The sequence below is a fragment of the Nicotiana tomentosiformis genome, chromosome 7, assembly GCF_000390325.3.
Source record: "Nicotiana tomentosiformis chromosome 7, ASM39032v3, whole genome shotgun sequence".
Classification (NCBI taxonomy): domain Eukaryota; kingdom Viridiplantae; phylum Streptophyta; class Magnoliopsida; order Solanales; family Solanaceae; genus Nicotiana; species Nicotiana tomentosiformis.
In genome coordinates this window covers 445,280-517,368 of record NC_090818.1, presented here as the reverse complement: position 1 = coordinate 517,368, position 72,089 = coordinate 445,280, and the positions used below count along the sequence as shown (strand labels likewise).

The following is a 72,089-nucleotide window of genomic DNA, read 5'->3' as shown; positions in this document are numbered from 1 at the left end:
CGATCGTTCCTTCTTGAATCATTATTTCTATTTCCTTTTTCAAATCCCGACAATCCTCAGTGCTATGCCTATGGATATTAGAATGATACACACACCGTACAGCAGGGTCAAAACCTTTTGCATATAGATCAGAATCATACCCTCGAATTGGCTCAATCATACCATAATGTTTCAACTTTTCAAATAAACTTGTGTAGGATTCTACGATTGGCGTGAAATTGTCCCTCTACTTATGTTCCCTTTCATACTCTTGTTTTGGATGAGGGTTGTAGGGTACTTGAGAGTTCTGCTGTCGCGGATGAAGGTTTCTTGGAGTTGGGGCCCATATTTATTGGCGATTGGATAATTTAGCATAATACTGAGCATTGAATGCTGCTTGCTACGGAGCAACTAAGCATTGAGGATCCGTGGGTGGATAATAGTACTGCGGGGAACTATAGGAAACATGATTAGAGTGCCTATATTTTTGAGATGCTCCCTTTTGACCTCTTTTCGACCCTGATGCTGACATGGTCTCTTCATCTTTCTTCTTTTGGTTAGCAAGGTTGTCCGGCCTATTCCGGATTGCTTGGGCGGCTGTTTTGAAAGCTTCTTGGCTTATAATTAGGCCAGTCTTGAGGCCATTCTCGACCATTTCTCCTATCTTGATTGCTTCAGCAAAAGTTATGCCTATTGCGGACATCATATTCTAAAAATAATCAGGCTCCTAAGCCTGAAGGAAGACAATGATTAACTCGTGGTCGTCCATGGTTGGCTTAACTCTAGATGCTTGCTCTCTCCACTTAATGGCATATTCCCTGAAGCTTTCAATTGGTTTCTTCTTCATATTCAAGAGGGAATTGCGGTCTGGCGCAATATCAGTATTGTACTAGAATTGTTTGATGAAGGCTTGGGCCATGTCGTCCCAAATGTGCCAGTGAGAGACATTGTGGTCAATGAACCATTCGGAGGCTACCCCCACAAGACTCTCCCCGAAATAAGCCATCAACAACTCTTCTTTTCCTCTTGCGCCCCTCAGCTGGTTGCAGTACTTTTTCAAGTGGACGATAGGGTCACCATGTCCACCATATTTCTCAAATTTTGGGGTCTTGAACCCTAGTGGCAAATGGACGTGAGGAAACAAGCACAAATTACTAAATGAGACACTTTTGTGACCACCTAGTCCTTATATGTTCTTTATGTTCTGCTCAAGACTTTTTATTTTCCTGGCCATCTCACCTGGCTCTTCTGCCTTGACAGCCTTTTCATTTTCTGTAGGTGACTCAAACTGTGGGATCTGATTGTGTGGAGTTGAAACCTTGAAAGTCATATCTGGAGAGTAGTATTGAAAATCATAAGCATGATATCATAGCTCGATGTTTGGCCTCGTCTCAAGATTTAGTGGCAGGATTGTATACACTGGTACGCCAGACATGAAGAGAGGGGTTTCCCTAACCGATGCGGCTGGAGGTCGCACATTGGAGGTACCAGGGGCAGCAGGGAAACTGTAATTTGGCATATACCCCGGAGGTAGAATGTGATCACTCGTTGCGGGGAGCGGTGGTTGAGTATCCAGGGGTACGGTGAAAGTTCCCTCTGAGGAACCCAGAGGCGGAGGGTGACCAGAGACCCAATCTTGATATACATCAGACAATTATCGTTTCAATCTTCTTACTTCCTCCGACTCTTGCTCAACTGATTGAACCCGAGGGTCGTCACTGACCACCTCGATTTCATCATTATTAGCCATTGCTACCTTCCTCTTAGATCAGGTAAAGTAATGATGTGTTGCCAGTTTCACCCCAAACCAACCACCTTAAGCTTACTAAATAAGAGACAACAAACATGTTAGGGTTAAGCATTTTACAGATATGAATCGCACATAATATGCCATGATCCTAACAATATCACCACTTCTAACATACTTTTGTAAGGCTTCATATTTCATTCCGGATTATAAGGTAAGCTTATTGACGCTCTTGTTTTCTCTTTCTTCTCTTTTCTTCTTTTTTTTTTACACCTTTTTATCTTCATCCCTTATTTTGGAATTATTGAGAAATATTTCGATTGAACCTTTTGAGGGTTGTCTACGTATCATGTCGCCGCATGAATCAGATCATTACGTAGTTCATGAACATGACCATTTACTTTTTTATTTATTTACAAAAACAACATTTTTTTTCTTTTCAATGAACAAAAAAAACATATTTTTGGTTCATTTTGGAATTTTTCTAAAACAAAAATCTTTTTTATTGATTTTTTAGATTATTTTTTTTTGATACAAGACTTCAAAAAGGAAAATTGCATAGAGGTACAACCTAAAAAGACAAATATTTAAACAAGACCGGACTCGACACAAACACACTTTTAAAAATAAAAGGCAAAACAACAAGACTCAAAATACCAAAAAGACTCTTACAGACTTGATGACTACAAATGAACAATCGAAGTTGACTGCCAACTAAAAGAAGACTCTGATCTCTGTAGGAGAATCTACCGGCATCATTTTAGTCAAGGTGCTTATTCCTGCGACTGACCTCCCATATCCTGGTATATGCGCTTCAAGTCTGTGGCAATGTGGCGTGCGAAGTTGGGCGCTACCGTAGCAAGTTACTCTCGAGTCAAACCCTGACAAGTCACACACCCTCGGGCAGTATAAGTAGCCACTTCATAGACCCTCATTTTAACATGCTCTTGGCTCTGACTTAAGAACTGGATCTATCGCTCATGGTTATTGGCTATGTCTGATATATCCGCCTCGCATTGTAATGCCAGATTCAGCTGGTTCCGGGCCTTTGCTAGCTCATTCTCTAGCTGTTTGTTACTTGATTCTGCAGCCCTGACCCGGGCCCTTAGATCATGGATGATAAGGTTGTAATGCATTTCTTCGTGCTTTGGAATGGCCACATTTTGCTGAGTAGAGGCCCCTATTCTTGCTTGTCGAAGCTGTGCTTGAAGCGTTTGAACCTCATGTGTTAATCTAGTTTTCTCCTCTTTAAATTCAGTGTACTGCAAATCCCTATTCACGTTGACGATACTTATATCCCTACGTAGTTCCCAGATGATGGATTCATAGTCTCTTGCTATTTCCTCCTTTGCCTGCCCCACTCTTGTTTTGATTTCAGTCTCCCATTCTGTCGTGCTCTTCAGAACTATCTCTTTCTTGGATCCAAAAGCATCTTGGTCATAGAACCATTCAAAATATACATGGTCTAACTCTCCTTGATCTCGATCTTCTACCATAGTGTGAAATTCGAGCATTTTATTTTCATCCCAAACCTACTGAGCATAAGCCTCACGAATAGGATCCTCCGATGTTACCTTCCACATGAAGCTTTGCATGTGCTCCACTATAGGCACTACCTGTTTTTGACCTAATTGGCGTAGGACTCTCATAGGCACGTATGGCTGAAAACCTCTAAGACCCATCAAAATCAAAACCGAATGGTGGTAAGATCTGTATATGACCTCTTTTGGTGAGAACCAATGGCATTTCCATGTGATTTCAGAAGTGGTCGTCTTATGAAGATGCCTCCTCCATGCTTTGACTCCCTCGGGGAAGCTACTATCTACGATCACATCTTTAAACTTATCAAGCTCATTTTTGCGGAAATGGACACCAAAATTTATCCGTACGGGATGATGGAGAAGGTCTAAAAACCATATTTGGAGTATGATGTTATAACCCTCGAAGAAATCTTTTCCTTTCTGACATTTGGTCAAGGCACGATAAATATATAACAATACCATAGGAATGATAGTGACATCCTTTCCATGCAATAAAGTGGTAACTATGCCAGATAATCGAATATCAATATTTTTGTCATGCCTTGGGAAAACCATCGTCCCTAGAAATGCCACTAGGAATGCTATTTGCCCATGGCTTTGCCAAGCTTTGTATCCAATTTTATTATCAAGCCCTTTCCCGTACTTTGAAAATCCACCTGGACACCCATATCTATCGTACAAGAAACCCAATTGAACGTGCCCTCGTTCCACACTTGCTATTTTATTTTGGTTGATCGTCGTCTGCTCAAGGAACTTACTCGCAGTGATGTACCTTGGGGCCAAAGGTCTCTTCTTCCGAAGCTCATTGCCTAACCTTGTGTATCCAGCTAACTCCTCCAAAGTGGGAGTCATTTCGAAACCATTAAAACAGAATACATTGTTATTAGGATCACAGAAATGCACTAACGCCTCGATTAAGTCCCTCCTTGGGTTGATATCCATAATGTTTACAAAGTGACCCAGATGGTCCTTTATCTTTTCCTGCTCGCAAATGCCTATATTTTTCCACCATTGTCTCAACAACCGGGGTGTTTTATGCACAAGCCATATCTGTGAGGGCTCGCCATCTTTTGGTATTTTGTCATATCTTTTTTTCATTGTATCCATATTGCACCTAAGTGGTAAAACATGAGGTTAGGACCGATGCAACCTTAGATAATACAAAAATCTCCAATACCTTGGGGTTTGACTCATGAAAGTTAGAAATGGCAATGCGGGACTCAAGTAAACCACCCTAACCATGTTTTGATCATGAAAATCAAGGTACCTATTATCTTCCAACATTTCTAAACATGGTCTTGATAAAAATTGTCGGGTCAAGAATCAAAATGGTAAAAGGGCAAAAATGGATATTATTACGGAGATAATCTTTTTGATTCTTTCGAGAAAAGCTTTTAAAGCCGCCTCGGAAAAAATGGTCGGACACAAAGGAAAAATGATAAAAGTAGATAAAAATAGACAACATGGCTATTATTACGAAAATGATCCTTTGATACTTTCATGAAAGGTTTAAAGGTTGCCTCGACAAAACGGCAAAATGGGAAAAAATAATAACAACTAGACAAAATAAATAAAATGGCTATGAAAATGGCCCTTCGGTACTCCCGAGAGAGGTTCAAAGGCTGCATCGACAAATATGACCACACCAAACTAGATAAGATGGCTATTTTTGTGAAAACAACCTTTCGGTACTTCTATAGAAGGTTTAAGGCTATCTTGGCAAAAATGGTCGGACATAAGGGCATGGTAAAAGGTGAACAAAGTAGATATTTTACAGAAACAACCCTTCAGCACTTCCGAGGAAGATTTTAAGGTTGTTCCGGCAAAACGACTGGACGAAACTAGATAGGATAGCTATTATTTTTGCAAAAACAGCCTTTCGGTACTTCCGTAGAAGGTTTAAAGTTGTTTCAACAAAAATGGCCCTTTTTTTCTTTCTTTTTTTTGAAAAAATATGGGCTGAACCCGATGGAGGTTGCCTATGTATCTCACATCCGGTGAGAATCAAACCCGCAGTAAAACCAACTATTTTTCTTTTTTTGATTTTTATAAAAATTAATATTTACACCTCACACCAGACTACAACAAAATCTTAGTAAAAAAAAATTATTTATACTAAACTAGAAAAATAATTATTTAATTTCGCTCAACTAATTATCTACAGCCGATCAACAATGAAATCAAGCCTTCCAAATGATATAGCAAATAGCACATAAATGAGCATGATGGTCTCAAAGAGGATATATGTCCTATACGAGTCCGACCCCTGTGTCGAGCTTCGCTAAGTCGAATGATGCAACAAAAAGATCCTACTAGGGATAATCAGGCATGTGGATTGTTCTTCTAGGTTTTAAAATCTTATAGGAGAAGGTATCTAGACCTGGCTTACTCGGGCGGACAACCCAAGCCGAGGAGCGTCAGCGTGCCGGTAGCATTGCTTTTCGACTTAGCTGGTGGTGCTTCCTGCCAAAAATATGTGTGTGTGACTAAAATCCTTCACCGGGTGACAAGCACCTCGGCTATCTCAAATAAAGCGGACTATGTCAATCAAATGCCCAATTTTAATTTCAAGAAGACTCAGAGGGGTGCGTGAGAAAAAATAGTTTATGTGTACAGTTCAACAATATCAAAGCAGTAAAAATCAGACAAGTAGCACATTAGACCCAAATAAATCACAGTATATATAAAATTAATAAAGCCAAATAAAAGTCAACGTGTACAAGCTCGAATTTTGGTTGTCCCCAGCGGAGTTTCCAGAGCTGTCACACCCCTTTTTTCCACCCCCAAAAGATAATATATGTTATGGATTATTGTGGGTTAAAGAGTTTTTCCAATTAAAGTGACGAATTTTGAGTAGGGATTATTTTATTTACAGAGTCGCCACTTGGAATTGATTTTTCGGTATACCAAGTCACCTTTTATTTGAATCCTTAATCAAAGGAAGGTTTGACTCTATTTTTATAGGTCCGCGAAAATAAAGTTCGGGTAAGAAATTATGTTGACCGGAGAGAAGGTGTAAGGCATTCCTCGAGTCCCGTGGTTCTAGCACGGTCGCTTTTATTGACTAAAGTTTGGCTTAAATTAATTTTGGATAAAATATATTTTATTTGATTTTTCAAGTTTTGCCTATGTCCGCTTTTTATTGCTCGATTATTGGGATTACTAAAGAATATTTGAATAATATTACATTGTTATAACCACGCTACGTAAGCGAATTCGCGATTATATCAAGGGATTAATTAAATTAAAAATTAATTAAAGCTATTGGATATGGTATGAATTTATTGAATATTTAACATCACGCTATGCAAGCGAGTCCGTGAAGTTAAAGCGCGCCTACTAGTTGCCTAGCGTTTAAAATAATTATTAAGTTAATTAAGTTTTCTGAGTTATTTTAACTATAAATAAAAAAAAATGAGACTATTATTGAAATTATTTGACTAAATTAGTATGTAATATTAGACCAGCTTATGATAAAAAAAAAAATGAGCCAACTTCTTGATTTATTGGCTGGGATAAAGAAACTTATTTGATTAGCCCGAATGTATACTAAGGCTAGTAGATATGCTAATGACAAAGAATGTTCCCCCTTTTTTATTATTATATTAAACAAAACTCTAAATAAATTAATCAAACAAAAGCATTTAAAATTTCCTATCTTAAAAATCATATACTCATTAAAACTAACAAAGGTCGATATGTAAACAAAGATTTCATCATGCACCGGATAAATAAGATAAAATAGAACAAGCTAAGACATTAAAATAATAAAGAAAACTTACATTGCCAAACAATTCAAGAGTAGCGTGAATCTGAAAGTTCCATTTCCAAATTTCACCTAATGCTTCAATCACATTTATGTAAAAGAGCACTGAAAAGTTTGGACTTTTTAGGATGCAATTTTCTTTTAAATTAAGTCACTTGATCTATACTTAACAACCTAACAATAAAAAACTAAGGATGATACTAACCTCGAGCCAAGTTCACAATATTGATTAGTGTAATAATTAGGTTCATTAGAAGTAATCCCCTGATAGCCGACACATTGTTAGTCCAAATTTAAACAAACATAAAATAAACTAATCTACTTCATTGCCTATTTATAATAACTAAACATACTAATTTCAGCACTCATGCATTTATTTTTGACGAGCAGGAAGTAGAATAAGAACCAAAGAATCTGAAAAGAGCTCGGGTATGCAATTCTTCTTCACTTTCAATCGAATAGAACAAAATTACAAGGTTGAAAGTTACCTAGGTTGCAGAATTTTAGACACAGCAGCAAGGTATAGAAAAACGACAACTAAATCCAGCCAAAACCAACCAACAACACCAGCAAACGAACCAGTAAAGCCAAATAGATTCACCTCCGAAAAACTTGTAGAACCAAAATTAGAAACTAAAGAAGAAGACTAAAGAAAACTTTTCTTTCTTTTGTGTTCTTTTATTTTTTTGGAATATTTCTCAAAGAAGGAAGATTGCAGAGAGTTTTTAAGTTACTCCAGCCGCTCTCAAGTGGTGTTCCTTTTTCCGTAAGTAAGGATGTGTATTCTAAGTGTAAGAGAGTGTCCTTTTTATAGGAGAAGAACAACCCTTTAAATAGGCCAATAGAGTCAGATTTTTTGGACAAATTTTGGTTCACCAAAAATCTGTCCAAAAGACTGATTTTTTGTGCTAAACACTGTTCAAAATCTGTCCAAAAGATGAAAGGACAACCTGAAAATCTGCTATGTTAGAAGAAAGAAGCAAAAATATCATTTCAGCCACCCTACTAGTAAAATGTCGGCTACTATTACCCTATTTTGTGATCAAATAAGCTAAACTTCAAATTTTTAACCACATCAATACCACACTATTGATTTTGAACCAAATCAAACTCAAACAACTAAGAATTGACAAAAATAGAAACAAGACTTCAAATGGAACTAAAACTCAAACTAACGCGATTAAAACAAATTGATTTGTGCAAACTAAACATAGAAAAAACTTGATTCACAAACTAATGCTCAAAACAGAACGAGCATCGTTAACAATCGGACGACGGCGTTCAACAACTTAACAATCGATTAACTAAGCAAAGATTAAACTAATACACTAGAGATTATGTTTAATTAATAATGACGTACCCCGTTTTCTCGTAAAAGCGGGGCTCGACGTGTGACAACGCTTTTAAAAGGAGGTATTAAAAGAGAAGAGTCGCCACCTAACAATTTTTAAGGTGCGTTAGGGCACCTATTTGCGAATAACTTTGTTTTAACTTGTCTGTCACCAAAGATCGGGTAAGGGCTCAAATTACCTTGGAGAGAAGGTGTTAGGCACTCTTCGAGGTTCACAACTGTGGGTACCGACCGAACTTAAAACTATGTGGATTATGTGATTAAACTAGGCGAGCACATAAAGAAAGATATGAAAATTGAAAGTCTTATTATAGCATAAAACAGCGTAAGAAAAAATAAACTATATGAATAATTGGTACATATTTAAGGATCACTAAAGATTACAAAAGCGTCATCGATCTATATTTAGTGACTCAATCCTTTAGCAAGCATGTAAGGTAAAAATGGGGGGGTTCCTCAGTTTTTTAGCCTAAAGGATCACCCCGTACAACATAAATAATACTTCACAACTCCCTTTAAGTAGAAGTTGCTCATATTATTCAGCGGGCACAGACTATCATTTCCTGCTACCCAATTACTATGTTGAAATTGTTTACTTAAAAGCGCTCTAATTCAATTCTAAGTCATGCCCTATGTGTGCACTACCCGTCCCATGCCTATGGTCCAGAGGGCTTTGGACCTCTATTTGGGTGGTTCTAGGCTTCACTTAGGATGCTCAAAATGATAAAACTAGCGCACATTCAAAAAAACATGTAGGACTACAAATAAGTACAATTAAAGGCTCAAGTTAACCTCCACACATAAACAACAAATGCACGCGGGCAGTTAGGCAGTAGACAATTTCAGAAGCATTAGAGTCATTAAGTCCTATAGGCATAGTTTCTATGTGATTCTGATTTCCAGCACTGTACATGCAACATTACAACTTTAAACTAACGAATTTACAGATTAAAGGTATTACAAACCTATGGGCATGACATCTACATTGTTCATACGATGAGGAAGTAAGGTTGTTCGAAAACTCAGGGTTTACGACACAGATTTTATAAACACATTTTTAGGCAGGTGACAATATCCTATAGGCAGGATTTCTAACAATGGATAATTGCAATTGATTTTATAATGCTTTATCCCTAGAGACATGTCATCTAAGGCGGGGCAGTGTGGTGAAAGTAACAGAAGTAGTCGATTGATTGATTAAGGTTTATAGACATGCTTTCTAGGTGAACATCAACAGAACATAAGCTAGTGAAATCCTATATGCATGGTATCTAATGAACATGATGCAGTTATGCAAATTGAAAGAATATTTATTTCCTATAGGCATGTTGTCTAGTAACACACAACAGTAATCATGAGAATATATAAAGCATTTGAACTCATGCTTTGATGGTAGACGAGTAGTGTGTGTGTGTGTGTGTGTGGGGAGGGTTCCTAAAGGCATAGTTTCTACCAGTGGAAGCTAAATGGCATATACAGCAAGTCAAGTAAATCACATGAATCCTATGGGCATGTTTTTCTACCCTTGCATGCAAATAGTAGAGTATACCCGTTCCCCAATTTCACTAACACCCCCAATTATTTATTACAAAGTTATTACAGACCTAATGATGAATGTAATTACAAAATTATACAAGCACTAATAGTAGGCCCACATCAGGTCCAAAAGGAAATACCCAACATTGCTTGGGCCTTCAACAAATCTCATAGCATACCCAGTCAGGGAACTATATTCATCAGCACAACCTAGAAGTCATAGAGGAACTCAAGCCAAACCAAGCAGCCATAGATTGACCGTATTATACAGACATTGAATCACTTAAACCAACCAGTTTACATTTTCAGTAGACAGTATGAAGAAAGAAACTGAGTGTCAGAGATATTCAGGTTTCAGTAGTAAAGAGCGTGGCCAAAAGACCCCAAATCCTAGTGTGTCAGAGTTCACAAGGGTCTCAAATGGATCCCGAGCAGTGCTCACACTAGGGAGGTCAGTAGTAAGAGTCTTGGTGACCTTGGCTTTCAGCCGACCAAGTTCAGAATAGCACAAGTAAAAAATGAGAGGAAATGGACAATGGTTAAGGGACAGAAGTTGAGGAAATACACTTATAGTTTAGAAAGCAGACGTAGCAGAGTTGAGGACACATAACAGTTAATCAGGAAGGTCAACAAAACTTAGATGCAGGTTCTACATTTAGCAAAAAGTAGCACATTGGCAAAAATATATTGAAAGAGTTAAGGAGAAACTAGTTCCCTAAGATTACAAGATCAAACAGATTATCCTACTAAGGTGAATATTATCAAACAAGTCTAAGTGGGGTACTAACTTGAAAGATTTCAAGCTTAAAGGTCTGAATTATGCTAAGTATCCATCCCAGTATAAAAAAAAAGACATGCTAATTCATCAATAAGTAAAACAGTATCAAACATGGTATGGAAACACAAACTAATATAACAATTCTAAAGGTTTCAAACGGTTACTAAGGATAGAGGATTAAGCAAAATAAAGACATACTGTAAGACACATTAATAGGGGAACAAATCATAGTTGATAGAAAGGTCTTAACATAGATTAGAACACATTACATATGTGAGGTATTCATTACATGGATTCAGAACATAGTAGTAAACAAGCTCATGTCAAATAACAAATGTAGACCTTCAGGCCTCAACACAGTAGACTAATATGAACTTAAAAGGGTCAAAGTCATTCCGGTGAAGCATGTTCAAATGGCATATCAGATTTGGCAGTATTACGTAAAATTAAATGCATAAAGAGGTTCAAAACAGATGCAAAACTAATAAAGTTTCATACAAGAGTAGCCCAGAACATTTTAAGCCACAGATTTCAAAAGTAAGCATATGTAGTTCATGAATACATAAGAACGAAGTTGAAAAGGCCAAATGACTTACTAGTTAAACGGACAACAAGAAAGAACAAAATCCCATAGTATTCTGAATATCAACAAAGAACAGAAACCCAGAATATCAATGCGTCAAAGTTCCCAAGGGCTTCAAAGGAACTCGGGCAGTGCTCGCGCCAAAAAAAGGTTGAAAAATCAAATCCTGGTGGCCTTGGCTTTAACCGGCCAAGAATCAAAGTACAGACCAAGAAAATGACAGAACAATAGCTCAAATGTTTAGTGAAAATATAGCGATTAAGCTCTGAATTAAAGGGGAATGGAGGGGGTTTATATAGTAGTAGAAATTCGGCAAACAAACTAGGAAATATTGTAAAATCAACATAAATAAGTAAATAATATCATGCATGATCAGTAAAAGTCAGATTAGGGAAAAATTAGGTAAATTCTAGTTGACAGAAATCGAAGATTAGCCGGAGATCTTGACTAATCGAACCTAATATAGCCTTGCCATGATGCACGTGGACGAGATTTGTTCCAGATTCAAGCGATTAAAGTTGAACGGACCCAAATCTGAGAGATAGTACTTGCCAAGTTTAGGCAAGTACTAAGTGATACCATAGCCTTGCAAGTAGTACCGTGATAACACATAAAAGGTAAGGAAATCATAGAAAGAATCCATGATTGAGACAGATTTGGAGAAAATTGAGAGGTCGGCTAGGGTTTCTGAGGAGATAAGAATAGAGGATTAAAAGGCAGCATCTGTGAGGAAATGATAGGGTTTTGGGGCGGGTTAGGTTAATTAAAACGGGGGAATGGCTATGGGCCGTTGATCATTTGAGATCAACGGCCAGGATTAAAGGATAAGCGGACGAGTCATGGAATAGGTCCTGACCGGATTATAACTAAAGGGGTCGTTTGGTCTTGGGCCAGGGGGTTGGGCTAAGGATACTGGGCCAATTTTGGCCCAAAAATTAGTTCAAATCTGAACTATTATTTAAATAGGCAATATTTATCGAAAGTAATTTATAAAAATGATTAATAAATAAATAAAAATATTATTTATGTACTAAAATGATTAAAAATAATAACTTAGTATTATAAAAAATATAAAATTCTATTTTGACACAAATAATATAAATAAAGAGCATTTATGTATTAATATGGGCTATTACTGTAAAATTGTGCAAATAGCCTTTAAAATACTAATGTAATTATATAAAAAAATAAAGTAAAATATTTGAAACCTGTGTTATAGGTGAAAATAATAATTTTAGAAAACTAAGTCATCACAAAATAATTTGAAGGAGTAATTAATAAATATTTAAGTAATTTAAATATAGGGAAATCAATTTAAAAACTCTAAAAATTATGGAAAATTAGAGAAAATGCTCGTATAGATTTGTTAACTAAATAATGATGCAAAAAATGATATTTTAAAGTATATATATTTTTTCAGAAAATATGAGGGCAAAATTGGGTATCAACAGCTGCCCCTCTTTACCCGAGAATGATGAAAGAGTTGTCGCGTAAAAAAATGATGATCAATTTTGGCCGAATTGAGTAAGAAATGATGTGATTTTAAAATTTGGGGCCGAATCCTGGTTCTCGAGTTGCCTACCTATCCTTGGTGTTACGGAAATCAAGCCGTGTGTAGTTCTGGATCCAACGTTGAACGAAGCCGATGGAGTTGCTATAAGAGTGGTCGTATGTTTCGGAAAGGGTTCTTTTGGGTAGGATAGTATACGATAAGTTTATGCGGAGTCATGAATGTGAATTTGAAACGTTATGGATGTATCACAAAGCAAATATATGAACAGTCATAGAGTAAAATGCGGGTAATTGATGGTGGTCGGTTATGTTTGAAACAATCGCAGGATGTGAACGTTGTGAACGGAAAACAGAGCGAAGATTGCTCTCGTTTGAAGAACGGTTACATCCTGGATTACCTGCAAAACTTAAAACACGATGCATGCAAATATATATGGGTTATTGCGAGAATTTAAACATGGTGCAAATTCCCTTTGGACCATGAAGGTTGTCTTTGGACGGTGAGGATGACATCCTCAGACCATGATGTCCTGGGCCATGAAGTGTATGACAAGGGATTCGCAGGCCATGAAATGATGTCCTTGGTCTATGAGGATGGTGCCTCTAGACTATGACGCCTTTGAATAATAATGTGCAATTTTGAGAGATCCTCAGGCCATGGAATGGTGTCTCCCGTCTATGAGGATGATGTCTTCGGACTATGATGCCTTTGGATAAAATGGCGATGTTTCAGCCCATGAAATTCAAAGATATGATGCTTGGGCGTATGCGAAGATGAGACAAGACAAGGCTTAGTCTTGTATAACATGAGGGCAGTGCTTAGCCCTAGGTGAACAAAGGATAATGCGAGGTTTTAAATAACGTAGTGGAGATAATTTTTGTTCTTATGCAAGGACAAGGCAATTCTTAGCTTTAGGCAATTAAGGAGGCCGTGCTTAGCCTCATGCAAGAAGAGGGGACAATGCTTAGTCTCATGTAGTTAGGGAGGCAAAGCTTAGCCTTATGCAATTAGGGAGGTAGTGCTTAGCCTCATGCAGGAGGAGAGAAGATAGTGCTTAGTCTCATGCAATTAGGGAGGCAGTGCTTAGCCTCATGCAAGAAGAGGAGACAATGCTTAGTCTCATGCAAGGGAAGGCAATGCTTAGCCTTATGCAATTAGGGAGGAAATGCTTAGCCTCATACAAAAGAGGAGACAATGCTTAGTCTCATGCAATTAGAGAGGCAATGCTTAGCCTCATGCAGGAAGAGGAGACAGTGCTTAGTCTCGATGCAAGGAAAGCTTTATGCAATTTAGGGAAGCAATGTTTAGCCTTATGCAATTAGGGAGGTAATGCTTAGCCTCATACAGGAGGAGGAGACAATGCTTAGTCTCATGCAGGGAAAGGCAATGCTTAGCCTTATGTAATTAAGGAGGCAATGTTTAGCCTTATGCAAGGAAACGATGAGTGATAGTGAGAAAGTAGAGTATTTCTTAGCTAGAGATATTCGTGCTAGATAATTTGTTGTCTTGGAGGCGGTGACTTGATGTATCTACAGATATCGTTGTCTTATCGTGCCTGCGTCCAAAGACAATTTGTGAGTTTTGTGGGGGAAAGGTCGGTTCGTGCTTTCGTCTTCTTGCTCTGTCTTTGCTCCTGTATTGAGATCATGTTTGAGTTACCCTGGGCAACATCTGGCTGTTATAGAAACATAGTTTTCGAAAAATATGCATGTATTTGCAAAAATATAGTTGTTTGAAATGTAGTAGTATGTGATATCAAATAATTTAGATGAACCCATGACTGTGACATATTTTAGAGACATTGCGACCTCCTTACCTTAGAATTTTGAGGGTGCCCCAGTTTAAATGCATACTTCTGATAATACTTTTGGTTGTTCTGCATATGACAAAGTTGGCTGAAATTGCGATCTTGCCCCAGTTTCTGATCATGGGAAAATGAAGATTTTATTAAGATGTGACCGAACCCACAGGGCTGCCTATGTATCCCCTCTTAAACGGGAATCAGGTCAAGCGTAGTTCAGTTACATCAAGTGAAGACATGTAAACAATCCTAAACATAGTATCTCTTGACTGCATCCGAGTTGATAGGTTTTGGCCAAATCTCTCCCTCCATTTCTGCAAGTATAAGTGCTGCTCCTGTTAGTACTCGATGAACCATGTAAGGACCTTGCCAGTTTGGCGAAAACTTCCCCTTGGCTTCATCCTGATATGGGAAGATTCGCTTTAGCACCAATTTCCCCAGTGCGAATTGCCTTGGTATGACTTTTTTGTTGAAAGCTCTCGCTATTCTGTTCTGGTAGAGTTGACCGTGACATACCGCATTCATTCTCTTTCCATCAATGAGATCCAGTTGTTCATAGTGGCTCTGTACCCATTATGCGTTGTTGAGCTCAGCTTCTTGTATGATTCTTAGAGAAGGGATCTCTACTTCGGCAGGAATAACTACTTCCGTACCGTAAGCCAATAGGTAGGGAGTTGCCCCAGTTGATATGCGAACCATGGTACGATACCCAAGCAGAGCAACCGGTAGCTTCTCGTGCCATTCCTTGTAGTTATCTACCATTTTCCTTAGTATATTCTTGATGTTCTTGTTGGCAGCTTCTACAGCTCCATTCATTTGTGGCCTATATGCTGCGGAATTTGTATGCTTGATCTTGAAAGTTTCACACAAAGCCTTCATTAGATCACTGTTAAGATTGGCAGCGTTGTCGGTGATGGTTGACTCTGGTACTCCGAACCGACAAACAATACGATCCCAAACAAAATCTGCAACGACCTTCTTAGTTACAGCTTTATAAGATGCGGCCTCAACCCACTTTGTGAAATAATCTATGGCCACTAGAATGAACCTCTGCCTATTTGAAGCAGCGGGTTCGATTGGACCGATGATATCCATGCCCCAGGCGGAGAAAGGCCAGGGTGCACTTGTTGCATTTAGTTCATTGGGTAGCACTCGTATCATATCATCATGTATCTGGCACTGGTGACACTTCTGGACATACTTGATGCGGTCTGTTTCCATAGTCATCAAGAAATATCCTGTTCTTAGTATTTTCTTCGCTGATTCTTCTTGAATAAAAATCCTTTCAAATAAATATTTTGAATATAATTTTTTCGATTAAAGAGTCACCATGTGACACCTCATTTCAAAAATCATAAAAACACGGGTCTCAGCCCATTTTCATATTTTTCATAAACACGGGTCTCAACCCATTTTTCATATTTCCACGGCACCTCGTGCCCATAATTAAATCATCATATTTTTTCGGAACCTCGTGCCCTCATTTCATATCACAATTACACGGACAATTCACATGCCAAATATCATTATCATTTCATCACAGCACCTCATGCCCACATTTCATATCACAATTGCACGGACAATTCACGTGCCAAATATCCTCATTATTTACTCACGGCACCTCGTACCCACAATTCATTTTATAATCCGCCTGGCAATAGCCACATGCTCTCAATTTCAACATAAATCAGATTGTTATCAATTTACCAACAACAAGACAAATTGCATAAGGTATAAAAATAAACACAAAAAAATCACAACATCACATGAAAATCATCAACGCCACAACCCCACATCATCACATATCGTCCCTGACAATAGCCACCCTTATCGCTCCGCCCAGACAATATCAATAGCCACCCTTATCGCTCTTATAGCCATTCTTATCGCTCCGCCCAGACAATATCCCAACAACACAACAACAGTGAAATGCCACCCTTATACCTACATAAAATCAACGGTAAAATGCCACCCTTATCTCCTCGAAATAATAATTCACACAACACAACAATTTACACGGCAACATAACAAAATCAATTCACATTATAGTTTGCCCAATGGCCACAACTAATTCCAAGGACATAACAAAATCAATTAATTTTACAACAAATAGCCAAAAGCTCCACACAATGTGTACAACACCCAAAAATAACCAATAGAGATAGAAATTACTCAACATAAAGCAAAGTCTTCATTAAATTCAAATTTTTAATAATTATATAAATACCTCTTCTTAAGCTCATTTAATTAATTATTTCAGAGGGAAAATCCATAATGAAATTAAATTACAATAATTATCAAACCAATAAATTTACGGAATTACATAAATAATCAAGTAACAATCACATCAAATTGTCATATAACAACAGATTCAACAACAACAAAGATTTAGGCATGGCAAACAGATGATTTAATACTTATCCACGATTACCCAATTTACTACACAATAATGCCTAAGACTTTAATCCAATAAAATTTGCACATATAAGCCCAAGTACGTACTCGTCACTTCGCATACACGGCTTTTCACATTTCACAAATGGCACATAAGACTCGATGCCTAAGGGGTAATCCCCCCACTCGAGGTTAAGCAAGACACTTACCTCTTTGAAGTTATGCCGATATTCCAAAATCGCCTTCTTGCTTGAATTGACCTCCAGACAGCTCAAATCTATCCAAATTAATTGTATAACTTCATTAAAATTTATCGAAAACAATTCCGGATAATAATACGTCGACTTAAAAATTTATTCCAAAAAGTCAACAAAAGTCAACGCGGGACCCGCCCCTCGGAACCCGACAAAATTTTTATGAAATCCAAAAACCCATTCCGATACGAGTTCAACCATACCAATTTTATCGAATTCCAATAACAACTCGACCTCTAAATCTTAAATTTTCTTTTTTGGAAGATTTTGTAAAGATCTTGATTTCTTCCATTGAAATCCGAATTAAACAATGAATATAATCATAGATTCATGAAGTACAATCACTTTAGGATATAGAACACTTACCCCAACAAAGCTTGTGAAGAATCCCTCCAGAATCGCCCAAATCCGAGCTCCAAAAATCCCAAAACGAAAATGGCGAAATGACCATTTTTGGTCCTTAACATTTTGCCCAGTTTGTGCACCTGCGGACGATTTTATCGCACCTGCGAGCTCGCTTTTGCGAGCTCACTTTTGCGACGTCCACTGGCGCTGCCCTCGCACCTGTGGAAAGCTTCCGCTTCTGTGCTCACGCAGGTGCGAGAAATTCTTCGCACCTGCGGCCTCAGTCCAGCCCAGCCAATTTTGCTTCTGCGAGCTTCATCTAGCTTCTGCGATGGTCACACCTACACCCAAATTTCCGCAGGTGCGATCCCAACAGGTCTGCCCAGAAACAGCAGAAATCCCAGCATTTTCAATAAGTCCAAATTCGATCCAAACCTCATCCGAAACTCATCCGAGCTACCCGAGACCTCGTCCGAATTTACCAATAAGTCTCGTAACACAATACGGACCTACTCGGGGTTTCAAATTACATCACACAACACCGAAATTATGAATCGCGCGTCGAATCAAATTTTGAGTTTTCAAATCTTCTAACTTCTATATTTTGCGCCGAAATGTATCAAATCAATCCGGAATGACTTCAAATTTTGCACACAAGTCATAAATGATGAAATGGAGCTATTCAAATTTCCGGAATCGAAATCCTACCCCGTTATCAAAAATCCACCCTTCGGTAGTATTTTCCAAAAATCTCCTATTTTTTCAACTTTCACCAAAATGCGTCGAATTGTCCTACGGACTTCCAAATCCGAATCCGAACATACGCGTAAGTCCGAAATCATTATACGAAGCTATTGCCTTCATCGAAATTCCATTCCTGGGTCGTTTTCTCAAAAGTCAACTCTTCGGTCAACTCTTTTCATTTAAGCTTCTAAATAAGAATTGTTCTTTTAATTAAATTCTGAATCTTCCGATAATCAAACTCGACCACACCCACGGGTCATAATACATATTACGAAACTTCTCGACACCTTAAGCCACTGAACGGGGCGTTAATTCTTAAAACGACAAGTCAGGTCATTACATTTTCCATCTCTTAAACAAACGTTCGTCCTCGAACGTTCTAAGAATTATTCTGAGGTTACCAAATTGATAATTTTACTTTTACACATAAACTTACGGTTGATTCCATGTTACCGCATTTAAGATAATCCCGACAACATCATCTCATTTGAGATTATTTCTTTTTTCCATATTTATAAATTTTAAGATCAAATTCTTACACTCCAACATTTTAAAAGGTCCGATTTTTCACCACAACGCACGGTATTAGTCTCAACTGGCTATAGCGACTCGTGCCTACGCACACATCAATTTTCTTGATAGTGTTGAAGTACTTCAAAAAAATTTTGGGGTGTTACATTCTCCCCTGCTTAGGATCATTCGCCCTCAAACACATAACATAACTTATCTCTTCCTTTGCAAATCTCAATCCTCCAAATTTTACTAACTCCCAAATTTTTCAGAAATTTCGGCAGAGTCTCCCCTGTAATTGGGCCTATCCACCTGCCAGAGTAACACCAAAACAACTCCTAACAACACATCCACAACCCAACAAAATACCACAAAGTATATATCAATAACACCAATCTCAGCATTACAAGCAGTGCATTATCATAATGATATCAGGACATGAAGCACATTATATGTATGCTCATCACCACATCTCTGGTCTTAAAAGTTATTCATAATTAATTCCAACATTATCAATTAATCTCATATTAACCACCACCTCATTTCGAATTTTCACAATACTGACAACAGAATGTGAGGCATGAAGACCTCATGATTGCTTAATCGGATTAATGAGTCACATTTAACGCCACCTGGGCACTCATATCATAGGTTAAAACTCAATTTTTATAGCACGAAAATGGCTGAATATGCACAGAAAAATATACAAGAATTATCAAATAAGCCTAACAGGCATGACTCCCTATTAATACTATTGTACAATTAAATTTTGCAAAGGGATAATTTTAAACTCATAAATATTTCACCACAAGGACCTCGTCCTTATATAACTTCTACCGCGGCTTGTAGCCCGGTTTAAATATTTCACATAATATATAAAATGCGAGGATCTCGTCCTCAACTCCGAATCACAAGTATTTTGCACATTGTGCCAACTGAAAATTTTAATTTCTTTTCTTTCTTCTTTTCAGTAAATTTCGTAAACATTTTTCATAACACATAACGAATCCTCATACCGATAGGAATATAATTCATAAAAATTGGAACTAATTATTCCGAAACACATTAAACCCACTTTAATGAGTAATAAAAATTACTTTTGGACTTATAGCCCTCAATGGTGTACAAAAATAAAATAACAGATACGGGCTCACATCTTTAAATCTCCCAACAGGGATAAACATATAAGTGAGTCACAATTTAAGAAGCTCACCTATAAGCGGAGCATAATAGGAGGACCCACCTCAATATTCAAATCCGAATCAAATTAAAGAAAATATCCTTTATAATAAAAATCAGGATCGCACCTGTAACGACATCATCTGGTGTTTTGTCCTCAGCTAAATCACAAATCAACGGGTCGGGCCTCCACCTCTTAAGCGCCCACTACCCGCCTGTCCTCTACCTCTAGCTGACTGTGCACGTGGAGTATCGACTGGAATAAAGCTTGTAGCTAGAGTGTTCTGATGAAATCCACCCCTCCCAAGTCTGGGACAATCTCTCATTATATGCCTAGTATCACCACACTCATAACAACCCTTCTGAGGTCGCGGCTGCTCGTACTGAGTCTGTGCCGGATAACTGGAATAACCACTGTAAGAATCTTGTGTCGGTGGTGCACTGTAAACTGGAGCACTCCGAGTAATCTGATGTGCGGATTGAGCTGACCGACTGCTCGAGCCTCCGCTATAATGGGTTCTAGCTGAAGAGTAAAATCCACTGAACCCTTCAGATCTTCGAGACCTTTTGGCCTCCTTAGACTCCCTTTCCTCGCCTAAAACACCCTCAATCTTCCTTGCAATCTCCACTACTTGTTGAAATGGAGCATCAGTTTGTAACTCTCGAGCCATACATATTTTAATATCATAATCGAGTCCCTCAATGAATCTGCAGACCCGTTCTCTGATTGTAGGAACTAAGATAGGTGCATGACGGGTTAACTCACTGAACCTGATAGCATATTCTGGCACTGTCATAGTTCCCTGACACAACCATTCAAACTTCGTGCGCCATGCATCTCGGAGAGTCTGGGGAACAAACTCTTTCAAGAACATTTCCGAAAATTGAGTCCAAGTTGGTGGGGTTGCATCGGCTGGTCTACCTTCTTCATAGATTTGCCACCACCGATACACTGTGCCTGACAGTTGAAATATAGTAAAGGCAACTCCTCTTACCTCCACAATACCCATGGTGCAGAGAATACGGTGATAATTTTCTAGAAATTCTTGGGCATTCTCTGTAGCTGTGCCACTGAAAGTAGGTGGACTATACCTCTTAAACCTTTCAAGTCTCTTTTGTTCTTCTTATGATGCGCCTGGCCTGACCTCAGGCCGAACTGGAAAAACAGGTTGTACCGGTACTGCACCCGAAACCTGACCAACGTGAACCTGTTGCTTTGGAGTTGTGGTAGGAGTTTGAGCTACTCCCTCAATCTGCAGAATGTTTGGTGCAACAGAGATCAATCCCGCCTGAGTTAATGTACCAAACATACTCAGGAACTGTCCTAAAGTCTCCTGAAGTCCTGGGGTAACAACAGGTGCTTCTGATACCTGTCCCCCAACTGGAGCTATTGGTGGCTCCTCAACTGTTGTTCTGACAGGTGCTCTAGTCGCAGCACGTGCCCTTCCTAGACCTCTACCTCGGCCTCTATCTCGGCCCCGACCTCTTGCAGCCCTAGCAGTATGAACGGATGCCTGCTTAGCTAACCCTGTAGCACGTGTCATCATCATCTGTGAGAGAATAGAGATACAAAGGCTCAAATTCCAAATGCAACAAATTCCGCATGACAGGAATGAAAGAAATGGAAATTTCCTAACAGTTCTGTAGCCTCTCAAAGATAAGAACAGACGTCTCCGTACCGATCTGCAAGACTCTACTAGACTCGTTTGTGACTCGTAGAACCTATGAACCTAGAGCTCTGATACCAACTTGTCACGATCCAAAATCTCACCACAGGCGTCGTGATGGCACGTAGTCTCTAAGACTAAGCAAGCCGATTTCTATTACATTTTGAAGCCATTTTTTTTAAATAAATAAGTAACCAAAACTAACAGCGGAATAAATATGAATATACAACCTCCCAAGACTGGTAGTACTGAGTCACGAATTCTAACTGAATACATGGAATGATCACGAAGACCGAATATACAATACTATTTGATTACAAATTAACAGTACAATGAAATGAAAAGACTCCAAGGGACTGTGATGGCCAAGCAGCTCTACCTTGAATCCTTATGATCACACTTTAACTCTGCTCAAGTCCGATATCTCCAATACCTGGCTCTGCACAAAAATATGCAGAAGTGTAGTATGAGTACACCACGGTCGGTACCCAGTAAGTATCAAGACTAACCTCAATGGTGTAGAGACGAGGTACAATCAAGACACTCACTAGTCTAATAACCTGTGCAATATAATATACAAAATAATATGAAACAAATAATAATAAGGGCAACATAAAACAACCAATGATAATCATAGTAAGACAATAAAATCACCATTTAATATCGCTCAATAATTAATAAATATAATTACACCCAGTTAACTCAAGTTCTTCAATTAAATATCTTTCACATATAATTCTTACGAATAAAACTCTTTTTCAAATATATTTTCGTCGAATAAATATCTTTCAAATATAATTCTTTCATATAATTCTTCTTGAATAAAAATCCTTTCAAATAAATATTTTGAATATAATTCTTTCGATTAAAGAGTCACCATGTGACACCTCATTTCAAAAATTATAAAAATACGGGTCTCAGCCCATTTTCATATTTTTCGTAAACACGGGTCTCAACCCATTTTTCATATTTCCACGGCACCTCGTGCCCATAATTAAATCATCATATTTTCTCGGCACCTCGTGCCCTTATTTCATATCACAACTACACGGATAATTCATGTGCCAAATATCATTATCATTTAATCACAGCACCTCGTGCCCACATTTTATATCACAACTGCACGGACAATTCACGTACCAAATATCCTTATTATTTACTCACGGCACCTCGTACCCACAATTTATTTTATAATCCGCCTGGCAATAGCCACAGGCTCTCAATTTCAACATAAATCAGATTGTTATCAATTTACCAACAACAAGACAAATTGCACAAGGTATAAAAATAAACACAAAAAAATCACAACATCACATGAAAATCATCAACGCCACAACCCCACATCATCACATATCGTCCCTGACAATAGCCACCCTTATCGCTCATATAGCCACCCTTATCGCTCCGCCCAGACAATATCAATAGCCACCCTTATCACTCTTATAGCCATTCTTATCGCTCCGCCCAGACAATATCCCAACAACACAACAACAGTGAAAAGCCACCCTTATACCTACATAAAATCAACGGTGGAATGCCACCCTTATCTCCTCGAAATAATAATTCACACAACACAACAATTTACACGGCAACTTAACAAAATCAATTCACATTATAGTTTGCCCAATGGCCACAACAAATTCCAAGGACATAACAAAATCAATTAATTTTACAACAAATAGCCAAAAGCTCCACACAATGTGTACAACACCCAAAAACAACCAATAGAGATAGAAATTACTCAACATAAAGCAAAGTCTTCATTAAATTCAAATTTTTAATAATTATATAAATACCTCTTCTTAAGCTCATTTAATTAATTATTTCAGAGGGAAAATCCATAATGAAATTAAATTACAATAATTATCAAACCAATAAATTTACGGAATTACATAAATAATCAAGTAACAATCACATCAAATTGTCATATAACAACAGATTCAACAACAACAAAGATTTAGGCATGGCAAACAGATGATTTAATACTTATCCACGATTACCCAATTTACTACACAATAATGCCTAAGACTTTAATCCAATAAAATTTGCACATATAAGCCCGAGTACGTACTCATCACTTCGCGTACACAGATTTTCACATTTTACAAATGGCACATAAGACTCGATGCCTAAGGGGTAATTTCCCCACTCGAGGTTAAGCAAGACACTTACCTCTTTGAAGTTATGCTGTTATTCCAAAATCTCCTTCTTGCTTGAATTGACCTCCGGACAGCTCAAATCTATCCAAATTAATTGTATAACTTCATTAAAATTCATCGAAAATAATTTCGGATAATAATAAATCGACTTAAAAATTTATTCCAAAAAGTCAATAAAAGTCAACGCGGGACCCGCCCCTCGGAACCCAACATAATTTTCAAGCAATCCGAACACCCATTCCGATACGAGTTCAACCATACCAATTTTATCGAATTCCAATAACAACTCGACCTCCAAATCTTAAATTTTCGATTTTGGAGGATTTTGTAAAAATCTTGATTTCTTTCATTTAAATCTGAATTAAACGATGAATATAATCATAGATTCATGAAGTACAATCACTTTAGGATATAGAACACTTACCCCAACAAAGCTTGTGAAGAATCCCTCCAGAATCGCCCAAATCCGAGCTCCAAAAATCCCAAAACGAAAATGGCGAAATGACCATTTTTGGTCCTTAACATTCTGCCCAGTTTGCGCACCTACGGACCATTTTATTGCACCTGTGAGCTCACTTTTGCGAGCCAATTCTCGCTTCTACGATGTCCACTGGCGCTGCCCTCGCACCTGCGGAAGAGCTTCTGCTTCTGCGCTCACACAGGTGCAAGAAATTCTTTGCACCTGCGGCCTCAGCCCAGCCCAGCCAATTTCGCTTCTGCGAGCTTCATCTCGCTTCTGCGATCCCAAATTTCCGCAGGTGCGATCCCAACAGGTCTGCCCAGAAACAGCAGAAATCCCAGCATTTTCAACAAGTCCAAATTCGATCCAAACCTCGTCCGAAACTCATAAGAGCTACTCGGGACCTCGTCCGAATTTACGAATAAGTATCGTAACACAATACGGACCTACTCGGGGTTTCAAATTACATCACACAACACCGAAATTATGAATCACGCGTCGAATCAAATTTTGAGTTTTCAAATCTTCCAACTTCTATATTTTGCGCTGAAACGTATCAAATCAATCCAGAATGACTTCAAATTTTGCACACAAGTCATAAATGATGAAATGGAGCTATTCAAATTTCCGGAATCGAAATCCTACCTCGTTATCAAAAATTCACCCTTCGGTCGGATTTTCCAAAAATCTCCTATTTTTTTAACTTTCGCCAAAATGCGTTGGATTGTCCTCCGAACTTCCAAATCCGAATCCGAACATACTCCTAAGTCCGAAATCATCATACAAAGCTATTGCCATCATCTAAATTCCATTCCCGGGTCGTTTGCTCAAAAGTCAACTCTCTGGTCAACTCTTTCCATTTAAGCTTCTAAATAAGAATTGTTCTTTTAATTAAATTCTGAATCTTTTGATAATCAAACTCGACCACACCCACGGGTCATAATATATATTACGAAGCTTCTCGAGACCTAAAGCCACTGAACGGGGCGTTAATTCTTAAAACGATAAGTCGGGTCGTTACACCTTTTGTACAGAATTCCTCTGCTTTTAAAGAAATAGTTGGCTAACCTTCGAAGTGTGCGCTTCTGAGTATGAGTTGCGCGTTCTGGATACTCTCCCTTTCCCAAGTATTCTTTGATGTCATGGAACCACGGATTCCCGTCACTTTCTTCTTCAACATGAGCAGAATAAGTCGGTTGTTTATGAATTCCTATTGGGATAAGATCAATGAAGTTCTTGTTTGGGTGTTGTATCATGGAATATAAAGTGGCCAATGCATTTGCGAACTTATTCTGAATCCTCGGAACATGTCTGAACTCTATCTTCGTGAACCTCTTGATCAGCTCTTGTACACAGTACATATATGGTAATATTTTAGTGTTCTTGGTAGCCCATTATCCTAAAACCTGATGCACCAAAAGATCGGAATCTCCAATAACCAGTAACTCCTGAACATTCATGTCAATGGCCAACTTGAGTCCCAAGATGCAAGCCTCATATTTTGTCATATTGTTGGTATATGGAAACCTGAGTTTTGCAGATACCAGATATTGTTGGCCAGTTTCTGAAATTAAGATAGCTCTGATACCCACTCTTTTGAAGTTTGTAGCTCCGCCGAAGAACATTCTCCAACCATCATATGCTTCGGTGATATCTTCCCCAACGAATGATACCTCTTCGTTGGGAAATACGTTTTAAATGATTCGTATTCTCTGTCTACAGGATTTTCTGCCAAATGATCTGCCAATGCTTGCCCTTTTACTGCCTTCTGAGTTACATAGATGATGTCGAATTCACTCAGCAATATATGCCATTTTGCTAACTTTCCCGTAGGTATGGGTTTTTGGAAGATGTATTTCAGCGGATCCATCCTTGATATGAGATATGTGGTGTATGAACATAAATAATGCCTCAACTTTTGAGCTATCCATGTCAAAGCGCAGCAGAAGCGCTCCAGCAAAGAGTACCAGGCTTCGTAAGGTGTGAATTTCTTACTCAGATAATATATTGCCTGCTCCTTTCTTTCAGTCTCATCATGTTGTCCCAGAACGCAACCAAAAGCTCCATCTAGTACGGACAAATAATGCAGCAAAGGTCTTCCTGGTTCTAGTGGGACCAGAACAGGTGGTTTAGACAAATACTCCTTGATTTTGCCGAAGGCTTTTTGACACTCTTCAGTCCAGCTTGTTGTAGCATATTTCTTTAGCATTTTGAAGATCGGCTCATAGATCACGGTTGATTGTGCTATGAAACGGCTGATGTAGTTGAGACGCTCTAAGAAGCTCATCACATCTTTCTTATTCTTCGGCTGTGGTAAGTCCTAGATAGCTTTGACTTTTGACGGGTCCAATTCAATCCTTCGACGACTGATGATGAATCCTAGCAATTTTTCGGCAGGGACTCCGAAGGCATACTTTGCAGGATTCAGTTTCAGATTGTACCTTCGAAGCCGATCAAAGAATTTCCTCAAGTCTACTATATGATCTATGCGTCTTCTAGATTTGATGATGACGTCATCCACGTACACCTCTATTTTCTTGTGTATCATGTCGTGGAAAATGGTTGTCACGACTTTCATGTAGGTGGCTCCGGCTTTTTTTAGGCCAAATGGCATCATTTTATAACAATATATTCCCCATGGCATGATGAAGGTTGTCTTTTCAGCATCCTCCTCATCCATCTAGATCTGATGGTACCCCGCGAAGCAATCCACAAAGGATTGGAGTTCATGTTTGGCATAATTATCGATCAATATGTGTATATTGGGCAACGGGAAATCATCTTTGGGATTTGCTCTGTTTAGATCTCAGTAATCAACATATACTCTGAATTTCCCATCTTTCTTTGGAATTAGCACAATGTTGGCTAACCAAGTCGAATATTCAACCACTCGAACAACCTTAGCTTTGATTTGCTTGGTGACCTCCTCTTTTATCTTCAAGTTCATATCTGGCTTGAATTTTCTGAGCTTCTATTTTACCGGTGGACACATGGGATCGGTAGGTAGCTTGTGAGCCACTATAGACGTGCTCAAACCTGTCATATCATCGTAGGACCATGCAAAGATATCTGCATACTCTTTTAGGAATCAGACATACTCTTCCTTCTCTAATGGTGATAGGTGAATGCTTATACGTGTTTCTTTGACCATTTCGGAGTCCCCTAAGTTAACTGTCTCAGTCTCGTCCAAATTATACTTAGGCTTATTTTCAAAGTTTTCCACTTCTCTGATAATTTCCTCAGGTATTATGTCGTCTTCCAGATCCTCTGAATCATTATCCTTATGTCGCGTTGCCTCATTACATGTCACAATCGTAGGTTCATCGGGATAGGTAATAATAATGTTGTAGAGAAAAAAATGTAAAGAATAACAATAAATACTAAAAATAGCAATGCATTAATAAAATTTGAAAAACGTCAAAAAGTATGGCTCGATGACTCGAACAAAATACGTTCAAAATAAAATACTAAAAATGTCTTAGATGCTCAAAAAATTGCTTTAAAATAATTGATGCTAATTGCCAGGCTACCCAGAAACTCGACGGGCCCGAGATGGTGCAGCAGTCCAATTCTTGAGAGCAGCTCCTTTTTCAACGGTCTGAATGGTAAGGTCTTCCTCCTCCTCCTCCTCCTCCTCCTCCTCCTCCTCCTCCTCAACTATCGCACTGCAATTCATGTCTTTGTTATCCAGAAATAGCTTCCTTATGCCAGCTAAGGCTTTATCTTCCTCAGACTCCCACATCATGTCAGCTTGATGAAATATCTGGTGCAAATGTGGTACCGGTTATTCCAGCGGATAATAAGGACCGCGCCATGGTGGCGACCAATCCTAGCACTCTTGCCAAGTATATTCATACCTAAGTCCGAAAGTTGAACCATGATGCTTCGGCTATACCGGTTTGGTGATCCCTTGGAGGTTCTTGTCGAGACCCTTGCCAGGTTCATACTATGTCTATAGCAGTATGCTTTCTATCTTGTTGCTCCACCAATTGTCCTTTACAATTGCATTGACGCGCTCAATGCGATGGTATGTTTCTCCACCTAACTTCTTTCTATTCTCAATGACTGGAACTGTCTGATTGGTATAAATCGGATTACTCCGTCTCCGTGGATGATCACCTCCTGGTGGTTCCATTCAAACTTTACGGCCTGATGCAGAGTAGAGGCCACTGCCCCAACGGCATGTATCCAGGGTCGTCCCAACAATATATTGTAGGTAGCAGATATATCCAGCACTTGAAACTCAACATCAAACCAGGTTGGGCCTATCTATAGGCTGAGGTTGATTTCTCCGATACTGGCTGTTTGAGATCCATTAAATACCTTTACATTCATGCTTCCTGCTCGTATCTCGTGCATACCTTTACCCAATCTCTTCAGAGTAGTCAGTGGACATATATTGAGACTCGAACCCCCCCATCTATCAGGACCCTGGCGATGAATATATCCTCAAATTGCACTGTGATATGTAGTGCCCTTTTATGACTTAGTCCTTCTGGTAGCAGCTCGTCTTCGTGAAAGGTGATTTTTTGGCTTTCTAGTACCTGCCCAACCATGTTGGCTATTTCCCCACTAGTGATTTTAGTGGGTACATAGGCTTCACTCAACACCTTCATCAGGGCATTCCTGTGTGTCTCAGAGTTTTGTAGCAGTGACAAGATAGATATCTGAGCGGGAGTTTTGTTCAAATAGTCAACCACAGAGTATTCTCTTGCTTGCACTTTTCTCCAAATGTCGTCAGGGCTAGTTTTAATGACATGCGGCTTAGATGCAGCTTCCTTGCTTGTTCCTCCCAAGTGCTCAGGTGTATAAACCCTGCCAGTTTTGGTCATGCCTTGTGTTGTACCTGTTTCTTCCATTTTTGCTTTTCCTTTCGTTCTCTCTTCCGCAACATAATCCCATGGTATAACATCAGACATGTAAGATGGTGTGGGTGCTACCATCACAGTGAAGGGTGTGGTTACCTCAACTTCAAACGGTGTTGGTGCAGTTACCTCGACTTCAAGCGGTGCTTGGGTTTGTACCACAATGGGCGTGAGGGTGACTGGAGATGTTTTGGGATCATCCCCCTCCTGAATGAGTCCAATTGACCCTACCGGATCCTATTCCTCATCGGTCTCTATCACAGTCACTCCCTCACCCCTCTGATCCGGGAGAGGATTGTTACAAACATTGGGTGCGGTGTTTTTTGCCTGTATGACCTTGGTGTCGATCAATGTCTGAATCTTGTCCTTCAGAGTATGACACTCATCAATTGCATGGCCTTTCATGCCTGAGTGATAGGCGCATGTATTGTTTGGGTTAATCCATTGAGAAGCGTTTTCCATACAAACGGCGGGAATGGGAGTGACATAACCAGTAGCCTTCAGTCTCTCATACAGTTGGTCTATGGGTTTCGCGATTGGAGTGTATTGTGTGGGTAGTCTGCGGTCGAAGTTTGGTCTTGGTTTTTGGTCATTTTGGCGGGCGGGTGGTGGTGAGTGATAATATGCGGGTTGGGTGTTATTGGCGTGGTAGGTGGTGGTAAGTTGTTGGTATCTAGAGGGTGAGGGCTGGTATGTGGGTAGAGGTGTTTGGTATGTGAGAGGAGACTTAGGACCCTGGGCCACCATTACATCACCCACTTCTTTCTTCTTAGAGATATCTCCTGGCTACAAAGCTTTATTTGTGGCCTATAGTGCTTCGAAATTAGTCGCCATTCCACTCTTAATTCCTTCTTTTATTCTTTCTCCCAGCTTGATGATGTCAGAGAATTTATGGTTTTCAATAACCATCAGCCTTTCATAGTACTGCGGGTCTTGAGCTTTGACGAAGAACTTATTCATTTGTTCTTCTTCAAGCGTTGGCGCTACCTTTGCAGCTTCAGATCTCCACCAAGTAGCATACTTGCGGAATGTTTCTGTTGGTTTCTTCTTGAGATTTTGAATGTAGGAAACATCTGGTGCATTTTCTATGTTGAACCTGAATCTATCCATGAAATCTGACGCCATGCTCACCCAATTAACCCACTTCTTCGGGTTCTGACTGATGTACCAAGACAAAGCATCTCCTGTGAGGCATCTCGTGAACAACTTCATACGGATTTGTTCATCTTTGCCCACTCCTACAAGTTTGTCACAATATGTCCTTAAATGTACCTTCAGATTACCAGTTCCATCGAATATTTCAAACTTGGGAGGTTTGTAACCTTTCGGTAGTTCCACATCGGGTTGAATGCACAAGTCCTCATAATTCAAACCTTCAATGCCCTTACCACCTTCGACGCTCTCAACTCTGCCAGTGAGATTCTTGAGTTCTTCCGCCATGTTCTTGATGAGCATGTCCTTCTCGATTGATTCCGGTATATATAGGGTTTGTTGTGGGGTGTAAGGTAAAATTTCCACATATATAGGATTGCTTTGGTGAACTCTGGGAATCTGGGCATAAGGGTGGTCATTGGTTGAGTTTTGGGGATCAGGAGTAGGTTGTGGTGCATTCTGGGAGTGTGATAAGTGATGGTTTGCGGGTATTGAGTCGAATGATGGTGTTGTTGTTGAGGAGTAGGTACTGGTGGAGGGTTGTGGTTCTGAGAAGGTGTGGTGTATTAATGTGGTGCGGGAGGATTCGGCGGTGGATTTTGGTTCTGCGTGTTTTGGGGTGGTGCCGGGTTTTGGGCATTTGGATTTTGTTGGTTGATATCATGGACGTTTAGGGTGAGGAAAAGATTTGCCAAGTTTCGGACCTGCTCAAGTTCTCCTTGTAGCTCCAGGATTTTCTGTTCTAGGCATAAGACCAATTCGTTTTGTGCTGGAATACTTTAGCCATCTGAAGTTTCAACGTTTTCTGCTATAGTAGCATTGTCTTTTATGATACCGCTCAAATCATCCATTTTTCCTTTCCCTTTGCTTCTGTCTTTAAGATCACTTGGTAGAGGAGGAGGTGGAGTACCTTTGTATCTAGTGTGATATGCAGATGATGCCAGTATACACGAACCAACCTTGGGGAATGGGAATAATTAAAAAAAAGAAAAAAAATAAAGGTAACCAAGTCAGTAAGGGATATTTGAAAGAATGCTTGCAGTATTTAAACATGTTCTCTAAAATCATGCAATAATTCGCGTCCTAATTGGGGACCTCATTGTGCCCGAGGTAGGCCTAAGTGACACATAAACTCGGAGAAAATTGATGCCAATATTGCGTCATTTCATTAATGTGAAAACGAGCCAAACCTTTTGTAACACCCCGGAAAATTTTGAAGTACTTAAGCGCTATTAAGAAAGTCGATGTGCACTAATTATATTATTTTGTGTGAAGACGAGGTCTATTAATGGAATGGATATCAATTAGATATGATAATAAGTGTACAAGTCATATTATAAGTGATGTGGGGTCTAGGGAGAGCCCTCAGTGCAAGTCAAGTTGAGAATTTCATGATAGACTAAAGTTGCAAATGAGTACGCACAAGACCAAATTTTGGACGAGCATATATACATATATATAAGGATTTATATGGTGTATGACCTATCCAATTAAAGTTCTTTGAGTATAGTTTCTAACGCTTCAATCCGATTGTCATTTGGACATTCCTACAAGAAGTTATGACCAAATTACCAAAGGCTGGCGGAGGAGCCTGCGGATGCGAAGCATCCGAGGCCGCGTCCGAAAGAGAGGCTGGCAGTGAAGTGCTGCCATAGCGTCCAGGTTCACATCCGACCTTTAAATAGGAGTGAAGTGGGTATGCGAAGCATCCAGGGCCTCATCCGAAACCCAAAAATCTGGGCCTATAAATACAAGGTCGGGTAAAGAGGGTATTTTGTGTATTTGGGGGTTAGGGTTCTTGAAGTGAAGGGGCGATTTTGAGCTCAAGTCAAGTCCAATCAACCAAGGTAAGTTGTTAATGATGTTTTGGGTTGATTATCACTCAATATACATGAGTTCTAACATCATTTTTACATTCAAATACAAGATTTCATCATCAAATCCTCAAGAACACGAAAATCACCAAAGTTGTGATTTTTCAAGATTGATCTACTAGAGGTAATTCCAATGCTTCAAACTCGTTTATTATGAGTAGTTAGAAGTATTTGAAGCATTTGTTACAAGTTTTAATGGTTGAAAGATTGGATTATAAAACTCTAGTTCATGGCATGAATAGTACTTTTGAGAAAATAAGAGAGAAGGTGAATGGTAATCTTGGCGATGAAATTTATGAATACAATGAACCTATGGGATTTGTTACTAATATTGGTCCCAATGGATGTTGATATTGTAGATTGAAGTTGCTTAGTATAGTAGATCGTTGTATTATCATTAAGGGGTGAATTTCAGTTTCGGATCGTTGGCATTGAATTGAGAAGACAAGAAGTCATTCAGAGGTGGATACGCACGGAGTGGAAATTTCCTGAGTATTGATTAGCTTGCTCGACGTTGGGTTCATCTTGTTGAGGTAAGTAACAGTTTTAACTCTGGCTTTGAGGGTATAAACCCGGAGATTTGACATCACGTGATTGTTTGGAAGTGATACCCATGCTAGGTGACGGGCGTGTGGATGTGCACCGTGAGGGATTGAGACTTGGTCCATCCCGTGAGGCTGTGAGGCCTAATGGCTATTATCTGTGGTTATGTGTTTATTTGTTGTTGAACTTGTTTGCTTTCATTTTAGAGATCATTCTTAGGCTTTATTCATGCTCACATTATTTGTACTCAGTCATAGAAATTATTGTACATGTTTACCTCAGTCTCTATTAATTGCTAATATGCGGTGATACTTGATGTGGGTTGTGTTCCTTATTTGTTGATGATGGTGAGGCTAGTGAGGTACATGATTGAGTGAGGCCGAGGGCCTGGTTGTGAGAATATTTATACCATAGCGCGTGAGTTATCCGCGTAGCTCGTGAGTTGACCGTGCGGATCCAGGTATTGATATTGATTGAGTGAGGCCGGGGGCATGATTGTGAGGATATTAATACCATAGCGCATGAGTTGTCCGCGTATCACGTGAGTTGACCGTGCGGGTCCAGGTATTGATACCATAGCGCGTGAGTTGTCCGCGTAGCACGTGAGTTGACCGTGCGGATCCAGGTATTGATATGATGGCACGTGAGTTGTCCGTGCTTAGCGCTTGGGCTTTGGGAGCACCTCCGGAGTCTGTACACACCCCTAGTGAGCGCAAAGTGTTGAGTGTTTTGAGTATTGAGTGCTGAGTGCGAGTGATGAGTGATGGAGTGACACTGCTGTGAGGTTGTATTTATTTGTGTTGTTGCTGCATTTATCTGTTAAACTTCTTTGTGGAATTTACAGAGTTATGGAATTTACCTATTTATTTCTGCTTATTTTTAAATTGTGAAAATAAATAATTGGACTGTTTTACTTAGCTCGTCGCTATTGCTTAGTTCCTTAGTTATTTTTGTTACTTGCTGAGGTAGTTGTACTCATGCTACACCCTGCACTTTATGTGCAGATTCAGGTGAGTTGCGCGGCGATCGTTGAGTTCAGGTCCGGTATCTGTGGAGATTGCAAGGTAGCTGCTAGCGTCCGCAGGACCTTGTTACTCCTTTTATCATTTCTTCTTTTGGATAGTTAGACAGTTTATATATCTTAGTTTATAGTTTTAGACGCTCGTGACTTAGTGACACCCCGATGTTTGGGGCTCGTTTCCGTATTTTCTATATTATATTTAGAGTTGATTTAGTTTATGAGAAATTCAAATGTTGGTATTGTTTTATTAAATTCTTATAATGGATTTAGTAGTAATATTTTGGGAAATAGGCTTGCCTTGTAACACGATAGGCGCCATCACGACCATGGTTAGATTTTGGGTCGTGACACCTTTACTAAATCGACAATAATAATGAATTTACTAATGACGTTTAGCCTTATTACAATCGAAATCTAAACTAAGCTAGAAAATAGAAAAGAACATCATTTGCTAAATCTATTTGGTCCCTGAGGGACCTTCTCCTTGCTTGGATCTCTTGACTCCGTCAATCAGGTTCCCCAGGTCGCGCATATCCAATAATAGGTAAGCCTTTGCTAGATGCCCTCCTTCATTGCCATCCGTGTTCTGACAATCTGAAAGCCTCTTCCTCGTCTTTCCCTCAAACTCCATCAACCCTTGCTCCAAATATTCCAATCTCTCGGTGGACTTAGTGGCGATTTCCTTCCATTCATTAATTGCCTTCATGTCCACTTTATGTTGTTCCAGATGTCTAGCTTCAATCTCAAAAACCCTTTTGCGAAGCCTTCTATACTTGACCCGTGCCTCGACATCATCATCAATGATCCTATTTTCCAAATTGGCCCCTGGCTTGACGTCTCCCGCTATATCATCTACCAACCATAATGGATAGAAATACATATGACCGGCATGGTCCCTGTCTGGATCGATAGTCTCTCTTTCCACAATGACCTTCTGGTTCTACATATGTTGCGCCTCGAACTTGAAAGGAATGATGTCCCTTTTGAAATCTGCCTTGTACCGGACCATGTTGGAAACCCGAGATATGACATGTTTTCTTCCTGCTTGTCTCATTACCCTTATAAGAGCATAAGGATAAATGCCTCGCAACCCGATCAATACCAAATGAGTAGTATCCCCCGACATGATGATGAACTCGCTACTGGGAAACCACTCAAACATCCAATGTACCTTCTCGTCTGTGAGATTGCTGAAGAAACGTACCTAACTTACAACACCTCCAGGATATGCAAACCTATCTGGGATGAATGTCATTTTCTTTGGGTGATGGTAAGCTATGTAGTCATTCAATGGTCATCGCAGAAGCTCTTGGCGGTATTCTCCCCTCTGAAAGTGTTCCAATAACCACACTTGCAATAATAGATTACAATATTCAAAATGTCTGAACCCCTGTTTGCACCGATCTAAAGCGCGGTATAGTTCAGCTAGGATCATAGGGATGATGGTGTATGTTTACCCCTCGATGCCTTCCATTAAAGTTCTTGCAACCATAGCTAAACGAGTGTGAATCCTTCCCCCTTTCATTGGAAATATCAACAAACCCAAGAAACAAATGATGAATACATAAACTCGGCGGTGCGTCCAACCTAAGGAGGTAATGGTAAGTTCCCCATGATGAAGATGATATGAATTACTGTTCCCGTAACGCTCATAAAGGAATTCAAATGGGATGTATGACTTCTTCAAACAAAGTAACTCATCATTTTTCTTGAAACCTAGGATTTTTGTCTGGCACTAATAACCATAGACTATCCCATGGCAGCTTAGCGAAGCCTCCTATTTCTTCTAGGAGAGGAGTCATTTCTATGTCACCAAAGTGGAAGACGACACTTTTCTCATCCCAGAACATGGTAGCGGCTTCAATCAATGCCCTATTTGGTCGGATTTCTAGCAAGGACGTCAAATTACCAAGGACCCTTCTCACATGATTCTGTCGCAAGGTGCGAGATTTTTCCACCAATCAAGTAGCAGAGGTGGGATGTTTTGGACCATGCCGAACCTGGGAACTTCGTGCTTCATTTTCTGCAAGCAAATAAAGTTAGCCCTTTCCCTCTCCAGATTCGACTATTTACACACTAATGATCAACATATTGGTATATTTTATCCAAGTAATGCACATGACATGACGGTGTCCATTGGGATTGTGGAAATCCCGTCGGACTTTGGACAAGACTTATCTTAGCGGGCTATCACATTAACATCGTTCTAACCCGTACTATGCTTAATATGATGAATGTACATTTGATATTGGAGTAAGGTTTCTAGAATGGTCTAGACTGGTACTCTCAAGAGGACAACTTGAGAGGGAAAGGCACGGGACCGCCGACTGCGCCGCTGATCGACTAGTCTACCGCAAATAAGCCTTTCCGATTTAAAAAGGGTAATTCTGGAAGAGCGCGAACACTCATCAAGCGCCGCTATGTTGATAATTGGCACGAGTGGAGTATGATCTGGAGCATGCTTTATGCAGAGATAATAACACGCTGCCAAGTATTTGCATGATAAATATGTAAAAGCAGTAAATACGGTAATAAGTTAAAACATGAAATACATAAGAAAGAAAGACAAAGGAAGAAGTTAGTTCATGGAATATATGCGAGAATGTAATAAAGCAAGTAAGGGAGTAGGGATGGGAGAGGCATGATATAGCAGTCAAAATGAAGAGCAGTCATAGCAAATAATGGGGAATGGATGTGCATGTTAAAACAAATTTAAACAAATAAAGGTGGAAAAGGGAAAGGATGTGCATGTTATAACAAAGAAAATAATCCACATAAGCCAAGTTCTTTATGGTAAAAGCCTAAGTATTTCCTCGGCAGAGTCGCCATGCTGTTGCACCCCATTTTCTCGTGAAAGCGGGCCTCGACGTGTGACAACTCTTTTAAAAGGAGGTATTAAAAGAGAAGAGTCGTCACCTAATGATTTTTAAGGTGCGTGAGGGAACCTATTTGCGAATAACTCTGTTTTAACTAGTCTGTCACCAAAGATCGGGTAAGGGCTCAAATTAGCTCGGAGAGAAGGTGTTAGGTACTCTTCAAGGTCCACAACTGTGGGTCCCGACCGAACTTAAAACTATGTGGATTATGTGATTAAACTAGGCGAGCACATAAAGAAAGATATGAAAGTTGAAAGTCCTATTATAGCATAAACCAGCATAAGGAAAAATAAACTATATGAATGATTGGTACATATTTAAGGATCACTAAAGATTACAAAAGCGTCGATCTATATTTAGTGACTCAATCCTTTAGCAAGAATGTAAGGTAAAAATGGGGGAGTCCTAAGTTTTTTAGCCTAAAGGATCACCCCGTGCAACATAAATAATACTTCGTAACTTCCTTTAAGTAGGAGTTGCTCATATTATTCAGTGGGCATAGACTATCATTTCCTGCTACCCAATTACTATGTTGAAATTGTTTAATTAAAGCGCTCTAATTCAATTCTAAGTCATCCCTATGTGTGCACTACCCGTCCCATGCCGATGGTCCAGGAGGCTTTAGACCTCTATTTAGGTGGTTCTAGACTTCACTTAGGATGCTCAAAATGATAAAACTAGCGCACATTCAAAAAATCATGTAGAACTACACATAAGTACAATTAAAGGCTCATGTTAAACTCCACACATAAACAACAAATGCACGCGGGCAGTTAGGCAGTAGACAATCTTAGACGCATTAGAGTCATTAAGTCCTAAAGGCATAGTTTCTATGTGATTCTGATTTCCAGTGCTGTACATGCAATATTGCAGCTTTAAACTAACGAATTTACAGATTAAAGGTATTACAAACCTATGGGCATGACATCTACATTGTTTATTCGATGAGGAAGTAAGGCTGTTCGAAAACTCAGGGTTTATGACACTGATTTTATAAACACGTTTTTTAGGAAGGTGACAGTATCCTATAGGCAGGATTTCTAACAATGGATAATTGTTATTGATTTTATAATGCTTTATCCCTAGAGGCATGTCATCTAAGGCGAGGCAGTGTGGTGAAAGTAACGGAAGTGGTCGATTGATTGATTAAGGTCTTGTAGACATGCTTTCTAGGTGAAAATCAACAGAACATAAGCTAGTGGAATCCTATAGGCATGGTATCTAATGAACATGAAGTAGTTATGCAAATTGAAAGAATGTTTATTTCCTATAGGCATGATGTCTAGTAACACATAGTAGTAGTCATCAGAATAAATGAAGCATTTGAACTCATGCTTTGATGGTAGACGAGTAGTGTGTGTGTGAGTTTCCTAAAGGCATGGTTTCTACCAGTGGAAGTTAAATGGCATATACAGCAAGACAAGTAAATCATATGAATCCTATGGGCATGTTATTCTACCCTTGCATGCAAATAGTAGAGTATACTCATTCCCCAATTTCACTAACACCCCAATTATTTATTACAAAGTTATTACAGACCCAATGATGAATGTAATTACAAAATTATACAAGCACTAATAGTAGGCCTACAACATGCCAAAAAGGAAATACCTAGCATTACTTGAGCCTTCAACAACTCTCATAGCATACCCAGATTTCCAATCAGGGAACTATATTCATCAGCACAACCCAGAAGCCATAGAGGAACTCAAACCAAACCAAACAGCCATAGATTGACCGAATTACACAGACATTGAATCACTTAAACCAACAAGTTTACATATTTAGTAGATAGTAGGAAGAAAGGAACTGAGTGTCAGAGATATTCAGGTTTCAGTAGTAAAGAGAGTGGCCAAAAGACCCTAAATCCTAGTGTGTGAGAGTTCACAAGGGTCTCAAATAGATCCCGAGCAGTGCTCACACTAGGGAGGTTAGTAGTAAGAGTCTTGGTGGCCTTCGCTTTCAGCCGGCCAAGTTCAGAATAACACAGGTAACAAATGAGAGGGAGTGGACAATGGTTAAGGGACATAAGTTGAGGAAATACACTTATAGTTTAGAAAGCAGACGTAGCAGAGTTGAGAACACAGAACAGTTAATCAAGAAGGTTAACAGAACTTAGATGCAGGTTCTACATTTAGCAAAAAGTAGCACATTGGCAAAAATGTATTGAAAGAGTTAAGGCGAAACTAGTTCCCTGAGATTACAAGATCAAACAGATTATCCTACTAAGGTGCATATTATCAAACAAGTCTAAGTAGGGTACTAACTTGAAAGATTTCAAGCTTTAAGGTCTGAATTATGCTAAGTATCCATCCCAGTATCAAAAGAAAGACATGCTAATTCATCACTAAATAAAATAGTATCAAACAAGGTATGGAAACACAAACTAAGATAACCATTCTAAAGGTTTCAAACGGTTACTAAGGATATAGGATTAAGCAAAACAAAGACATACTGTGAGACACATTAATAGGGGAATAAATCATAGTTGATACAAAGGTCTTAACATAGATTAGAACACATTACATATGTGAGGTATTCATTACAGGGATTCAGAACAGAGTAGTAAAGCAAGCTCATGTCAAATAACAAATGTAGACCTTCAGGCCTCAACACAGTAGACTAATATGAACTTAAGATGGTCTAAGTCATTCAGGTGAAGCATGTTCAAATGACATAGCAGATTTGGCAGTATTAGGTAAAATTAAATGCATAAAGAGGTTCAAAACATATGCAAAACTAACAAAGTTGCATACAAGAGTAGCCCAGAACATTTTAAGCCACAGATTTCATAAGTAAGCATATGCAGTTCATGAATACATAAGAACGAAGTTAAAAAGTCCAAATGACTTACCAGTTAAACGGACAACAAGAAAGAACAAAATCCCACAGTATTCTGAATATCAACAAAGAACAGAAACCCAGAATCTCAATGCGTCAAAGTTTTCAAGGGCTTCAAAGGAACCCCGGGCAGTGCTCGCACCAAGAAAAGGTTGAAAAATCGAATCCCAGTGGCCTTGGCTTACAGTCGGCTGAGAATCAAAGTACAGACCAAGAGAATGACAGAACAATAGCTCCAATTTTTAGTGAAAATCTAGCGATTAAGCTATGAATTAAAGGGGAATTGGGGGGGGGGGGGTTATATAGTAGTGGAAATTCGGCAAACAAACAAGAAAATATTGTAAAATCAACATAAATAAGGAAATAATATCATGCAGTATCAGTAAAAGTCAGATTAGGGAAAAATTAAGTAGACCTTAGTTGACAGAAATCGGAGATTGGCCGGAGATCTTGGCTAATCGGACCCAATATAGCCTTGCCATGATGCACATGGACGAGATTTTATCTAGATTCAAGCGATTGAAGTTGAACGGACCCAAATCTGAGAGATAGTATGTTCCAAGTTTAGGCAAATATTATAGCCTTGCAAGTAGTACCGAGATAACACATAAAAGGTAAGGAAATCATGGAAAGAATCCATGATTGAGACGAATTTGGAGAAAATTAAGAGGTCGGCTAGGGTTTCTGAGGAGAGGAGAAGAGAGGATTCAAAGGCGGCATCTGGGAGGAAATAATAGGGTTTTGGGGCGGGTTAGGTTAATTAAAACGGGGGAATGGCTATGGGTCGTTGATCATTTGATATCAACGGCCAGGATTAGAGGAGAAGCGGGTGGGTCATGGAACGGGTCCCGACCGGGTTATAACTAAAGGGGTTGTTTTGTCTTGGGCCAGGGGGTTGGGCTAAGGATACTGGGCCAATTTTGGTCCAAAAATTAGTTTAAATCTAGGCTATTATTTAAATAGGCAATATTTATCAAAAGTAATTTATAAAAATGATTAATAAATAAATAAGAATATTATTTATGCACTAAAATGATTAAAAATAATAACTTAGTATTATAAAAAAATATAAAATGCTATTTTGACACAAATAATATAAATTAAGAGCATTTATGTATGAATATTGGCTATTACTGCAAAATTATGCAAATAGCCTTTAAAATACTAATGTAATTATATAAAAAATGAAGTAAAATATTCGAAACCTGTGTTATAGGTGCAAATAATAATTTTAGGTAACTAAGTCATCACAAAATAATTTGAAGGAGTAATTAATAATTATTCAAGTAATTTAAGTACAGGAAAATCAATTTAAAAACTCTAAAAATTATGAAAAATTAGAGAAAATGCTCGTATAGATTTGTAAACTAAATAATGATGCAAAAAATAATATTTGAAGGTATATATATTATTTGAGAAAATATGAGGGAAAAATTGGGTATCAACAAATAATAGTCTAAAAATATAACTAAACTAAATAGAGATAACTAATTAAATAAATCTAACTTGAAACTCTAATTAACAATAACAAATCCAAAACGGAAAAATTAAAATCAAGAACTAACCTATAACTACTAAAAAAATTAAAAATTAAGTAAAGAGATGACGATTATACCTAATGACCGTGCTTGAAGTTGTTCAAGCCACGAGAAGACGTCGAAGATGCTAAGAAGTGGTTGCCCGACCATGGAACGCTTATTTCATTTCGGTAGACACCAAATTCAATGAACTTGGTGTTATACCAAAAGGAAATGAGTGTTCTTGAGTCGGAATTAGGCTAAAACAAAGGAAGAGTGGTGCGAGTGGTCGCGGCAGTGGAGTGGCAGTGTGAGCGGGTCGGCGGGCAGCGGGGTAGTGGGGCGTTTGGGGTGGAAATTGACATGAAAATATACGTCTCGTGGAGGTCTATCCGTTTATGCATGTGTCATGGGGTGGAGATGCCATGAATCGTGCGAATTTGGGCAAAATAGGTGGCGGGTAAGGTTCCCTAGATCTGAAATTCGTGGAGTTTGAGGGGGATTTGAAGGATTTGGTCTGAAGATATAGAAAGAGCAGGTATTGGAGATTATATGGTAAAATTTTGGTGGTGTTTGGACCAACCGCCGCCGCGGACGGTGGCAGAGGCAGTGGACGAAAGAGAGAGAGGAGGGAGCTAGGGTTTGGTTATGGAGTGAAATGGGAGGATTTTCAGATTTTTGGAGCTTTAAATTTGGAAAGGGAAATGGATCTAAGCCATTGGATCAAGAAGAATAGAGGGATGAGATTTGATCTTACATTTACTTATCAAAACGGCGTAGTTTAGGTACGAAACTACGACGTTTCGTGATCTACACCTTGCAGCCCCTTTATGGATTAGCCATTGCAATTTTGGCCACTTAAATCAATTCAATTTTGGCTTAATTCCCTTAATCCTACTTATTAGACTAAATTTACACAAATAAATTAATTAAATAAATTATTCAAATGATCAATTAATTAGATTAATTTACCAACTGAACAGTTAGTTAATTCCTAAAACTCACAAATGAAAAAAGAACTAATTTTTATTTTTTATTTATTTTTTTGGTATTTTTATGATAGGAAATATGCTATTGAAGACACAAAAAATTGAGAAAAATAATTAAAATAACAAAACACTAATGACTTTAGGAGGTATTAAATAGTACAAAAATTAGGTATTCACAACCGTTATAGGTAAAAAGCTTTTATAGAGAGTTAAATATAATTTAAAAAATCGGTTCTAAAGAAAACTTGGTTTTTATAGTAAATGTATGTCATATAGGGATACGGTTATAGAAATGTTTGATTGTATTTATGTTAAAATTTCAATTAATATATATAAATATATATCTCGAATCTAGCAAGTTATCATTTAAAATTTAGAATTTATAAATTTAAATTTCTGGTTTCGTCTCTATCTCAAAGACTCAAACTAACCACAAAATCCACATATTAGGAGAGATGAAAATCTCAATTTACAAATATTCCTATTTTCATTCATTAGCATGGGTTACAGTGACACTAAGAAAAATCTTTCTCCCTAAAGTGGAGATTAATCCAGAAAAACTAAGTTGGGGGAAAGAGAACAAAAAGGGAAATACAAAGTCCTATAGTATATGTTATGTCACGCTCACCACACATATCTTAAATCTGCGTACTTTTTGAATGTCAACTTATAAATTGCATTTCTGAATAAATTGCGTTTCTGAAATGTATAATTAAATAATATGGTATGAATGTAACTTTTTTCATTATCACATAAACATATTATTGTTTGCAATGTAGCTTAATTACTTGTACTGTGGTCTGTGTAGCTTCATTACTTCTGCCGTTATACGTAGCATTATGGTTTGAGGTCGCTTAAATACACATGTGGATTGAACCTTTTTCTTTTTCAACTAAATAACCAAAAAATAGCGTTTAATTTCTTTTACCAAATATTGATTACGTCATTCTTCTTTTCTCACATACACACTCTACATATGTGTGTTAACTCAATTGCTAACTCTAATGCAACCACACAAGGGAATTTATTGAGTTTTTTTAAAACTTAGCTTGAACTATAATAAAGTAATTCCATGAACCACATGTAAGCAAATATGAACATATTTAGTAACATGAAGGATTTGCCTACTATAAAAGACTAAAACATATCTATCATTTTTAAAGAATCAAATCTAGGCCTATTAAATTTACATACTCAAATCCTATTATCTCCAGTGTTACCTGATTCTGTAATAAAAGTGGTAAATCGATATACTCCTATATATTTTGTACATTGACTTATGTCTAACTCGCAGTTCTTCTCCATTTTCATGTTCAGAAGAAAATAGGAAGAAAAAAAAAAAGCTTTGCCAATGAATGCAGATATGCTCATGTTTGTTGGTGCATGTGCGGCATGTAAACACCAAAGGAAAAAATGTGACGCAAATTGCCAATTAGCTCCTTATTTTCCTTCTAATAGAAGTGAAGATTTTCCAAATGTTTATCGACTTTTCGGAGTAAATAACACCATAAAATTGCTTAATTCCGTTGCTGATGATCAGAAGGAAAAAACTGCTGAGACACTAATCTTTGAGGGTAAGGTTTGGAAGGAAAATCCTGTGTATGGCTGTCTTGGCATTGAAAGAAAACTGAGGGCAGAAATTGAAGCATATGAAAAGGAGCTTGAAATGGTACGAAAACAAATTTCTTTTTGTAAAGAAATGGCCATATTGCAAATGCAAAGACAACAATTAGAAGAGCAACTCGATCGATCTTCCTTGGCTTTGGTTTCTCCATTTGATGTTCATTACCATGACAAGGTATAACATTCCTAACATTTGCGTGGAAATAGTCTCTTGTAGAAATGTAGGGTAGGACTACGTGTATAATAGACCTTGTGGTCCGGCCCTTCCCCGAACCTCGCGAATAGCGGGAGCTTAGTGCATCAGGCTGCCCTTTTTGATAATTAACTTGTTTCATTATTCTTTGTTTGAGAATAGAAAATTGAAGCAATTTTTATGAGTGATACTAAAATCTTTTATGGATACAAGTATGATTCAACTTTGGATGAAGTTGCAAATGTTGAGTGTAATGCAATTCAAGATGCAGATTTTGATCATCCTGCTTTTGTAGAGCCGGAAAGCGGCAGGTGAAGTCAAAGTTTCTAAGTTCTTTCCATTTATATAATAATCGACAATCTTGATTTTGATCAAAATACTTTTAAGCAAATTTTGGAAAATTTTATTTGAGGAAAATCCAATATCCATGTTTATTAACCCTTTTTATTTAATTTTTGCATCATGTAATATGAGTAATCTATCCTTGGGTTGATGAATATAAGAACTAATTAACTTGTACTTCTATATATTTATTTTTGCAAATCGTAGGGTTGATGAATTCAAGGATTGTGAAATAGAAGCAATTTCTATTACAGGTGAAGAGGAAATAGCGGATTTGCAATGAAGACGGTGAAGATGCTAAGCTAGTTTTGGTGACATAATTAAGACGATATTTCATAAAGTTATTGTTGCTTATATCTTAGAGTCGAAAAGTAGAGGGAAAATAAGAGCTAGACAATAAAAGCATATTAATACTATGTTTTATTTAATTTATGCATAGTCGTGAAAGACGTGTTTTTTCAGGCCAACAATTTGCATATATATGAATTTGGAGTGGTGTTAAATTGCTTCCTTCAAATTGTGTGAATCTATATAACTATTTAAACTAATAGCCTGTTTGGCCAAACTTCTAAAATCAGTTTATTTTGAAAATTATTTTTTTAAAGTACTTTTGGTGATAAGCAGTTTGTGTTTGACTAATTAATTTAAAAAATACTTTTGAGCAGTAATTAGTGTTTGACCAAGCTTTTAAAAACTATTTCTAAGTGTATTTTTCTCAAAAATGTTTCTTAGAAAAGTACTTTTGGAGAGAAACTATTTTTTTCTGCTACTCAAAATCTAATTCTAATTCTCCTCAAAAGCATTTTTTTTTTCTTCTAGAAGCTTGGCCAAACACCTCAATTTTTATACTTTTGACTTTAAAAAAGCACTTTTGAAAAAGAAAAAAAAAAAGGACCAAAAAGGCTATAACTATGGAAGTGGGCATCTAATGATTGTGCTAGTGTATCAATTTTTCATTTGTGAATCAATTTCAAAACTATTTTTCTTTATGGGGAAAAACTTTTCTAAATCAAAAATAAAAAGATCAAAATAAGAAGTGAAAATTAGAAATTTAATTGAATTTTAAACTACTTAAGCTATATATTTTGGACCAATCACTAGATATATATGTTTCATAATAAGAGATTCTAAATTTGGCATCACTGATTTTGACTGTATGATGCAATTGCAATATCTTTAATTACTGAATACTAATATGGAATTATCACTCATTACTGAATTATCTTGCAATTTTATTTTATAGAGTAACATACATCCCTCATAAAGTACACACGTTTGCAAATGTGAAATCCCATTAACAAACTTATTAGGATTTAGAGTACATTCATGCATTATAAATGTGAATACCTAATTTTTGTAATATTTTAACACCTCCTAAAGTCATTAATGTTTTGTTGCTTTAATTATATTTCTCAATTTTTGTGTCTTTGATTGCATTTTTCCTATCATAAAAATACCAAAAAATAGTTCTTTCTTTATTTGTGCATTTTAGGAATTAACTAACTATTCAATTGGTGAATTAATCTAGTTAATTGATCATTTGAATAAGTTACTTAATTAATTTATTTATTTGTGTAAATTTAGTTTAATAAGTAGGATTAAGAAAGAAATTGGGCCAAATTTGAAAGAGAAACTGACCAAAAGTGCAAGATAAGGGGCTGCCTTTGAAAGGATCTGAAACGACGTAGTTTTGCCTCAAAACTACGTCGTTTCATTAAGTGACCCAAGATCAAATCTCACCCATTGATCTAATGGTCCATATTTGATCTCTCAAGAGGTATTTAAAGCCTCAAAAATCTGAAAAATTCCCTCATTTCACCCATAACTCTTTCTCTCTTCTCTCTCTCTCTTCTCTTCTCTCCACCGCCGCCGCCGCCGCCGGAAATCATCCACCGGCGGCGTACCACCTCCAAACACCTCCAAATTAACACCATATAATCTCCACAACCTCCTCTTCCCATATCTCCAAACCAATTCCTTCAAAAAACCCTCAAACTCCTTGAATTTTAGATCTAAGAAACTTTAGCCGCCACTTTTTGGTCCAAATTCTTGAAGCTCCGGCCAACACCACCCTACAACACATACATGAATGGATAGAGCTCCACGAGACCTATCTTTTCCTACCTATTTCACCTCCAAAATCCCTGTCGCCGCCGGCCCGCTCCTCGCCGCCGCCACGCCTCACCACCGCCAAAATGCCCCGAACCCCCATTTTAGCTATTTTTCGGCTTCAAGCATACTTGTTAGGTATAATCGTCATCTCTTTAATTAATTTCTGATTTTTTTTATTTAGTAGATTAGTTTCTGATTTTTATTTATTTATTTATTTATTCTGTTTTGGTTATTTCTTGTTAATTAGAGTTTCAAGTTAGATTTATTTAATTAGCTATCTCTATTTAGTTTAGTGATTTGTTAGATTTGTTATTGATTTAAACATGATCTTTAGTGTATTAGTTAAATCATTCACTTAGTTAGTCGATTATTTAGTTGTTGTTAGTCGTTGTTCGATTATTAACGATGCTCGTTCTGTTTTGAGAATTAGTTTGTGAATTTAGTTGTTTGTTTAGTAATTAGTTTGCACAAATCCAATTCATTCCCATCAAGTTGGTTTTAATACTTAGTTCAATTACGTTTTTAGTCTCGTCTATGCTTTGTCAGTTCATAGTTGTCCAAGTTTGATTTGTGTTGAGCAAGTAGTTTGTTGTTGATGGTTAAAATCTGAAGTTTAGTTTATTTTATCACAAAATATGGTAATAGTAGCTTACTTTTACTAGTAGGGTGGCTGAAAGGATATTTTTCTCCTTGCTTCTGACACAGCAGATTTTCAGGTTGTCCTTTCACCTTTGGGACAGACCTTGAACAGTGTTTAGCACACAAAGTCAGTCTTTTGGACAGATTTTTGGTGAACCAAAATCTGTCCAAAAATCTAACTTTATTTGCCTATTGAAAGGGTTGTTTTTCTCCTATAAAAAGGACTGTCTTACACTTAGAAGAGGGAGTTCCTTACTCACTGAAAAAGGGGACACTCTATCTTATACTTAAACACATCTTGGAGAGTTGCAAAAAAAGACATATATCTTTGAGAAAAATCAGCAGCTTAATACATATAACAAGCTGAAATTTCAGTGTTTTGTGAGGATTATTTGAGTGCAAAAATCTCGAGAAAAATAAAAAGATCCCTTAGGCAATTTGTGAAGTTGATAGCTACCAGTTTCAAGCATCTTTGTTGAGTTTTCTGGGTTATCTTAACACTTGAGTTGCTGCTGTTTCTATTGTATTTGCTGCTGAGTTTTTTGTTGTTGCACTGCTGTATTTTATTATTCTACAAACCAGGTAACTTTCAAATTCTTATATTGCAGATTCTTGATGATAATAAGAAAGATTTGATCCCGGTTTGGTTGATGGAACATATTAGATCTGATTTTGATTCAAGATGAATGTTATATTAGTGTTATTATCATGTAAATCTGTAAAAGATTAGTTAAATTATTATTTGTTTTCTTTATATATGTGATTGAAATTGCATTCTGTTAAGATTACTTAGTTTAAGGAAAAGATAAAGACCCCATTTTAACCATGTTTGTTTAGTTTGGGCTCTTTTCCGTGAGTTACTTTCATGGTTCATGTATAATTATCTAAGAAAGACTTCTAGCTTTAAATATTTTGATGCTTTGAATTATAATCAACATAATGTTATACTTAATATAATTCTTCTCTTTAGCATTGACGTATTACCATTTTTTTTTGTTGTAGTTTTTATATTTAGTCGTGATTTTTATGTTGTTAATGAGTGTAGTTTGATTAGTGCCATGATTGGTGTAGACGAGTAGAAATATTCTGTTAGTCCTTAAGAAATAGTTGGTTAAGAAGATAAAATATAATAATTAGCATGTAAGTTTCTTTTTATGAAAAAAAATAAAAATTGTTTGGACATCAATGTAAGAAGCAATTTGGGCTTAGAAGAATACTTGTTATTCTGTGTTGTCTTGGTCATCGAGGCTCTTAAGCAACATGGTCCAAATAAGCTAAAATTTATAGGCCCAATGACAATAGAAAGCAAGATGGGCATTTTCTTCAAAACCAATAAATTATCTTTTGTTAAATAAAATAAGTGACCCAATACCATGAAAGCTTAACATAAGCCTACCCGGGTTTAATGTCTTGCATTAGTGAAAATTATTTTTAATAATAATATTTTTTTTTCCAGTCGAACAAGTGATAAATATAAAAAAGAAGCGCTTTTTAATTAATTTAAGCGATAGGCAATTTTAGACACGTTTGAGATGTAGACCATGTGTTCATACACGATCCTTGGTTGTTATTATTATTATTATTATTTTTTAATAAAGTAGTTATGTGTGCATTCCCGCTCCTTGACAATATTAATTGTATTTAAACCATGTGTACCGACACGTTCTTTGTTTTAATACATATAATCAAATAAGGACCTTGTGTGCTTGCACGCTCCTAGGCCAAAATTATTAATTATTAAGCGGTACTAGACAATAGTAACTTAAGGCAAATAATACACACTTTATCCAAAAATAATTCAAGCCAAATTTTAGTCAATAAAAGCGACCGTGCTAGAACCACGGATTCGGGAAATGCCTTACACCTTCTCCCCGGTTAACAGAATTCCTTACCCGGACTTTGTTTTCGCAGACCAATAATAATAGAGTCAAATCTTCCTTTGATTAGGGATTCAAATAAAAGGTGACTTGGAACACCAACAAAAATCAATTTCAAGTGGCGACTCTGTAAATAAAATAATCCTTACTCAATTTTGTCACTTTAATTGAAAAAATCCTTTAATCCATACAATATTATTTTGCGGGTAAAAAAAGGGTGTGACAATAAATAATTCATTTCAAAACATGATTGTGCCTTAGTCCTTTAGCATAAGTAACTTTGCTTGCTCTAGCCATAACATCATAACTTTACGTTCATCTTTTCTCAACAAGGTTTCCTTGACACTAACATTTCATAAGATATGCTCGGCATAGTATAGTAAGGATAAGATCAAATATGCTAGTAGCAAAATTCGAACAATATGACACGGTCTTGTGACCATAAGCAGCCATTAATATAATTCGATATATTCAATTAACATTTTACGTGTGATTGATCTAGGATAAAGATAGTAATCCCGAGAGCGAATACTCAGATATCTAAAGACACTCTTCTAAAACATTTTGTCATATGTCTTATAAATTCATCATGTAATCTTTAACATGAATAGTGAAATCAAACATATCGTCATGTTTCTGCCTCGTCTTTCAGACCATCTGCCGTCTAACACGTGATTGCGAGCACAACTATGTTTGGCAGCCATATAAAGCATCATTCTTTCCAAAATACTAATATACTACGTATTAAAATATTGAAGACCGTGCACTAAGCTTCCGTCATATGTGATGTCCAGGGAAGGGCGACCACAAGAGTCTATTATACGCCGTCTTACCCTGCGTTTCTACAAGAGATTGTTTTTACGGCTTGAATCAGTGATCTCCTGATCACATGATTATCAGTTACGCCAAGACTCCCCTTCTCTTAAAACATAGAAAACAACAAAAATACATATTGAATACATCGAACCACCAAACTTCCTTAGATTCTCTCCCCCACTGTCTAAATCTCATTCCTAATACCCAAGTTCCTCCTTAAAAAAAGCCATTATACGAATAAAACTTTTAGTTTTTAACCCACCTTCCACATGGTTAATTTTCTCTAAATGTTGAAAAGCTATGTTAGATAACCTTGAACTTTTAACGGTTTGAATACTTCCTCCTTTATTTAGTAAGCATAAATCAACCATCCATTTGTATCTCTTGGGAAAAAGAATCACACGCTCATAGTTAATATTACATACTCCTTTGATCTTACTATTTGTCAATCTTTGCTAAAAAAAATAAAAAATTGGCCAATATTCATGATCAAATCAGATATAATTAACTTACTGTGAAAGTAAAATTTATGTTATTTGGTTCTAATTATTTTAGTTTTGGAAAAGTTATTACGAAAAGTTTTCTTGGAGATATATTTGTGTTTCAATTACGTACTTTTCGTGAATTGTATTTGAAAAGTTTTTCCCAAAAATTTGAATTTAAGGGTGTGTTGGTACGAAGGAAAATATTTTCATGGAAAATGAGTGATTTTATCACTTATTTTTCCTTATTTGGTTGATGTCTGAAAAACTTTTTTCGGAAAAAATATTTTCTAGTGTTTGATTAGAGAGTAGAAAATATTTTTCTATGCTGGTCTACTCACCCCCTTTCCCCCAAGTCCCCATGTATCCTTGCTCTCCCCAATACCCAATGTTTTTAGGACTATATTTTCTTCAAAAATTTAATTATTCATCTCAAAATTCACACAAACCAAAAAGAACTAATGTTTAAAGCAAAAGTAACGTTGAAATTTGTGCTCCATAACTAAAAAAAAAATACTCTCTTTTTGGTTAAAAAAGAAAATAGTCTTTCTATAACATGAAAATAAAGTAGTAATTTTATTGAAATGAAAAAAAAACTTTTTCTATATCATGAAAAGAAAATACTTTTTTTTGTTAAAATAAAAAAAAATACTTTTTATACATCATGAAAAGAAAATACTCATTTTGTTGAAATTAGAAAAAAACTTTTTCTACATCATGCATAAAAGAAAATACTTTTTTTTGTTGAAATGAAAAAAAATACTGTCTACAAAAGAAAGTAAATTTTTTGTTAAAATAAAAAAAAAAAATTTATATCATTTTAAGAAAATACTCATATGTTGAAATGAAAAAAAAAACTATCAAAAGAAAGTACTATTAATAATATTTTTATATTTAGGGTGGGGTGAGGGATAGGGCGAGGGTGAGGGTGGGGACGGGACGAGGTAGGGTGGGTAGGTAGGTGGGGTGTGGAGGTGGGGGTTGGAGGGGATGAGGAATAGCGTGGGGAAGCTTGCAAAATAGTTTTGGCATTTTCCTTCAATTGGAAGGGAATTAGTTGAAAAAATATTTTTCAAAACATTTAAACATTGAAAAACGTTGGTACCAAACATACCCTAAAAGGAGAATATTCTGTGCTTGGACTAATGTTTTCCGGAATCTAGGTCGTTTGACAAGATTTTGAAGGTGAAATCTGTCTGGTAATTTACCTTTTTCAAAACCCAAAAGGCTGTTCTTACAATCCAACTAAGAATTAATTTCTATTTTCTTGGGCAGCATCATCTAAACATTAAAATTATTTTATCACTTATCAGTTGTTTTTCTCATATCAAAATAACAAAAGAATAACCACTTAACTTCACTCAACTAAGTGAGATGCAACAACCAAATCGTCTTTACTTTTGAATTGACAGAAAACCACATGGATTTGCCATACATGAAATTAGGATAAAACAAGGAGAAAATTGTCCTAAATGGACACACCTCTGTTTAACATTTCCTTATACCTTTGAATAGAATCAATTCTCTGCATCTTCAACTGCTCCCTAAACTTGCTAATAAAATCATCAGCTTTCCTATCTACAGCTTCATCATCCCGGCCCAACGACTTCTTCGTCTTACGATTCCCCTGCTTTCTCTCCCTCACCGTCGCCGGCCGCTGCCGAACCACCACCACCTCTTCCTCCTCCTTCTGCACCGCTGCCAGAATTTCCTCACTAGCCAACTTCTTCGTTAACGTAGTTTCCGCGCACGTGGTAGATTTACTTCTCATCACGTGACATTCCAAACCCTCTTCTTCTTCAGTTACAGCTTCAACCGTCTGAGGTGCGTTTTCATCAGCTGGGCCGGCGTATTGGTCCAGAGACGGAAACGGGCTGAGTTTTTCGGACCGGGAGAAAGAGAAGTTGATGGACCGGATTCGCTGAAGCAAAGAGGGACTGTAGCCGAGTCGAGGTGAAGAGTTGTCGGCGAAATGAGGAGTAGTTAAAGGGGAATTAAATGGCTCAGGGACGAAAGAGAAGTAATTTACAGACCTAACACGCTGTAATAAAGATGGAGTTCGGGGGAGTTGAGGTAAGTTATTATCTTCAGTGTATTGTTGTTTTTTGTCATTCTTGATGCTAGAAGAAATGAGAATAATACCAATCATGAGGTTTAGAACGCAGAAAAGAACAGTGGGAGTGAACCAACTGGACAGAGATTCAATCATGGTTTATTACAATATAATGACACTGGTTTTGTGTGTTATAAGTTGAGGCAAAGGAGGAAGATGAGAGAGCTAGTTAGGGTTCCAACTTGCAACCAAGGGGAGAAGAGTTTCTATTTATAGGGTGAATGTGTAGTAGTAACGGGGAATTAAGAAGATAGTTAAATTTATAGACAAAGCATGTGGCTAAAATGTGGTACAATATCAAATGCTACCTTGAATGAGTCAAGTGCCTTCTTTAATCCTATTGTTTTTTTTTTTTTTGGAAGGGTTTAATAATTAAGTTAGGTCGTTTAAAAAGAAATTGTAATTAACTCCATTTATTAAATATGTAAAGGTTGGACTATTACTATTTGGAAAGTCTACGAGCTTGTTTTTTGACCATATTTTTCTTAAATATTTTATAAATATTTTGAATTATGAATTATTATGACTTATAATTATACTTTTTATGTAGTTCTAAAAATATAAATTTTATTTTCAAAAACTCGAATGTCCAAATTCACAGTCAAATTTAAGTACTTTGACCCTCATACTCTGAACTATGCCAATCTTTTTTAAACAGGAAATTATGATAAATAGTAAATTTATCTATTATAAGAGGTTAAACTACGGTAATAATAGTGTAAAATTTTCATTATAATTCTATCAAATGTTAATAAAACTCTAAATGGCATTGGGCGCAGGGGCGACCTCGGATTCTCCTAATTATGTTATTAAAAAACTCCTTCAGGTATCATTAGGAATTTAGGATAAGAATTCGTGGCTTTGGAGTCTCATTCAACTAGTAAATTAAACCAAACCAACTCTTTATCAGACATGCAAAACATAAATATTGGTAGCATGCTTTTCAAGCCCCAAGTTTATACTTTATTAATTTACATCATCGTTGCTTTCAACTGAGTTTAGTATCTTGCATATTGTGTAACGTTATATAACTATAATTATAATACATATTAAATTCTAAATCTATTATTTTATAATTAGAATAAATTCAACTTAAATATTAATCAAATTAAAATTCTTAATTTGCATTTGCTCTAATTACTTGTGCAGTTTCCCATATAGAGATCTGTGTCTTAGAATTTGTAATTAGGAGGAGCGAGAAACAAGAAGGAAGATGCAAAGTATGAGACAGCGGTCCTGTTGTAGTCTTTGTCACTATTTAATTAATAATGATTTTTCTGTTCACACGGTTAGATTCAAAAGCTTGGATGTGTTCAACATAGGTTTATACGGAGCCTTTTCTTTTAATATTACTTAATACCTTTAAATTCACCTCTTTTCCTATTTGCCTCGTCACTTTAATCCCATTCAAAACTCGAAGTAATAAATAAAATTGATATATGACACTTTGAGTCGTGGAAGCAGTCATTAATACATATTTTATGGTAGATTATCTAATCACATCTCTTGGATTGTGGCCTTTTCTCAAATATTGTGTCAATGCAAGATGTTTTGTACACCGAACTATTTTTTTTTTTCTAACTACTATGAATAGTTTGACTTAAAATGGGATTAGAAAAGACTATCTAGAGGGACCGTTTATTTTAGTGTACATATTAATTAGCTGATAATTGCAACATTTTGCACGGTGAAGGAGCCTATAGGTTGAGAATTGGGTCTTGGAACATAGGCACATTGACGGGTAAGTCTATAGAGTTGGCGAAAATTCTTCAGAAGAGGAAGGTTAATATAGCTTGTGTCCAGGATGACATGACCCAAAATTCACGTGACCGGCACCCGACACACTACCCGACCCGAGCGAACCAAACCATGTGATGCACCCAAATCATATGCATGAAAACCAATTTAACTGCGGAAGCTCCTTGAAAAGCATATATATATTTTCAAGTTAAATGATAAAATATTTTCCAATTAAAAATCACACATGATGTCTTTCATGATAATAACAATGAGATTAAGTAAAATAAATATACTTTCATGTATGTCGTGTACAACCCCATTATTACAACCTTTCACAATTATCTATGGAGCCTCTATACCAAAGAATAAAACCAACGATTGGAGTAGTTTCAACAAAATAAAATAAGGAAAAACATGATAGCTACCACAAAATAAAAGTGGTGCTACATAATACCTCGGAAAGAGAGTCATCCTGGCCTGACCACATGCCACGTATCATGCATCATCCTAAAACATGTAAAGTAAGTAGGTCCCTGGAGGGGTGCCCCTAAGGGCTGAGTACACCACATCGGTACTCAATAAGTATCATAGACTCTCTCTAACTTAAGTTCTTAGAACAAACTTAATAAAAATAATGCACCAATATTTGATATAAAACGATAAGAAATTTTATCAATTCATGACCCTTGTTATTTTAAATAACAACCAAGTGAAATATAACCCACAATATAAATTTTTAACATATTTACATCAATCCAAGATTTTGGATAAATTCGTACAAAATCATTCCATTTGCTTTAAGTCATCAAAATCACTTTCGGCTCCTTAGGCCTAAACATAAGAAAATCATTCTTACCTTTCACTAGGAGTACTATACCATCACCGACACAAGAAGGTCAACTAGGTTATGTACCTAGCGGGAAGTATCATATACCCTACTTGCTCAGGTCGTCTCATCGTAGTGTCGTACGAATCGACTCAGCCATGCTAATAATAACACAAAATAGTACTCTCTCGAGGGGAGAGCACTCTATCGTAGTCTATACCACAAAGTGGACATCTACGCCTACACTGGCACGTGTAGTTTCATGACAACAAACACGATATATCCGAAGTCAATCTCGGTGACCACAAGTAACGACCAAAATATTTGATACTTCAAAATAGATTCATAGCATAGAAGCCTCAAATGATTTTTCTCAAATCATAGCATTTATAGAAAATCTAAATCATTTGAACAAAATTTAAATAAATAACCTTTTACATGTTAAAGCCTTTAGCAATTTAACATCAATCTTTAAAAGATACCACAAGTTCTATTCTATTTGTCAATTTCCAAAAGAAATACTTTTCGTGAAAACTTATCTTTAGCACTCAAATATGTATACTCTTGTCAATACGTAAGTTATGATAAAAACTTATAACATTTATCTTGAGTGTCACTTTGACAACAAGATTTAGAATAAAATTTTATAAAATGGCATGACACTATATATGCAATATAATATTCTAGTATATGGAGACATTCGTACTTATCTGTCCCCACAAGCACGAAAGAACATTTGCAAACAACTTAAGTATTAACTCAAAACATGCTTTTAGAGAAAGTCCCTCAAGAAGAGTAAGTTTTAATCAACTTACCTCGCTTTCGCTTTATTAACATTCACAAGTTTTCAATCCTCCTTCATCATTCCAATGTTGATTAAAATGCTCAAAATCACCAGCAAGTCGATATCTACAATTAGATATCCTAATTACATCAAAATATGACCTAAGATATTGATCAACATCCATATATGGCTCACAAGTTGGCTACAAGCCTCCAACAACTCAAATCACCAAATAGTTTTACATGCTAAACCATTCAACTTCATTCTTATGTTTTAATACCCATTCAAAATCATTAATGATACTACATCAATTGTCCATTGCCACCAAGCTACTATTCATCATCTTTCATAATCAACACTTGCAAAATATACAATTCGGGCGATTACTTAGTTGATCACTTCCATATTTTGCTAACAATTATTTCCATAGGTTCATTGTATTCATAAATTTCATCGTCAAAATTACCATTCATCTTCTCTCTTATTTTCTCAAAAGTACTATTCATGTCATGAACTAGAGTTTTATAATCCAATCTTTCAACCATTAAAACTTGTAATAAATGTTGTAAATACTTCTAACTACTCATAATAAACGAGTTTGAAGCGTTGGAATTACCTCTAGTAGATAAATCTTGAAAAATCACAACTTTGATGATTTTTGTGTTCTTGAGAATTTGATGAAGAAATCTAGTATTTGAATATAAGAATGATGTTAGAACTCATGTATATTGAGTATAATAATCAACCCAAAACATAATTAACAACTTACCGTGGTTGATTGGACTTGATTTGAGCTCAAAATCGCCCCTTCACCTCAAGAACCCTAACCCCCAAATACTCAAAATACTCTCCTCCCCCTACCTTGTATTTATAGGCCCCGATTTTTGGGTTTCGGATGTGGACCTCGATGCTTCGCATCCCCACTTCACTCCTCTTTGAAGTTCGGATGCGGACCTGGACGCTATGGCAACACTTTACTGCCAGCCTCTCTTTCGGACGCGGCCTCGGATGCTCTGCATCCGCAGACTCCCCCCCCCCCCCCAGCCTTTGGTGATTTGATAATAATTTCTTGTAGGAATGTCCAAATGACAAACGATTTGAAGCATTAGAAACTAGACTCGATGATCTTTTATTTGATAAGTTTTACATCACATAAATTCTTATATATATGTAGATTTACTCGTCCAAAGTTAGTTCTTGTGTGTACTCGTTTGGAACTTTAGCCCATCATGTAATTTCTAACCTGACTTAGACTTAGGGCTCTCATTAGACCCCACATCACTTATAATATGCCTCGTACACTTATTATCATATTCAATTAATATCCATCAAATTAATAGTCCTCGTCTGCACACAAAATAATATAATTAGCGCATATCAACTTTCTTAATAGCGTTTAAGTCCTTCAAAATTTTTCGGGGTGCTACATTCTCCCCCACTTAAGGACATTCGTCCTCGAATATTTTACAAGTCACTTCTAAGAATAGAGTTACCATTATTTTACCTTTAACCATTATGCATAGGCACTTATGACTACATGGGTCTTATATTTTCTTTGGAAAATCTAACTTACTTATGGCCCTCAAAATTTGGCTATCTTTACAAATTGTTAAAAATTTCGGCAGATCTTCCCCTATAACTAGGACTATCCAAAAACTTTAACCTGTCCAGAACAAACCTCCACACGGGCACCAATAATAATATCGCTCAACAACCAATAATACACAATATAATATACCATCTTGATCTCACTCGGTCGTACATATACCATAAGTGCATCAAATGTATATCTTTAAAACCTTTAACTTGTAACATATATGAATACCATTCAATATCAATAATTACTGCTATACATAGCTCCCATATCACTATTATACATGCCTGCATTTTCTTTTGACATGAGTACGTCAAGTTGTACCTGAAAAGTATCTTCAAGTAAACTAAAATTTCTCTATGATTGGAACTTTTACAAATTTTATAATGTAGGATGGAACATGTCCATGCTGCCTAAATTCTCAGCTTCCTCGAAGCTATGGCTCATGCTTGGTGAGAGCAAAATTATATTGCTCACTTGGTACCTGTAAACTTATCCATTCCGACTCATAGTCTCAAAATTTTCTTATAACCAATACTTTCAAATTAGTTTGTTGCCCTTTTTGAGTCTTGTTTCTAGGAAAAGTTTTTCCACTTAAGACTTTTAATATTCTCTAATCATCAAAACTATTTTGGAATGTTCTTTTATTCTTTCCAAAGATTAATAAGACATTTGTCTCAGATTTATGCATCATATGATAATTTCATACCCCCACTTTCGCTCATATCTTTAAAGATCATGTTAGACCCATAACTTGATAACTATTGTTACCAACAAGTTTGCTCTAAAAAGAATTCAACTCACTTCGTTTGAGTTCATGACACTAGTTTGCCACCTACTCGCGGTCATCCGTATTCTAGTTTTATTTCTTAACTCTTACCAATTCCTTGATACCATTGAGTATCTTGTGATATTTTTCTATCAAAAATTTGGGATTGTATTTATTTTCATGCACACCATAGACATGCTACCGTAGCCCGTAAACTTTCAATAGTCAAGAGTCATCGTTACCATGATGGTACTTGCACTCTTTTAATATTAGTGATCTTCTTTGAACCTGTGCTTTTTACTCACATACTTTATTTTTGTATATAAGTCTCTTCTCATTTAAGAATAAACATTGCATTACTCCTTTCTATTTTATTCCGTATAAAGTGTGCACATATTAAAATACCCTCTTATCCCACTTAATCCCGCGTACAATTCAAAGTACTTCCTTGTTCTACGCCAACACTTGAATTTAATTCAAATCGCACATGTCCCCAAAGTTGTAGGAATACATTCGAGTTGCCCATTAAATCTTTGATTATCAGACATAACTTTTAGCATCCCTGATGCAGAACATCGCAACTATTACTTGTAATGAGTCTTTGATTCTCTACAAATACTTTATGGTAATTGTACTTATTCCATCATGAAGTTACCAAAAGTTTTTTCTTCATCTTGACTCTAGTAAATAAAATATCTTATTTTACAAATCATTACTTTTAAGGTGAATCTTTTCTGTTCCGATGCTCCCCCACTTAAGAGTGAACCAAATTCAAACTCTTACTTGCCACTCAAAGTTATTATTAAACTTCTATCTCACATAAAACTTTTCATTGACAATCAATTTGTTCACCCACTACAATAGGCTATTTATCCCTTCCAATTAGAAATCTCTGTTTTACCACTTAAATCTTTCACCGTACATTGACTTTTATTTCATCATTATGTCGAAATGCTCATTATTCTGACAATAGGATAGATTGGTTATACTCATAGGAACTTTCTTTGTTCATTTCGTATCCAAGTATCACGTCACTACTAGCTGCAACATATATTACTAATGGCTATTATTTTCCGCCCTTACGACATCTTTATAGTTAGCACTTCACTCTTTCATCTTCGCTCTACCGTTGAAATCTCTTCTAATATTTCACCCTTCAATCCATGCTCTAATACAGTTCTAGCAAGTACGACTACCTTGCGCCTCTCATCTCATGCTTAAATATGCTAAACAAGTGTGACTCCCTTAGGCTAAATCCACATATCATCATATAATTTTTCACAATATATACCATATATATATATATATATATATATATATATATATATATATATATATATATATATATATATATATATGAGATTCCGTAGTATATATCTCTGAAATTATATTTCTTGCTCTTAAGTCCTTTCATGAAACTTTATTTTGAATGTATCCCACCGAGTAGGCTAATACTTATGATAAATATGGCATGCATGTAGGGTCTTATTACCTCAGGTCTTCATCACAATGTGAACTCTTTTGGTCATAGCTAATACCACGTATTTATATCAACACGTTTCATACAATAAATATATACTTGCATATTTTTTCATTCCTCATGGTATTGTTGACCTCGTCCATACATATTCATGTAGGGATTTATGACACGTTATCATGTAGTCTTAGAATTCTTGTAACTTCTCAATCTGCAAATCCGTACCATAACCGTTTTTAATCATTGTTTTGAGCCTTACGTCGTACACCTCATATGTATAACTTTCCAACAACCTTAACTTAGCCCATTAGATATTTCTATATTTATTCTTCTTGAATCATAAAGATCCGTTCACTCACAAGTTAACCGCTCTTTCAATATCGGGCACATATAAAGTTGCTTTGAGATCATTCTTGAAAATTCTCAATTTTTTTTATCATTTCAACAGAATAAAATAAGACATAACTCGACTAGAAAAACTCAAGATTATCATTCCACGTCATTTTCTTTTTCTTCTCTAACAACCTATATTGTTTCTTATAACCTCCAAAATTATGCCTTTTGCGCATCTCATGCCTTAATATTTTTACGCTTACCCATTTAAGTTCACATACTTTATCCTCGCATACATTGGTATGCATAATTAGATATTAACTTTTATTTATATCACATTCATCATCTGGAGGAACTCAAGGTTGTCATGCCCATCTTTTACATGTGGCATGCTTCGTCTATCCTCAACTCGTACTTACACGTGGCACTTTATTTCTTATGTGTTACTTATATTGCGTATGACACAACCATGGTGATAATCTATCATGTTCAGAGGAAACCCGGTGTCTAGTATAATTAAGCTTCATGTCCCTCATCCTGTAACATTCCCTTTTCGAATGATCAAGAAAGTCTTTTTCTTTTTCTTTTGGGAATGTGTCTTTGGTCATTATTGATATTGTCTTAACTATTTCAAACTTCTTATGAGTCATACTATATTTACCACAAACTTGAATGATTCATATTCACTTATCAATTAGATCCATATCACCTCTCTATATCTTGTCATGATAATTTAAGATGCAACATCTTCACTTGCCATATTTTTTTTGTACCTTTGCTAAACTCGTTAATGGTGATTACCATAGTAAACAGTCCCTCCAACATCTTGACCAACGATCTTGAATTGAAATCTAGGGCCTAACATATGTGCCCTTATTCGCATCCTTTAGTAAAATTCTTTATAAGTCAGGACATCATCACCTTATTTTCTTCCATAATTTCTCAGTATTCGACTGATAATTCTTATTCACCAAAGTCATACGTATTGACTGTATCAGTTCCAATCTATTCTCAACTTATCCTTCTATTTTGAATAAATCTGAAACTTTCTGGCTATTAGCCCAAACATCTCGTATTATAACTTGAACATTGAGCTTCATTCTCGTCACTTCAATATATTTCTCAATAGGAAATCAATACGATCGAGAATCAATACTCTTATTTCAGGCACAAACGCACGATATAGAGTATGAAAAAATCTCCCTAGATGTCATTGTAGCCTCACCGATATAAGTGTGGCCGGCAACACACCGATAAGAGGGACTCTACTTGACACGACTCCATAGAATTCCTAAGACTCGACTTAGAACCTAGTGCTCTAATACCAAGTGTGTCATGGCCCAAAATCCACGTGACCGGCACCCGGCACACTACCCGACCCGAGCGAACCAAACCATGTGATGCACCCAAATCATATGCATAAAAACCAATTTAATTGTGGAAGCTCCTTGAAAAGCATATATATATATATATTCAAGTTAAATGATAAAATATTTTTCAATTCAAAATCACACATGATGTCTTTCATGATAATAACAATGAGACTAAGTAAAATAAATATACTTTCATGTATGTCGTGTACAACCCCATTATTACAACCTTTCACAATTATCTATGGAGCCTCTATACCAAAGAATAAAACCAACGGTTGGAGTAGTTTCAACAAAATAAAATAAGGAAAAACATGATAGCTACCACAAAATAAAAGTGGTGCTACATAATACCTCGGAAAGAGAGTCATCCTGGCCTGACCACATGCCACGTATCATGCATCATCCTAAAACATGTAAAGTAAGTAGGTCCCTGGAGGGGTGCCCCTAAGGGCTGAGTACACCACATCGGTACTCAATAAGTATCATAGACTCTCTCTAACTTAAGTTCTTGGAACAAACTTAATAAAAATAATGCACCAATATTTGATATAAAACGATAAAATTTTTTATCAATTCATGACCTTTGTTATTTTAAATAACAACCAAGTGAAATATAACCCACAATATAAATTTTTAACATATTTACATCAATCCAAGATTTTGGATAAATTCGTACAAAATCATTTCATTTGCTTTAAGTCATCAAAATCACTTTCGGCTCCTTAAGCCTAAACATAAGAAAATCATTCTTACCTTTCACTAGGAGTACTATACCATCACCGACACAAGAATGTCAACTAGGTTATGTACCTAGCGAAAAATATCATATACCCTACTTGCTCAGGTCGTCTCATCGTAGTGTCGTACGAATCGACTCAGCCATGCTAATAATAGCACAAAATAGTACTCTCTCGAGGGGAGAGCACTCTGTCGTAGTCTATACCACAAAGTGGGCATCTACGCCTATACTGGTACGTGTAGTTTCATGACAACAAACACGATATATCCGAAGTCAATCTCGGTGAACACAAGTAACGACCAAAACATTTGATACTTCAAAATAGATTCATAGCATAGTAGCCTCAAATGATCTATTTTTATCAAATCATAGCATTTATAAAAAATCTAAATCCTTTGAACAAAATTTAAATAAATAACCTTTTACAGGTTAAAGTCTTTAGCAATTTATCATGAATCTTTAAAAGATACCACAAGTTCTATTTTGTTTGTCAATTTCCAAAAGAAATACTTTCCGTAAAAATTTATCTTTAACACTCAAATATGTATACTCTTGTCAATACGTAAGTTTTGAAAAAAACTTATAACATTTACCTTGAGTGTCACTTTGACAACAAGATTTAAAATAAAAACTTTATAAAATGGCATGACACTACATATGCAACATAATATTCTAGTACATGGAGACATCCATACTTGTTTGTCCCGACAAGCACGAAAGAACATTTGTAAATAACTTAAGTATTAACTCGGAACATGGTTTTAGAGAAAGTCCCTCAAGAAGTGTAAGTTTTAATCAACTTACCTCGCTTTCACTTTCTTAACATTCACAAGCTTTCAATCCTCCTCCATCATTCCAATGTTGATTAAAATGCTCAACATCACCAACAAGTCGATATCTACAATTAGATATCCTAATTACATCAAAATATGACCTAAGATATTGATCAACATCCATATATGGCTCACAAGTTGGCTACAAGCCTCCAACAACTCAAATCGCCAAATAGTTTTACATGCTAGACCATTCAACTTTATTCTTATGTTTTAATACCCATTCGAAGTCATTAATGATACTACATCAATTGTCTATTGCCACCAAGTTACTATTCATCGTCTTACATAATCAACACTTGCAAAATATAAAATTCGGGTGATTACTTAGTTGATCACCTCCATCTTTTGCTAACAATTATTTCCATAGGTTCATTGTATTCATAAATTTTATCGTCAAGATTACCATTCATCTTCTCTCTTATTTTCTCAACAGTACTATTCATGCCATGAACTAGAGTTTTATAATCCAATCTTTCAACCATTAAAACTTGTAACAAATGCTTCAAATACTTCTAACTACTCATAATAAATGAGTTTGAAGCATTGGAATTACCTCTAGTAGATAAATCTTTAAAAATTACAACTTTGGTGATTTTTGTGTTCTTGAGGATTTGATGAAGAAATCTAGTATTTGAATATAAGAATGATGTTAGAACTTATGTATATTGAGTAATAATCAACCCAAAACATCATTAACAACTTACCTTGGTTGATTGGACTTGATTTGAGCTCTAAATCGCCCTTTCACCTCAAGAACCCTAACCCCCAAATACTCAAAATACTTCCCTCCCCCGACCTTGTATTTATAGGCCCAGATTTCTGGGTTTCGTATGCTGCCCTAGATGCTTCACATCCCCCACTTCACTCCTATTTGAAGTTCGGATGCGGACCTGGACACTATGGCAGCACTTCACTGCCAGCCTCTCTTTCGGATGCGGCCTCGGATGCTTCGCATCCGCAAACTCCTCCTCCGGCCTTTGGTGATTTGATCATAACTTCTTGTAGGAATATCCAAATGACAAACGATTTGAAGTATTAGAAACTAGACTCGATGATCTTCATTTGATAGGTTTTACATCACATAAATCCTTATATATATGTAGATTTACTCGTCCAAAGTTTGGTCTTGTGTGCACTCATTTGGAACTTTAGTCCATCATGTAATTTCCAACTTGACTTAGACTTAGGACTCTCATTAGACCCCATATCACTTATAATATATCTTGTATACTTATTATCATATCCAATTGATATCCATCAAATTAATAGTCCCCGTCTGCACACAAAATAATATAATTAGCACACATTAACGTTCTTAATAGCGCTTAAGTACTTCAAAATTTTTCGGGGTGCTACACAGGAGACTAGGTGGGTAGGATCGAAGGCGAGGAATGCAGAAGTGTATAAGTTGTGGTATTCTGGAGCCATAAAGGGTAAGAATTGAGTGGGTATCTTGGTGGATAGGGAACTTAGTGAGTCTGTGGTAGAGGTTAGGCGGGTAAATTATATATTAATGTCTATTAAGTTAGTGGTTGGAGGGTGCACCCTTACTATCGTTAGTGCGTATGCGCCACAAGCGGGCTTGGATGAGGAGGTTAAAAGGCGCTTCTCGGAGGGGTTGGATAAGATAGTGCGTAGTATTCCGCCTGCAGAGAGGTTATTTATCGGAGGGGATTTCAATGGTCATATTGGGTCGACTATTGGTGGCAATGGTGAGGTGCATGGAGGCTTAGGCTTTGGGGATAGGAACGGAGGAGGCACTTCGCTGTTGGATTTCGCTAAGGTATTTGACCTAGTGATTGCCAACTCTAGCTTCCCGAAGAGGGATAAGCATTTGGTCACTTTCCAAAGTGCGGTGGCAAAGACTCAGATTGATTATCTCCTTCTCAGGAGGCTATCCTGGGTGACTCACTCGCGACGCAACTTAGGCTCTTGGTGATGGACGTTGGTATCATAATTAAGAGGAAGACGAGGTTTGTACGAGGACGGTCGAGGATTAGGTAGGGAGCCTTGACTACAGATAAAGCTCAGGAGTTGGAGGGGAGGTTGTCGGTTATGGGAGCCTTGAAGAGTGGCGGGGACGCAAGCGCTATGTGGACGACGATAGCAAACTATATAAGGGAGGCAGCGAGAGAGGTGTTAGGGGTCTCGAAGGGTTTCTCTGGCGGGCACAAAAGCGACTGGTGGTGGAATGAAGTGGTCTAAGGTAAAGTGGAAGCGAAAAAGGTGGCGTACCTAAAGTCAGTAGGTAGCACAGGCGAGAGGGGGGGAGGAGAGAGAACATGGAGAGGTATAAGGTAGCTAGGAAGAAGGTGAAGTTGGCGGTCACAGAGGCTAAGACTGCAGTGTTTGGTCGTCTATATGAGGAACTAGGGAACACATGCGGGGAAAAGACGTTATTTTGGCTGGCCAATGAGAGAGAGAGGAAGGCTCGGGATCTGGACCAAGTGAGGTGCATCAAAGACGAGGATGGTAGAGTTTTGATGGGAGAAGCTCAGATTAAGCGGAGATGGCAGACATACTTTCATAAACTTCTGAATGAAGAGGGGGACTGGGATATTGCGCCAGGTGAATTGGGGCATTCCGAGGGTCACCGAGACGTGGGTATTGTAGGTGCATTAAGGTTGAGGAGGTAGTGGGGGCTATGCATAAGATGAGTAGGGGCAAAACTATCGGGCCAGACGAAATTCCGGTAAAATTCTGGAAGTATATGGGTAGAGCAAGCTTGGAGTGGCTAACAGGGCTATTTAATATTATTTTCAGGATGAAAAGGATGCCGAATGAGTGGAGGTGACTCGAAGCATTTCCCTGTTGTTATGGGTTTACACCAAGATTTGTGCTCGGTCGGTTCTTATTTGCTCTGGTGATGGACACACTAACACAGTATATCCAAGGGGAGGTGCCATGGTGTATGTTGTTCGATGATGATATAGTTTTGATTGATGAGACGCGACGCGACATTAACGAGAGGTTAGAGGTTTGGAGACAGGCCCTTGAGTCTAAGGGTTTTAAGTTGAGCAGGACTAAGACAGAATACCTGAAGTGCAAATTCGACGTTGAGTCGAGAGAAGCGGGCTTGGACGTGAGGCTTGGATCACAAGTCATCCCCAAGAGAGGTAGTTTCAAGTACCTTGGGTCGGTTATTCAGGGGGATGAGGAGATTGACGAGGATGTCACACATCGTATATGGGTGGGGTGGATGAAATGGAGGTTAGCATCTGGAGTCCTCTGTGACAAGAAAGTGCCATTAATACTCAAAGATAAGTTTTATAAAGCGGTGGTCAGACTGACCATGTTATATGAGGCAGAGTGTTGGCTAGTAAAGAACTCACATATCGAGAAGATGAAAGTAGCAGAGATGAGGATGTTGAGGTGGATGTGCAGGCACACCAGGATGGATAAGATTAGGATGAAGATATTCAAGAGAAGGTGGGTGTGGCCCCTGTGGATGACAAGATGCGGGAAGCGAGGTTTAGATGGTTCGGGCACGTATGAAGGAGAAGCCCAGATGCCCCGGTCAGGAGGTGTAAGCGGTCGGCCTTGGCGGGTTCGAGAAGAGGGGGAGAGCGACCCTTGATAGGAAGGTGTGGAGGTTGAGTATTAGGGTGTTAGGATAGGAGTTAGCTGATAAGGTTCATCCGTGGGGGAGGCTGGTATGATAAGGTTCATCCGTGGGGGAGGCTGGTATGATAAGGTTGGGTCCTAGGTTGCTACCGATTATTGTTGTGTCCACATTATTCTTTCGTTTTTCATAGTATCATGCTTTATTCACTGGTTTTTGTTATTATTTCTCATCTATTTTCTGGTTCTTATGTTGTTGTTATTGCTCATATGGTTATGTTGATGGTACTAACATTCTGTCTCTCTCTTGTCTCTTTTCGTTTTTTTGACCCGAGGGTATTTCGGAAACAAGATCTCTATCCTCCGAGGTAGGGGTAAGGTTTGCGTATACTCTACCCTTCCCAAACCCCACTTGTGGGAACTCACTGGGTTGTTGTTCTTGTACTGTATGCAACATAAAAGATTATAAAATTTATGAAAAAAATCCCTTATTTGTCTATTTCTAAGACTAATAATGTGAAGGTATAAGTCCAAGAAAGTATTGGTAAGTAATGCATACACCATTCAGAAGTGTGAAAGGCCAAATCTTAGGGCAAAACAATTAATTAAGTAGCTACTCTCCTGACTCTTCCCAGAACGGTCGGTTCTATTTCTTATTATTATAACCCATATTAATGTCATCCACATCAACCAACCCTTCTCTTCATTTTTGTAGTAGAAAAAACAAAAGAACTCTCCTCTTCATTTTTGTTTATCCTTTCCAGCAGGCTATATATACTATCAACTCTACCGGCCAAGCTGCTAAATTCCAACGTTATTTAGTTACTTGTTGGGTGGTGGTGGAGAGCAGTTACTTTCTACGTGTAAAACAATATATGGTGGTTCGGACATGTCAAAAAACTCGTAGTTAATTACACATTACAATTGCATAAACTTCTACTTAATTATATATGGATAACTAGTTAATTTGCCCCAGCTAAGCGCGGTCGTTAATGAAAATTAAAATATGACTAAATAATTTTTATAATTAAAATAATTAAACGTTACTCTTTGATGATTTTATCTTCTCCGATCAAAATATTACAGTTATAATTTTATATGTTTATTTAAGAATTCCAAAAACAAAGAAGATAGGTGAAATAAAAAAAAAAATACAAAACAAATAGATTTGCACTTTTTTCATTCTGTGTTAAGGGCGACATGTAAAAATTCATAGCATTTAAAACCATTTATTTGAAACAATATAATTCAAAATATATAAATGCAAAACCATATTATTTGTACATATACAAATATATCCGCAGCCATTCTTTACATGAATGATATAGTAAAACTATTTTATATAGTTGGGTTCTCCATTGTACTTGCTCATTTTTCTCATTTTTTAAATACTCAAAGATATAAGCATTTGTACGATTACATTAATCCGTTTGACTTTAACATCAAATATAGGATTAATAGTGGCACCTTTTACCAAACCATATCATATACTCTGAAAATCAAACAGGTTTTATAAGTGGGAGACTTATCACTGAGAATATTATTCTTATTTAGGAAATCATCCACAGCATCAAGAAGTCCAAGAATAATGGAAATATGATTATCATATTGGACATGGAAAAAGCATATGACAGAGTATCTTGGGTGTTTTTGTTAGCAGTTCTGAGGAGAATGGGCTTCACAGAATTTTTTGTTGACATCATTCGGAGACTTGTATCAAATGCCTGGTACTCTATTATTATTAATGGTAATAGAAAGGGATTTTTTCACTCTACAAGGGGTCTTAAACAGGGAGATCCACTATCTCCAACTCTCTTCGTTATTGCGGTTGAGATCCTTTCAATTATGCTCAACAGGCTCCACTTGAAGAATAAGTATGTAGGATTTAAGATGCCCTCTCAGGGCCCAGATCAATCACTTGGCCTATGCAGATGACGTGTCATTTTTTTCTTCCTGGGATAAGAGATGTTTGAACATGACCGTGAGGCAGCTAAGAAAATATGAGCTTGTATCTGGTCAAAAGATCAATATTGATAAAACTTGCTTCCTCACAGCACCTCATACTAACAATGACATCAGGAATAGGATCAATAAGATTACTGGGTTCAAACACAAAAACTTTTCTTTTATATATTTAGGTTGTCCTATATATGTCGGGAGGAAACAAATTTGTCACTTCTCGGATATAACTACCAAAGTCCTTAAAAAGGCTGGTGGATGGCAAGGTAATCTACTATCTTATGGAGGAAAAGTTATTATCATTCAACAAATTCTTCAATCTCAAACTATGCATCTTCTTGCTGCCATTGCCCCACCAAAAGTTATTTTGGATCAGATAGAGAAATATCTATCAGATTTCTATTGGGGGTTCAATGAGGAAAAAAAGAAATATCATTGGGCTTCTTGGAGTAATTTCTGTTACCCTAAGGATGAGGGAGGAATTGGCTTTAAGAGCCTTAGTGACATCAAGACCTCTTTTGCTATGAAATGGTGGTGGAGACTTAGAACCCAAGATAATATCTGGACTAATTTTCTGAAAACCAAGTACTGTAAAAGAGCTAATATTGTTGCTAGAAAGTGGAGTTCTGGGCAATCCCAAAGTTGGAAAGAGATGATGGAGATCAAGAGGTGCACAGAGCCACATGCTATGGAAAATCAATAATGGTAACTCTCTTTTATGGTGGGATAATTGGACAGGTTTAGGCCCTCTTGCCAGGTTCAATCATACCCAGTCCAAGTTGGAAAATATACAAGTGAAGGACTTTCTGGAGGATAACAACTGGGACAACTCCAAACTTCAAGATATGGTTCCAGACAATCTCCATAGTTATATTCAACAGATCCAAATCTTTGATAGAGGGAAGAAGGATCAATGCTACTGGATGCTATCTCAGGATGGGAATTTTAGTTGTGCTACTGCCAGAGAGTACATCAGGAAAAAGAGAAACAAAAATGATACCCTCAATCACATTTGGGATAAGAGACTTTCTTTCAGAATCTCTTTCTTGAACTCGAGAATCTTGAAAAACAAACTCCCTTTGGATGATAGAGTTACTAAATTTGGGCAACATGTGGTTATCAAATGTACTTGCTGCTCCCCCAGCTACAACAGAATCATCTTTCCACCTCTTTGTGGACAGTCAAGCAACCAAAAAGGTATGGAATTTCTTTGCAAGTTCCTTAGGAATTACATACAACGATCATCACATCAAAAATATTATGTGGAGCTGGTGGAGCAACAATACAGGAAACGGTCTATTTAATTTGATCATTAAACTTATTCCTTCACTTGTTTGTTGGGAGCTATGGAAAAAGAGATGTGCCGCCAAATATGGTCAAGTTAACATATCAGTAGGTAAGGTTATTCACGAGATTTTTTCAACCTCAAGATTGCTGTAAGAAAAGAGTTTGATTTCATCTCCTTAAGCCTCAATTGGAAAGATTTTTGTATCACAGTTGATGACTTTAAGCCAAGACTTTGCAGCTTCCCTGTTAGTTGGATCAAACCTGCTCCAAGCTTACTCAAATTAAACACGGATGGTAGCTCTATGGGTAGAGATAAGAAGGCTGGAGCAGGGGGTATTCTAAGGGACCATCAAGGTTCTATGATCATGGCTTTCTCCGTCTCTATGATATTCTGCTCCAATAACATGGCCGAGACTCAAGCTGCTAATTTTAGGCTCCAATGGTATATAGATAATAACATTAAGAATTTTAACTTGGAGATGGACTCCAAGATAGTGGTTGACATGATCAAGGGTAATAATAAACCCACCTGGAAACTTCATCATTGGATTGCCAAAATTCAAGAGAGGCTGGAATTTCTTAATGCAGATGTTACCCATTGCTATAGAGAAGCAAACATGGTAGCAGATTCTTTAGCTAAATTTGGTGCTATTGAAGATGCTTCCATAATTTTTTCTCAAATTAATGAGCTCCCTCGTCATGTGAAAGGAGCCTATATCTTGGACAAAATTGGAATGCCTAATTTTAGAATCAGATCACAAAAGAAAGGTATAGGGTAAGGTTTTTGAACACATATGGATTCTGGCAGAGAATCCTTAGATGGTCATGGGACCTTTTTATTTTGAGAGCTTATCCGTAAAATGAAACTACACCTTTATTAGTTCCCCTTTTCTCTTGTATATCCTTTATGTATCTTAGAAGTTCCGGTTTTATGTCCCCTTCTATTATACACTTTTGTTAATAATATACAAGGTAGGGGTCCAGGTCAAACCTCTCACCATCACGGGTGGTGAAAACCTGGATGGATGAATTAATTAAAAAAAAACTCTGGCATGCTCATAAACAAACATACCTCCAGGCTTCGCACTTAAAGAACTTTCTTGACACAATGTCCAGCAGGCTTGCCCAGGCCAACACAAGAAAGATTAATTAGAATAAAAGATGATTATCGATAAGAGGATATTAAAAGGTGACTGATAACTTTTCTTAAATGGGTTACCTTTTTTACATGATCACGTATTTATTTATTTTTCAAATAAAATTTAAAACTTCTGAAACTACATAAAATATAAGGCAAGTCCATGGAAGATGACAAAATTGGCAAAAGAGTTTTATGAGAAAAGGGAAGTAAAGAGGGGTTGATATGATAAGAGTTTTTCCTATACCTCTTTCCATAACGACTTTTTAATCTTTTTGTTTGTTATTTCCCTTTGATTTATTCTTTTCATAACGCCCATGCCGAATCTTCTCATCCAAATTTTTATTACAAAATTTTAAAATATTCACTTCTTGCTCCTAATACTTGTACCATCTATTTACACCATCAACTCTTTCATAAATTGTGAAGAGAAACCACAAGGACAAAAATTTAAAAATTTCCAAAAGTCCGCTTCTCTCTCCTAATATCTACTTTTACCATCTCAAAACACCATCAAATCTTCTATAAATGACAGGAGAGATAACACAAGGAAAATAAAAAAATAAAAATGAATAGGTCATTTGCAAACAGTAAAATTTAATGAGAAAAACTCACCAAATCTTTATGTGAAATCCCAACTGAACACACAATTCTATTTTACCCATGCATTTCGAAAAACTACATGTTGTTATTATAGCGGGGACTCGAAAGCAAAATACCAAATATATCAGTAAAATATATAGTTTTTCAAGGATTTAGATTTATGAGGTGTGGATATGAAAGAAGAGGCAATGGTGAACAAAAATATTTCAACGTGGTTATTTATAAGTATATAGTAACAGTTACAATTATTAAATTATAACTGATGTGGAGTTGAAGGGGTAAATTAAAATAATACTTAGTAGCAGTAAAGTTTTTGATATACACAATTCGTCTTATCATTTGATTTCCGTTACCAATTTTTCTTGTAAGACTTTTATTCTCATTAATAAGTTAAAATGTTGGGTTGCTTGAACGGATGCTTCTTAAGATGACCATTGCTTCTTTCTAAGATGTCATCGAATGGACGCTGAAGACCGTTTTTTTCTTTCCTATAAGGACTTTTGAGCTTCTACTAAATAAGATAAAGTAAAAAAATTGGAAGAAGAATCCAAAAAAGGAGAAAATTAGATATAGTAATCGTAGTCTCTAAGAGGTGCCACATCACCTTCTTTTGTCCCTCCTTTATACATACATAAATGCATATACATACATACATACATACATACAAATATATATATATAGAGAGAGATATATGGAAAAAAGCAAAAGTATTAACCCTCCAGTACCACCAGCTTTCAAGGATTACGGAGAGACATTAATAAGTAACACTAATTTCAGCTTAAACTAAACGTAAAAAAAAAAAAAAAGATATGTTGCATCCACAAAATAATGCAAAAGGAAAAAAAATGGAACAGAATTTTACCATATACACATTAGTGTTGTTCTTCT

At 37.0% G+C, this 72,089-nt stretch overlaps 4 protein-coding genes and 1 long non-coding RNA gene across 5 annotated transcripts; 3 read left to right on the top strand and 2 right to left on the bottom strand.

Annotated features, from left to right (window-relative positions):
• Positions 1 to 29,979: 29,979 nt before the first annotated feature.
• On the bottom strand, positions 29,980 to 30,612 carry LOC138895067 (uncharacterized). The gene has a single exon (XM_070179798.1). It carries the CDS (start codon positions 30,610 to 30,612, stop codon positions 29,980 to 29,982), a length of 633 nt encoding a protein of 210 aa, XP_070035899.1.
• A 12,724-nt stretch (positions 30,613 to 43,336) lies between these two features.
• On the top strand, positions 43,337 to 44,426 carry LOC117275272 (LOB domain-containing protein 22-like). The gene is made up of 3 exons (XM_033654577.1): positions 43,337 to 43,783; positions 43,964 to 44,112; positions 44,351 to 44,426. Exons 1-3 carry the CDS (start codon positions 43,337 to 43,339, stop codon positions 44,424 to 44,426), a joined length of 672 nt encoding a protein of 223 aa, XP_033510468.1.
• A 1,526-nt stretch (positions 44,427 to 45,952) lies between these two features.
• On the top strand, positions 45,953 to 47,870 carry LOC104090292 (uncharacterized). The gene is made up of 2 exons (XR_684922.4): positions 45,953 to 46,390; positions 47,503 to 47,870. It is a non-coding gene; the product is annotated as an uncharacterized lncRNA (long non-coding RNA).
• A 3,667-nt stretch (positions 47,871 to 51,537) lies between these two features.
• LOC104090293 (pathogen-associated molecular patterns-induced protein A70-like) lies at positions 51,538 to 52,278 on the bottom strand. Its single transcript, XM_009595360.4, has one exon. The coding sequence runs from the start codon at positions 52,276 to 52,278 to the stop codon at positions 51,538 to 51,540; it is 741 nt and encodes a 246-aa protein (XP_009593655.1).
• An 11,888-nt stretch (positions 52,279 to 64,166) lies between these two features.
• Positions 64,167 to 64,592, top strand: LOC138895066 (uncharacterized). Its single transcript, XM_070179797.1, has one exon. It carries the CDS (start codon positions 64,167 to 64,169, stop codon positions 64,590 to 64,592), a length of 426 nt encoding a protein of 141 aa, XP_070035898.1.
• Positions 64,593 to 72,089: the final 7,497 nt, after the last annotated feature.

Bases quoted from the DNA above. Each gene is read 5' to 3' on its own strand.
- LOC138895067 (XM_070179798.1), bottom strand. From the start codon at position 30,612: ATGGCGGAAGAACTCAAGAATCTCACTGGCAGAGTTGAGAGCGTCGAA.
- LOC138895066 (XM_070179797.1), top strand. From the start codon at position 64,167: ATGTCTATTAAGTTAGTGGTTGGAGGGTGCACCCTTACTATCGTTAGT.
- LOC104090293 (XM_009595360.4), bottom strand. From the start codon at position 52,278: ATGATTGAATCTCTGTCCAGTTGGTTCACTCCCACTGTTCTTTTCTGC.
- LOC117275272 (XM_033654577.1), top strand. From the start codon at position 43,337: ATGAATGCAGATATGCTCATGTTTGTTGGTGCATGTGCGGCATGTAAA. The intron at 43,784-43,963 runs GTATAACATTCC...GTTTGAGAATAG, and splicing joins ATGTTCATTACCATGACAAG to AAAATTGAAGCAATTTTTAT. The intron at 44,113-44,350 runs GTGAAGTCAAAG...TGCAAATCGTAG, and splicing joins GTAGAGCCGGAAAGCGGCAG to GGTTGATGAATTCAAGGATT.